Source organism: Bos grunniens, chromosome 18 (assembly GCF_055505025.1).
Source record: "Bos grunniens cultivar Pamir isolate PY7600 chromosome 18, Bosgru_T2T1.0, whole genome shotgun sequence".
Classification (NCBI taxonomy): Eukaryota; Metazoa; Chordata; class Mammalia; order Artiodactyla; family Bovidae; genus Bos; species Bos grunniens.
In genome coordinates, this window is record NC_141182.1 from 13680321 (window position 1) to 13750860 (window position 70540).

The 70540-nt window shown below is 56.5% G+C and overlaps 1 long non-coding RNA gene across 1 annotated transcript; it reads right to left on the reverse strand.

Annotated features, from left to right (window-relative positions):
* Positions 1–8976: 8976 nt before the first annotated feature.
* Positions 8977–18290, reverse strand: LOC147353074 (uncharacterized). Its single transcript, XR_015144984.1, has 3 exons — positions 18040–18290; positions 13554–15485; positions 8977–9349 (listed from the first exon to the last, which is right to left on the reverse strand). It is a non-coding gene; the product is annotated as an uncharacterized LOC147353074 (long non-coding RNA).
* Between the last annotated feature and the right edge of the window lie 52250 nt (positions 18291–70540).

Genomic DNA, 70540 nt, shown 5'->3' on the forward strand with positions numbered 1-70540 from the left:
TTTCTGTTGCTTTCTGTTTTTTTGCAGCAATTCCACGTTTTTCTCTGTGGTCATTTTCCTTTAGTGTGAAGAACTCTGCCTGAATATGCCTTTATTTTACTTCATGTGTAGAGGATATTTTAAGTAGGCACAGAGGTCTTGGTTGATAGGTGCTGTCTTTCAGAGATGTCCCTTCATTGCCTGAGGGCTTCCATCATTTCTCCTGAGAAGTTGGCTCTCAGTCTCACTGCTCTTCTCTAATGGTGATGTGTCTTCTCTGGCTTCTGCCAAGATTTTGCCTTTGGTTTTAAGATGATGGGCCCAGATGTGGCTTTCTTTATACTTATCATGATTTTGTGGAGTTTCAAGGGTTAATTCCTTTCATTTTCTTTTCAAATAATGAAAATAAATATTTTCTTTGTCATCCATTATCTCTTTTCTTGAGACTCCAATTACTGGGTCTTAACCTTTCAACCGTATCCCACTTGTCTCCAACAGTTATTTCTTTACTTTTTTGTGCTTCAAGTTGGTTATGTATTAACCTGACTTCCAGTTTACCAGTTCTGTCTTCTTTTCTGTCTAATCTCTGTTCTTCCTTTTCAGACTTAGTATTTTCCCCTTCAGTTCTAGTATGCCCTCTGGAGAATTTCTCCATCTCTCCTTCTATTTTCTTGAGCTTATTCAGCCTGGCTCTTTTCAAGGGCTTTGCTTGATAAACCTGATACCTGGGTCACTTCTGGGGTCTGTTTCTGAGATCTGTGTTTTCTCTTGGTTTTTGGTTGTATAGTCCTCTCTTTTGTCATAACAATTAATTTTAACTGAATGATAGATGCTGAACAGGCACATTGTAGAGGCCCCCGTTGATGTGATTTCCTCTAAGAGGGTCTCCCCTTCCCTCTGCCAGAAGTTCAGTCTCCCTCTAGTTGCCCCCTGGTCCTTTAGGATTTCAGTTGAGAGCCTAAGTGTTCTTTTCCCCTCCATCAGGTGAGTCCTAAAGTGCAAACTTTGCTGTGACTCTGCTTCTCCAGGGCCTTCCATGGATCCCATCTCCACATAACCCCAGAATTCACCATGTGACCCCAAGGGGAAACCGGCCAGGCCCTCAGACCCCCAAGTCTGCACTAAGAGATCCGCTGACCCTCTGCCCACTCCAGTGGCCCCCTGGGTACAAAGCCATGAGATTCTCAGCCTCCTTTGAGTTCCTGAAATCAGCAGAGAGAGAGAATGAAGTTGCTCGGTCGTGTCCAGCCTTTTGTGACCCCATGGACTGTAGCCCACCAGGCTCCTCTGTCCATGGGGCTTTCCAGGCCAGAATACTAGAGTGGGTTGCCATTTCCTTCTCCAGGGGGTCTTCCCCACCCAGGGATCAAACCCGGGTCTCTCACACTGCAGGCAGACTCTTTACCATCCTAGCCATCACAGCAACTCCAAAATCAGCAGATCCCCTGAGAAAAAGGAGCTGCTGGAGGAAGCTCACCTTCTGGTCCTGCCCTCGCCAAAGTCCTCTTACTGCTCCCCACAGCTCCTGCTCCTTCCAGCAGATGGCTTGGTGTCATAGAGTTTTCTAGTTGTTCTCAGCAAGAGTTCTTGCTGCTGTTCCCACCTGGAACCTCTTGGGATTCTGATGCAGGTGGTTCTGTGGGCTTCCTCTGATGCATGCATCCTTCAACACGACCAGGAAGGTACCTCCCACACGGGCCAGGTGTCACACCTTCCCCACCTGTGCTGCACAACCCGGAGCATTGCTCATAAATAGAGAGCCTCTGGGGTCTTGGCCCTGCTGACATGCTTTTGGGGTTCCACAATGGGGAATGAGTGCCACAAGTCCCTGACTTCTCACTCTAAGAGGAGCACGGTCGCTTCCTGTCCCACTGAAGTGCACTGGAGGCAAACCAAAACCAGGTGCAAAAGTTTAACAGTGTGTTTCCCGACAGGCTCCAGGGAAATCAGGAGTCCTCAGCCACCACTTACAGAGCCCTGAGACCTAGTTGGTTTGTGTGCTCATCTCACTTGATTTCGATAACAGCTGTGAAGGCACTACTGTTTCAGTTTCATTTCACAGACAAGAAAGATGAGGCGGTAGGCCACAGGGCTGCTTTACAGATCATGGCTGGAATTGGATCTGGGTGCCTGAGTTCTGCACCCTGGGGTGCACAGCTCCCTGTGTGGATGGGGCCGAGGGCTCCCTGGGACCTGTTGCCCTCAGGGTCTTTCCTGCCTGCCTCTCCTCCCAGGTCAGCTTTTGCCTCATCCCTGTCTCTGAAGCTCTGCTTGGATCCAGCTCCCGAGTGCTCCCTGGAGCCGGAAACTCTGGCTTCCAGGTGCTCCGCCCACCCATTCAGCCACCAAGCAGCCCTGCTCCCAGCCTGACTGGCTCTAGGTGCTGCACGGCCAGGTGAGGGCATTGGTCCTGGAGTCCACACTTGCTGTGTGCCGGCTGGGTGCTGGGGTTGTAGCTCTGAGACACTCAGACACGGTGCACAGGCCTGGAGCCCCCTCATATGTTCTGGAAAAGGCAGGACTCACAGGAGAGAACTAGGGGCTCGAGGGAGGGCAGGTCGACCTCAGGAATTTGTCTCTTGCTGGTCTTGGTTTCCTCATCCCTGAATCTATAAAAGCAGCTTCCCATGCTTGTGGGGGCCCCAGCGAGTGGACACGAGAGGAAATGCTTGGTTGCTTGTAAAACACTGTCTCTGGCTGTTATCTGCTTTGGCTGCTGGGCCTCCCCTGCAGCCCAGCAAAGGCCCCTGGCCGCATGAATAACTTGATGGGCTTGTAGGACCAGGGTCCAGGGCTTCGAGAAAGAGCCAGAAGTGGCGGTCTTAGAGGGAATGGCTGCCTTCTGCATGCTCCCTCCAGACTGTGGCCCGGGCTAAGGACCACACCTGGTCCCTACCCAGATGACAGCCACTGTCCAGCCTGCCACATGCCAATGTGTGCCCTCTAGGTCACCCAGAACCCAGGTCATCATTTCCTGTGGTGACCACAACCTGGGAAGGAGGCTTAAAACAGCAGAAGCCTCTTCTCTCCTGGCTTTGGGAGCAAGTCTGAGATCCAGGGGGGCAGGGTCAGCTCTGTCGGGGACCCAAGGGTGGGTCCGTCCTGCCTTCCCAGCTCCTGATGGCTGCAGACGATGCCCAGCACATAGAGGCATCTCTCTGTCTCCTCCCAGGGTCCTGGCCTCTCTGTGTCCCTCCCACCTCTGTTCTTCTAAGGATGTTGAGTCAGGGCCCCCTTACCTGGGTTGGGCTCATCTCAATAGCCCTGAGTTAACCACACTTGCAAAGACCCTTTTTTCAAATAAGGTCACATTTATAGCTTCTGGGATGTGAGCATTTCTTTGGAGGGAGGGGGGTCACCACTCAACCCACCACATCATGCTTTCAGACTTCTTTGACTGAGTTCACAGGCAGGCCTACATTTTCTTCAACTTGATCCTAAACATGCACTACACACACTGAGCTGATACACAGCTTCACACAGGACTGTTTCATGTGACGTAATGGTTTCTCTCCAGCTTCTGCTCCTTTTCCTTCCATCTGGTTGCAGACTCGCTGAGTGATTCCTGACATACAGATGGCCTGTGGCCTGAGCTCAAGTCTCTCCCTATGGCAGCGGCATCTTGGCTCCACATGGACCGTCTTGTCAGCTGGCGTGTGTGCGTGCTCAGTCTTCATTGTGTCCAACTCTTTGTGACCCCATGGACTGTAGCCCACCGGGTTCTTCTGTCCATGGGATTTCCCAGGCAAAAATACTCAGTGGGTTGCCATTTCCTCCTCCAGGGGATCTTCCCAACCCAGGGATGGAACCCATGTCTCCTGAGTTTCCTGCATTGGGAGGCAGGTTCTTTACCACTGAGCGCCTGGGAAGCTCATGTTGACTGGGGAAGTGGGTAAACCAGTTACACAAATCTGGTGCCAGGCAGTGATGTTTATAACAGAGATGGACCAGAGGCTGAGTGAACTGTGAGTTCTGCCCCGAAGGCCATGGTGAGAAGTGGGTTAGTAACGTGGAAAAGAGTCTGCACAATGCTGAGTGAACTTAGGGGAGAATGTCTGCTCCGGCCCAGGCCATAGCCTCAGCGTCCTGTTGCCGATGGCTGAAGGGACAGTTCAGGGGGAGACGGAGGGGACGCCAAGCCTCACCCACTCACCCGTCCAGCACTCCAGCCTCGAGTTCCCTGTGAACTTCTCCACCTCTGCCATTCACTCCCTGCCCCTCTCGCTGCCCCCACCAACATGGATGGCCTGAGGGTGCAAGTCTGGTCCATCCTCGTGTGCCACGTCCTGGAATGTCACCACCAGGAGCCCTGCACAAGCCAAGACAGGGGCACAGGAGTGTTTGTGGACGAGTGAGTAATGGATGCATGAGGGTTTGGGCGTCTTTATTGTTTTCCCTACTTGCCTGGTCATTTATAATGTGGATAATTTTCTTTCAAATGGAAAGAGTGAGGCATATGTTTCCATGTTTGAAACTAAACATAATAAAGCTGAAGCATCCCCCACAGCCCCTCAGACTTCATCCTAGCAAAGTAGAGGCCATGGGAGGAGGGAGGCAGGAGGACCATGCTCCCTGGACACATGTGGACACCTTGACACCCAGCAGTCATCCTTCCTGACCCCAAAGGGGTAGCATCCGGCCTGGTGCCAACCAGCCCTGTGGATGAGGCTAGGACACAGGGCCCGGTGACCCCATTGCCCCTTCTGCTTTGATGTCACTGCAGCTCAGATGCTGCGGGAATCGGGCCTCACAGTCAGGCTGCCACTATGGAGGTGGCTTTCTTTCCGGCTCATACCACAAACACCCGAGCCCTGGCCCGGGGACCTGGTCATGTGGACAAGGCCCTGCTTGAGTTCAAGGCCTGGGAGAAAATGCAGTTCTGTTTAAGGGATGAGGGGCACGGCTCAGGGAGGGTGAGGGATGGGTGCCACCACACGGGAGGAGGCAGCCATGCCAAGTCTCTCATGGCATGGCCAGAGAGGGCACGCTGCCCACCACCCAAGAGTGCCTCCCCAGTCAGACACAGGGGGTGCGTGTCCCCTTGTGATGTGCATATTTATTCACTCACTCATTCACTTGTTCAGATGGCAGTGATTTATAAGCTGACTTTGGGGTCCAGGCACCATGGGGCTCAGAGACATGGAGGGTGGAGTGGGAGGTCTTTACAGATGAGAGCATGGGCCAGGCTTCGCATGGGCTGCAGAGCAAAAGAGCACGTGAGACAGAAAAAGAACACCTGGGCCACGGGCCTGCTTGAGGGGCGGGAGAAGGCGGGGGAGGGTGGGGGAGAGTGGGAAGGGGATGCAGGAGGTGGAGGGACTACCACTGCCCCTGCTCAGCCCGCCAGTAGCACCCAGGAAGCACTGGCTCAGCCGTTCACCCAGGGGGACAGAGTGATGGCCTGTGTCCCAGCCTCGCCTCGCCAGAAACCAGAGGATGTGCTGGGGACTCTGAGATTCCCATGCTACCTGCACAGGGAGGACGGGGCACACCCTGTCCTTAACGCACAACACCGGCGTCTGCGCAGAGCGAGCAAGGGGCTGGGGCAGATGTGGGGCGAGGAGCCCACCAGGGGACCAGGACACCCTGATGCTCTGAAGGCATCTGGTTACTTGGTCTGCAGCTGTGCCCTGGAATGGAGAAAGGGCGCTTCAGAAAAACGTGCAGCATTCTCAGGAGAGTCATAGTGATGAGATGGCCAGGGTGGGGGCGTGCTAGAAAAGGGTATGTGTGTGCATGTGTGTGTGTGAGTGAAAAGGTGTGTATGTGACTGTGTGTGAGTGTTAATCTGTGCATGGGTGTGCATGTGTGTGTGCTTGTGTCTGTGTGTGCATTCATGTGTGTCTGTGTATACATGTCTGTGCATGTGTCTGCATCTGTGTGCTTGTGTGTCTGTGTGTGGATGTCTTTTATCTATGTGCTTGTGTGTCTGTGTGTGCATGTCTGCACCTGTGTGCTTGTGTGTCTGTATGTGTGCATGTCTGCACCTGTGTGCTTGTGTGTCTGTATGTGTGCATGTCTGCACCTGTGTGCTTGTGTGTCTGTGTGTGCACGTGTCTGCACTTGTGTGTTTGTGTGTCTGTATGTGTGCATGTCTGCACCTGTGTGCTTGTGTGTCTGTGTGTGCACGTGTCTGCACCTGTGTGCTTGTGTGTCTGTGTGTGCATGTGTCTGCACCTGTGTGCTTGTGTGTCTGTATGTGTGCATGTCTGCACCTGTGTGCTTGTGTGTCTGTGTGTGCACGTGTCTGCACTTGTGTGTTTGTGTGTCTGTATGTGTGCATGTCTGCACCTGTGTGCTTGTGTGTCTGTATGTGTGCATGTCTGCACCTGTGTGCTTGTGTGTCTGTGTGTGCACGTGTCTGCACCTGTGTGCTTGTGTGTCTGTATGTGTGCATGTCTGCACCTGTGTGCTTGTGTGTCTGTATGTGTGCATGTCTGCACCTGTGTGCTTGTGTGTCTGTATGTGTGCATGTCTGCACCTGTGTGCTTGTGTGTCTGTGTGTGCACGTGTCTGCACTTGTGTGTTTGTGTGTCTGTATGTGTGCATGTCTGCACCTGTGTGCTTGTGTGTCTGTGTGTGCACGTGTCTGCACCTGTGTGCTTGTGTGTCTGTGTGTGCATGTGTCTGCACCTGTGTGCTTGTGTGTCTATGTGTGCACGTGTCTGCACCTGTGTGCTTGTGTGTCTGTGTGTGCATGTGTCTGCACCTGTGTGCTTATGTGTCTGTATGTGTGCATGTCTGCACCTGTGTGCTTGTGTGTCTGTGTGTGCTTGTGTCTGCACGTGTGTAGGTGTGTATGTGGTCCTCAGGTACATTCTACTGCTCAGCCTCTAACCCGAGTCTCTTCCAGACAATGGGCCAGGACTGCGTGGCTCCGGGAGGGGAGGCAAGACTGAGGCCCAGGCCCCGTTGTCTGTTCCCCCTGCCCGCTCTGTGCTCCCCTTTCACCCCCACCTTGTGGTCTGGGGTGCCGGCACAGGGGCCCTGACTCCTGGCTGTGTCATCCGAACTCCCCAGCCTCTGTCCCTGCTCCCTGCTGGTTTCCCCTTGTCCAGTTCTTGAGTTTCACGGACAGGGCGTGGGAAGGACAAGCTGGAGCAGTGAGATTCCCCAGGGTGAGCAGGCATCTGCTCCAGCCTTTGAAGGGGTGAGTGCAGCGGGTGTCGGGGTGAGGATGAACAGCCGTGCTCCTCCTGGGGGTCTGTGGGGCTCCCGGTGCACAGAGCAGGGTGCTCGCCAGCGCCTGGTGATGGGGCGCCCAGGGTGCAACATGCCTGCTGGAGAATCCTGCTTCTAGGGTTCACATCCCCTGAAACCACGCCAAGAGGTTCTCCCAGGTGTGCGTGTGTGTGTGTGTGTGCATGCAGGGTTCTAAGCATCTTCCACCCTGTCAAAGTCTAGACTCTCTCTGGACAGTGGCTATGGGCTGAGCTGTGTGCCCAGAGCACGTGCAGCCCTAACACCCCCACTTGTGCTTGTGACCCTGCTTGGAAGCAACGTCTTGCAGATGTTCGCTTTCAGATGAGGTCACTAGGCTGGGTCCTTTAAGCAAAGAAGATTCACACAGAGTGAGGCCGTGTGATGATGTGGCAGAGGTTGGGGTGCTGGGTCTACCAGCCCAGGATCTCTGGGATCACTAGGGAGCACCAAGGGTCCCTGGAGCCACCAGCGAATGGAGGTGGAGACGCAAGGTCTCCCTCAGAGCCTCCAGGTGGGCCCAACCCTGCCAACCCTGGGTTTGGACTCCTGGCCTCCAGAGCAGGGAGAGAGTGCACGTTTGTTGTTGAAACCCCCAGTCTGTGGTCACTTGTGACGGCTGCCTCAGGACAGTCCTTTAAGAAAATCAGGAGCTGGGCTGGCAGCAATGTTCATCGTGTACTCAGGGTCCATCTGGACACGTGCAGCCAGCATGTAGGGTCTGCCTGCTGCCACCGAGAGCTCTCTTGTTTGCTTCCCTTTCTTTTGCCCTTTGGTTATTTCACATTCCTGCTTCCGGTCCCTACTCACTGCTCCTTGGAGGTCACAACTGTGCTTTTGAAACCAAAGGGCACTTGGGAAACAATTCCACCTCGGGCCCTGGGAACCTGGAAAGGCTCCTCTCTGCGGCTTCTCCCTCGTCTTCAGAGCCCTTGCTTCTCAGTAGCTGCTCAGGTGATGGGGCAGGTCTTGTTGTGGGTGTGTCTCAAACCTTGAGCCAAAGGCAGGAGCCAGGCTTTGGTGCATCACCCTGAGGGCCTGGGACGATGCCTCACCTACACCCCTGGAAGGTGGAGGGTGAGGAGGGGAACAGGGCCGTGTGCTCAGCGCTGTCCTGGCCTGGGGCTGGCTCAGTGCATACTGCCTTCCTGCACCTGGCCCAGGTGGTGACACAGGGTCCTGTATCCCACGTGGGTTCCGCCTGACTCCATCGTGGTGTCTCTAAGGGACCACAGCCCTTCTCTCACTAGGTGCCCATGGAGATGGGGCTGCCAAAGCAAAGAACCATAAACTGAGGGGCTTAAAGCAACAGAAACATGTTCTCTCCTCCTGTTCTGGAGGCAGAAATCCAACACCAAGGTGCTGGTGGGGGGCTACTCCCTCGGGGTCTCCAAAGGAGGACCCTCCCTGACTTGCCAACTGTGTGGCCCAGTGGTCCTAGGCTCTGCAGCCTGGCGCAAGGCATGCTTGAGAGCCGTCTGGGACCCTGTCTGTGTGTCTTTGGGCTGCATCTGCCTTGTCCGAAGATGGGAATCCTGTGCCAGCATGGTTGTCACGTGATTCCCAGGAGGGCAGCGGGTGCTCAGGGACCACTGGACTCTTACTCTCCTGTACTTGGTTCAAGCAGAGAAGTCTCTCTGGGAAAAGATTTTTGGAGCACATTTTGGAAACTGACGCTGAACTTTGTGTACCTGCAACTTCTGTTTTTTTCGGTAATACTTTTTCATTAAGAAATTCGGAGAATACTGAAAAGTAGATAAATGAGCAAAAAGACACCCAAAGACAATGATTATTCGTGTTTTGGTGTATTTATTTTCAACACTTTTTGTTTTCCTACAAATTGTTTTAATAGTTGAGATTGACCCAGAGAAGAATTTTTATAGAGCCCACGAGAGGCTTGTCCGGGTCAGATGTTGTAAATGGGCCTTATTTTCAGGGCAGGATGTAAGAATTTGGCAGGGGGTCCTGGTGCACTGTGGGACAGGGGTTCAAATCTGCACGTTAGGATGGTTAGCACATGGGCTGGCGGGGAGGGCCGTGGGCCATCTGTCAGGTAGGAGCCGAACCTCCTGTGGTCCACATTCAACAGGCGGCCCGAACCCATCGTGCCTCCAAGGGGTTGCAGTCTCTTCTGAGTCTTCAAACACAAACAGGCTTATTTTGCATCTCACTACAATGAATCAACCAGAAGGAAAATAAAAAGTCAAAGCCAGGATGAAGAGAAAAGATCTGTATAAATATTTTCACCAGTTTCCCCATATTTTCCTCAACAGGAAAAACCTGAGAGGCTCTACTGAGGGCCTTGACTGAAGAATGTGTTTGCCCGAGTCCCTAGCCTCTCCTGAGACCACTGACCTGTGGACAAATCACTTCTGAAGCAAGCAGGCCCTTGGGTGGGAACAGCCAGCTTCTGCAGACTCACAGTGGGAGACGTGATGGGCACTGATTTGGAGGAAAAGGAAGCAGGAGGTGGTTTGCTTTCCATTCCTGCCACGGTCGGGGAGGGGAAGCCGTGCATCCAGCAGGGTTGGCCCTGGAGGGCGACAGTGCCAACACAGCTTGCAGATGGACAGAGGGATCGGTGGCACAAGTCCCATCACGTGCCTGTGGCTGTTAGGTGCAGCTCCCGATGCTTGCTCTGAGTTCTTAGTTGTCTTTGCGTGAAAGGAGTTCTTCCAGCAGAGGAGCTGCTGCAGTGGGATGGGGATGGAGCCAGGCCCGGCTGGCGGGGGCTCTCCCAAGTGGACAGGAGGGCACCATGTGACGCAGAGTCTGTGCCCGAGAGAGGGTGAGCGTGTGTGTGCGTGTGTGTCTGTGTGTGGGGGTGACGTGTGCACATGTGGTGGGTGTTGTGATGCAGGACTTCTGTCTCCAGCGTCAAGCCTCATCAACACGCTGCTTCCTGCAACAATGGCATCTCTGTCTAGTTCTTCCCATTACTCCGTGGGGCCTGAGAGGTCCGCAACTAGCCAGCTGCACAAACCCCAGCTTGCTGTCCCCAGTGGGTCCCTCCTAGGAATGGTGGGGTGGTTGGCCCTGCCCCTGTGGGCGCACTCCCCTCTGGAGAGCTCTGGGATCCAAGCTCACACTTGTCCTTTCTGGGGGCCCTTTCCATGCCTGTCCTGCTCTGCCCTCCAGTTCCAGGCACCTTGCTGACACCAGGACGGTGATTCTGGTTTTAGTCCCGCTGACTGTTTTTCTCCAAGATCTCAGGGACAGGGTTGAGAGGACAGCAGGCCCATCTTCACACTTTGCGCTGAAACCTGGCAAAGGTCAGAAAGGTGCGATTTGCAGGGAAGAGATAGCTCAGGAGGTGGCTCCCCACGGGGCCCTGGATGAGGCTCGGGGTGAGTTTTACCTGGGAATGTGGCTGTGGGAGGACGAGGAGCCACCTGGGCTGCGGACCCTGGATGAGGGTGCAGCGTTTGCCCTCAACCCCCGTGATGACTGGGACTGCATCCCAGCACCTCTTCACAGCATGATGGCCTGTCCTGTGGACAGAGGGCGCGCCAGCTGGTGGCCCATGTCTGGGAGGCCTCCATTCTTTCCCAGTACTATCGTATCGTGAGGGTGCAGTTAGAGCTTGGCACGCATGCCCGTTTTGGCTTTGTCAGGTGTTACTGGGATACTTAAAGCACCGGGATGTTTTGAGTCCCCAAAATGTTGTTGGTCCTTTACCAGCTTCCAGTTCCCAGGACATCAAGATGTCCAAGCCTCTGTGCCACCGTGTTTGGAAGGAGCGCTGCCCTCAGTGTCCGGTGGATCTTGCGTTTGCTGAGAATAAGTCCCATCCGGGTCCGCACTCTGCTTGCTGTGACAAGAGGTGACCCGGGTATGACCACACCCACCTAGGAGGCTGTCCTGTGCTCTCCCCAGTGGGGAGGGGCCTGGCCTGTTGCCTTTCAAGCCCCTGTCCTGCCCTCCTCTGCCGGCTGGGGAGCCAGCTCAGCTTCCAGAAGCCCTGCCCCTTCCAGCCATCCAAGGGGAGGGTCTGGTCCTGCCAGGGAGACTGGACAGGCCACCCACTCTGCCAGGTGACTGGAGAGGAGGTGCTCGGGCTGCAGCCTGGGCGAGCATCTCCCTCTGCTTGCGTGGTCTACACAGCAGCTCCTTCCTGCCCTCCCTACTTGGAGCCCGGGTCTGCTGCTGCTGTCACTATGTGGCTTGGGAGAAGACCCCGGACCTTCTCACTGGGACAACCACACTGAGGTCAAGGGTCAGTTAACCCCTGTCCCTCTGTACCTGAGCCCCCGGGAATGAGGCTGGATGGGTCCGGGTCCACAGGGAGCCTGACCTTGAGCTCTCTTCCCCACCTGGCTTTTGGAATCTCCTTAGGATGCCTTTTGGAAAATTAATAACAAGCACTTTGAAAGGGCTTCACGGTGGGGGAGGTTCCCATGGGAGGGAAGGGCCATGCTCGTAGGTGGTCCAGACGCCCGGTGGTTAGTCTCTCCAGCAACAAGTGACTCAAAAATTTGGTTTTGATGAGAGAGTTTGATAAAGTTTTAAGAAAATTCTACCTGGTCAGGCATAAGATAGGAGCCTTCCGTGGACCCTCCTCCTCCCCGAGGGATGCAGGCCTGGCTAGGCTGTGGCCTGGATGTGCCGGGACACTCAGGAGACAAACAGCTTTGGGGGGAAGTGCTCTGCAGCGGCAGTGCTGGGGGCTACCCCCTACCCCCCAGTGAGGAGATGGGACGCAGGGGCCGATGAGGGCTGGGTGCAGGGTGGGCCCCACTGCTGATGGCTGCATTTGGTGGACTCTCTGCCTTCACACCCTTCTCTGCTCCCCGCCCCCCGCCAGCACCACGCACACCCTCTGCAATTTTGAACTTCAGTTTGGGGATTTGGCCTGTTTGTCAGTGGGTTTCCATGTGTGGTTTCTGCAGGAACTTTGCTGTTTAAGTGCTTTTCTGAAATATGAAATTATCTTTTTCCTATCTGAATGAGATCACTGGCTTTGTGGAGGGGGCTGGTTCATCTGGGAGCCATGTACCTCTGAACCCAGAGGAAGACATTTGGACACACCGTGGAGCCAAGGCCTGCTGGGTGTCTGGGTGCCTATGGGTGGTCAGTGACTAGGGGGCCTCTGATCTCTGCATCCTATGGATTTCTAAGCTGCTGGTGGGTCCTCATGGCCCTGACCCCTGTGTGAGCCAAAGGAGATAAGAACCCTCCACTGTAAATGTCACACATGGGCTGGGATTCCCTCCCATGGAACCAGCCTTCCCAAGAGCCAGGAGCATTGCAACTTGGGGACAGGCTCCTTCTGTTCAAAGGGCGCAGAGGAGCCAAGCTGGGTGAGGGATACAGCTCGGGGTGTCCATCAGAGGTGCCCGAGGGCCAGCCAGGATGTGAGGCTGGATGAAGCCTTCGTTGGATTAGCTGGCTTCAGAACAAGCCTTGTATCCCAGTTCCCTCCTTTTCCACAGCCACTCCCATGTGAGTTGCCACAACCCACCCCCCCACCACAGGCTGGCCCCTCACCGCTTCCGCCCACCCCGGACATCTCCCCACCCAGTCAGTCCTTGAAGTAGAGTCTTTGCATCTCCTGGTTCTTCCAAGGGTCAGATCTGCTTACCCCAACCAGACAGTAAAGCTGACTTTGAAACTGGCCCTGTCATGTCCGATACTATTTTCCCTTCAACTGTACCATGGGGTTTCCAATAGTGAGAAAAAGGATCCCCAAAGGACACCCATCCCTGTCTTTAATTCCTACCCCTGCATTAGCATCCTGGAGGTCAACATACCAGACAACTCGATATCTGAGGAGAGAAAGTGTACTGTTAGGACTTAGAGAGTGAGTGGACTGTGGTGAAAACCACCAACCCTCCTATTTTTCCTAATTAACAGAGCGGTTTCTTGTTTAGAGCGGTTTTAGACTTCTGGGAAATTGAACAGAAAGAACAGAAAGTTACCATGTAAATGCGCTCCGTTTCTCCTATTATTATCATCTTATGTCAGTGTGGTGTTTGTTACATTAATAATTATGAGCTAATATTGATAGATTATTATTAACTACTGTCCACAGTATACGTTAGGGTCCTCTCGGAGTTGCTCATCCTGTGGGTTTGGACAAGTGGATAAAGACCTGTATCCACATTACAGTCTCAACCAGAGCAGTTTCACTGCCCTAAAAATCCTACCTGTTCACCCCTCCCCCCGCCCCCCTGGCCACCACTGGCCCTGTCACTGTCTCACGGTTCTGCCTCGTCCAGAATGTCTTAGAGCTGGGATCAGAGGGCCCGCAGCCTTTGCACAGCCTGTCGCTTGGCGCTGTGTTTACCCTCCCCCGTGTCTCTTCGCAGCTGAGCAGCTCATTTCTCTCCAGTGCTGAGTAGTAACCTGCTATCTCGTCCACACAGCTTACTTACCTGTTCACCTGGGAGGGCGTCTTGGTTGCTTCTAGTTTGGGGCAATGGAACCATCCCCCCAGGTTCCATCTGTGCTCCTCCCTGGGGTCCACACCAGACTGTGAGTTCCCAGGGGAGGGGTCTCTGCCCACTTGCATCTGTGCGCGCTGCCCGCCCCCACAGTAACTGTGGAGCTGGGTGGGGGAGCAGTGAAGAGGAGTGGAATCTGGTGTGAGGAGAGAGAGCAGAGTCAGCCTTGAGTCCCTGCATGGGGGTAAGAGCCACACGAGTGATGTCAGGGGTGGCAGGAGGGCGGACAGACGCCCAGGCCTGGCTCTGGCAGCAGCTGAGGCCCCTGGCAGCTCAAAGCCGCCTTCTGATCTCCTGGGGTTGGAGCCTGGGACTGGCAAATATCTACTCAATTCAGACTCTTTAAAATGCACGTATCAGGGCAATCAGGACCCAAGGGTGGCAAAGTGTAGCTGACATTTTCCTCTCAGTCCACTTAAGGCCACTTAAATCCCTGTCTTCTCCAGGGCAGGGCCAGGGGCCGGGCCTGGATGGCACAGGGGCAGCCTTTGCTGTTTCTGCCCCACCAGAGCCTCCAAAAGCTTGTCCTTCATTGAGAAAAGCCAGCCGCTCTGTTTTGTAGCAGAATCGCTGAGTGAAAGCCACGCGGCAGAGGGTTCCTATGGTTAGTCTTCCCAGATCAGGGTGTCGCTCCCCTCTATGGCCTCGCCCTCAGCTGGGCTTCGGGAGACAGGTCCAGCCCTTTCTGGTGAGTCACCTCCCCTTCATGACCTTGGTTGCTTCCGGGTCAAATGATGGACCAGTGACAGGTTTCATCTCACAAGTCGCCTGGGATCGACTGGTAATGGCTGCCAGAGTGCCGTACCCACACTTGGTGGTGGATTAGGTAGGTCTGCCCTGGTGCAGCAATGGGGTTCAAGGCTCTGCCTTTTGGCCCTCCATGTGCTCGGGCTTTTCTACATGTTCTCATGGTTTTTGTTTATTTTACAGTCCAGATTGGCAAGTTGGTTGAGAGAGCCAGGAAAAAATTGAGAAGTAGTTAAGTTGATTTCATTTTTTCTTCTTATGTGGTTAAGAAGAAGAAGATTCTTTAGTTTTTAACACTGACATGTGACATAGGTGTGGGGAACCACTGGATTCTTTTGTCCACTGCTTTGCCTTTGGATGAAGCTTAGAATGTGCCGGTGTGATGTCTGCACGTGAGTTTCCACATGCCCTTCATTATTTCAGGCTCAACATGGCCCAGTGGTCGGTCTTAGGATGCCCTGGTATAGACAGGGCGGGCCCTCTGTTCCGGAGCCCCTGGTCTCTGCTCCCTCCCCCCACGCTGTCTGTTCCCCATGCAGAGTAGAGCTAAAAGCCTGTGCCCACTGCCCACCCTGGGCCGGTAGCCCAGCTGTCCACAGCGCTGTGAGTGGCAGGCCTGGCCTGCCCAGCCTGTCCCGGTCATCTGGGATGGTGTCACAAGTACTCCATTCCATCAGTCCTGCCCTGACAGTTAGACAGGACCTCTTGAGGAACACTGGGACAGTGTCATGCAGCTCCTCTGATACTCGTGTGATGAGAAGGCAGAGCCGGCAGCCAGAGCAGTGCTGGGTCTCCTGTGTGTGGGTCAGCCGTCAAGGTGTACTGACCACTCAGTCTCAGCACCTGTTATATACGTGCTATGGGCCAGGAACAAGGGGAATATGGTAATAAATGCTGCTTGAAACTTGGGGTCTACGGGATACAGAGGCATCGACCAAAAGCATCATGAAGTGTCTTCAGAGCTGGGATGGAGCAGCGCAGGCAACGTGGGGTGGCACAGGGGGGGTCTCTGCCGATACCAGTGCCATGGGGGAGGTGCAAACCTTTCCTTGTTTGGGAGACAGGTGCGCCACGTGGCTCCTGGCAGCCATCATGCTCCCTCTAGTGGCTCGGGGGCTGTTGGAAAGAGAAGGACACTGGTGTGAAAAGCCCTGAGCTCCCTGGCCTGTGGCCTCTCCCCAGTTTGCACCAGGGCCCTCAGCCTTCCCCAGTTTACAGCAGGGCCTCTCCTCCTGCAGACCCAGACTGCCAGCATCCTCGTGGCCCTGGAACAGCTGTGCACGTGCACGTCTACACACATCTCCCACCAGCACGTCCTATGCACATGCCATGTATACACTCACAGGCACATGCGCTCAACATGCCTCTCACACACTCATCCGCTCACGTCCACGTCTGCACAGCACATGTCAGCTCACACGCTCAGCTGTGGATGTACATCTGCAAGGCAGCGGCGGGGGTTAAAAGTGCTTCCGTGGCTTCATGAGAAGTTTATTTATTGGGGCCTGGGAGGCTCAAAAGAGTGGGCCCTAGACGTCATGTGTCCTCAGCCTATGGCTGACTGTGCTGCTAATGGACGTGAACTGGGGTCTTCTCGTGAGAGCCCAGAGGAGGGCCAGGGACACAGCCCCAAAGATGGACATTCCTGTGACAATTCCTGAGTGACACAGCAGGCGCTGAGTCATGTTATGCAGGTGTGCACAGAGCCATCTCAGAGCTCTTGCTCTACTGAAAGGACACTCACAGACTCACTCATACACACAGTCAGAGGGGTACACTGAAACCACACACAGAGCCCACACACCAGTGTTTCAGAGGTTTAGTAGAGTTGTTGACAAGATATTAGGTGAGTGTGGAGTGAGAATGAGGTACATATGCCTGGCAGAGCCTCTGAGGATTCTGAGGAGGTGCCATTTCGCATGGGGTTTGAAAGCTGAGTAGGAGTTTGCTGGGTCAAGAGCGAACTGACTCCTGGGGTGGGGCCCAGGAGTCACCTGGGCAGTAATGACACAGGTGGTCCTCGAAGCAGCTGTGAGATAGACCGGCCTGGCTGCAGCAGGTAAGATGGGAGAGGAGCAGAGATGAGGCTGGAAGGCAGTGGAGGTAGGTGCCCAGTGTCCTTAGGTCTGTGAACAACCCCACCGTGGGCCTCATGAAAGGCGGGGCATTGCCCAGCAGGAATGACTCACCTGGACAGGGAGGCTGGACCCCTCCCCTACCCATGGCAAGTGTGCCTGAGTCTCGGCCGAGAGCAGGACATGAGTCCTCAAAGGGCGCAGTCTGGGCACAAGTGTCCATAGGCCCACTGTGCCATCATTCTGGGACAGAGAACACAGGGCAGAGGCAGACAGGTTGGAATGAAGGCTGGGGTCCCCAGATCCAGCTGGGTGGGCCCTAGAGGAGGCAGGCGGGCCCAGGCGTGAGTGTGGCCCCATACTGTTGGGCAGCTTCCTTCTCTGTTGGGGGGCATCAGCCAGGGGCAGCTCTGCCCCTGTGGACACTTGGCAACGTCTGGATGCATTTTTGTTGTCACAACCTGAGAAGGGGCAGTGCTGGCATCTGGTGGGTGGAGGCCAGGGATGTTCTTGGCACCCTCTGTTGGGGAAGGACCCAGTCGGGGGACGGCCCCATAGAGAATTGTACCCTTTATGAGTTTCCCGCAGCTGCCACACCAAAGGACCACACACAGGGGCTTAAAACGATAGAATTGATCCTCTCGGTCTGGAGGCCAGAGTGGAGGTCGTGGTGTGGGCAGGGGCCCTGAGGGAGAGTCCCTGCCACCTCTCCTGGGAGGATCTGGGGCTCAGCACGTTTTGGGGGTCATGATTCATTTCAGGCCTCAGATGTCAGCAGTGCTGAGGTTGATCAGCCCTGCGCCCAGTGGAGAAGCCTGTACCCCTGCCACCCGCAGCGGCTGCCCAGCCCACACAGATACCCTTCTGGGGGCCGCAGACCTAGTCAGCTAGCTCTGCTGGCCTCCACCACCACTCAGACCTGCCACGGGGGCCGCCTGCTTCATCAAGCTGTGACTTGTGTGGGAAGCACAGGGGAGGACAGTTCTGCCACCCGCGTGTCCTTCACGGCCAGCCGGCCCTGGGTGGTTTCCTGGTGGAGAGGAAGGTGGGCAGGGGCCCAGGGGACAGCAGGGAGAGCTGTGGGGTTGGGGGGGTGTCTTCCAGAGCTCGGTCACTCCACTCCGTCCAGCCCTGGGCACAGGCTGACACAGTGTCCTCCTCACCCACTGTCTCCATGTGGGATTCCCTGGGCTCCCCCATCGGCTGGGCCTGCTTTTCCCTCATGTCCCCGCCCCAGAGCTGCGAGGGATTGGATATGCCCCAGAGGGGGAGGGGTGTGGGAAGGGATGGGGCCTGTCTGCCACACCCAGCCTGGGGGTTACTGCCCATTCGTGGAGGTGGCAAGAGGGCAGAGGCTCGTGTCCCTGAGGAAACACCACAGATGGGCAGCTTAGACACCAGGAGCTTATCCTCAGATGGTTCTGGAGGATGGGAGTCCACGATCAAGGTGCCAACAGGTTTGTTCCCTCTGAGGCCTCTCTCCCTGCAGATAGACGGTCCTTATCCTCTCTTCTCATGGGGACCCCTGTCATGTTGGATTATAGCTGCACCCCAATGACCTCATTTTACCCAAACTCCCTCTTTAAAAGCCTTACCTCCAATCACAGTCGCATTCTGAGATCCGGGAGGCTAGAACTTCAACACATACAGTGGGGGGAGTGGAGGGCGGGGTATGATCCAGCGCACCCCAGGCCACGGTCCTTGACGGCTGGGTGAGAGTAACCTGCCAAAAGGGTCAGCCCAGTTCCCCCGGCGAGGATGCCAGCCATTGCCCGAAAGCATGTGGAGTCTCTAACACACGAGGTTTGGCAACCCGTCTGTAAAACCTCAGGGTGTTTACACATTCCTGTAAGGAAGGAAAAAACCCAAGAAGCAAAAAGCCAGAGCAATTATTCACTCTTGCTTTCTTAAGCTGCAGAAGGAGCCAGCTGGGAAATCATGAGTCAAGTAAAATCCTTTATGGAATGAGCAAAAACAAAAGGAACAAAAGCCATTTGACTTGCTCACCGAACCCCCGTGGGGAGACGCTCACTGGGGCTGGGAATGTTTACCCTCCGCACCCCCATCCTCGTCCCTGCCCCGGCCAGGCCGTCTGCAGTCCCCTGTATCCGCTCCCCAGATGCTTAAGTCACTGCTTATAATGGCACAAGATGCAGGAGGTGGCTCTCGGAGGCTGGAAAAACAGTCCCGTGTCCTCGGCTGGCAGCTGACTCATTGGCTCCACACGGAAGCTCCATCCCCGGGCACCCACCTGAGGTGGGCCTTGCTGGTACCATGGACACAGCCTCTGAATGTTTGAGTGGTCCTGCGTCCATGTGGACAGCATCCAGACCCCGTCTGCAAGTGGCTTTGAACCTCAGTTGGGACACAAGACATATACAACTCCTTCTGGAAGTTTCCCTCGGTCCCCCCGTCTCCCCCCGGCAGCATGGGTGCCTCTCCATTGCTGTCACACTTGATGCTTGCTCTCTGCTCTGTAGCTGTGTACTGACGGACCCATAGACTACACTTCTCGAAGACAGACATGTCCCTTCCAACCTGGGTTCCAGGGGAACACAGGGGAAGAGCATTTCAATCAGCTTGGTGCTCCCAGGGCAGATGTAGGGAGTGGCTCAGAGTAGCCAATTCATCTGCATTCCTTGGATGGTTGGGTAGATGGGTAGGTGGGTTGATGGGTGGCTGAATGGATAAGTTGGATGGGTAGATGGATAGATAGGTGGATAGACGAATGGGTAGATGGATGGGAGGAAGGGTGGGTGAATGGATGGATGATTGTGTGGATGGGAGGATGGATGGATGATTGGATGCATGGGAGGATGGATGGGCAGATGGGTGTGTGGATGGAGGGATGAGCATAAAGCAGCACCTCACTGTGACAACCAGGCCATGTTTGGGCTCAGGGGTGTAGCTCACTCAGAAAGCCCATGATCTGGGGAAGCACAGAAACCAACCTGCCCCAGGAGACTTGAAACTACTGCCAAAGACAAGAGGAGACCCTCTCCCTGCACACCAGTGCTGAAAGGACAACGGTGAACCAACCCCAGGACTTCCCAGAAGACTACACGTGCCCCCTGGCCCAGGTCCAGGCACTTGGCCTTTTTGTTTTGCTGTTGGAGGCTCACTGCCATGAGGACAGGAGTGTGTTCTGAAGAGACCACCACCTTTCCCATGAGGACGTCCCCCCAGGATCCGCAGAGGTACTGTCATGGGCCAGGCCCTGTAGCACAAGGAGCTCAGGGCGGACACTAGTCAGGACCTGGGGGATGAAGCAGTGAGGCAGATGGACTGGTCTCTGCAGGTCCTCAAGAGCAGGGGGTGGGGGAGGGATGTGTCAGCCCCAGGCCTTGCCCACCTTGGACCCAGTCCTCCCATGCCCCCTGCGCCATCTCCTCTGTGGGTCCTGGAGCTGTGTTCAAGGCTGGGAGGTCAGCTGCCTGGGAAAAATCAGAGGCTCGTGGGCAGTGGTCACTGCTGAGTTCCCAGATGAGTCACCGCATGACAACCACCTTCCTCATCCCCGACAGGCCCGAATAAGTCAGCCCTGAAGAGGGGGTTCTCACCCCCTAGTGTCCTTCCCCCCATGAATCAAGCCTCCAGCCTATTTTTAGGCCATTTCTCTGAATTGTCAAAGCTTGTTTACCCTGAATCAGGGCTGCTCCAAGACTCTCCACTCAACCACCAGCCCCAAGACGAAGAGCGAGGAAGTGAACAGTGGCCGCCTGGTCAGACCACGGGGGCCAGGGTGAACAGCTTGTGACAACTGGACATTCTCCAGCTGAGCCACAGCCAGGCTGGGGCTCTGGTGCCCCCTACTGAAGCGGTTAAGGTGGCCACCAGAGCCCATCCTGTTCTCTGCCTCCCAAGATGGACTGAGAACTCCAGCTCACTCATGTTCACAGACCCAGCTCCACCCCAGAAAAGACTCATTAAAGTCTGTATTCTTTTATTCCTTCATTCTACATTCCTCCCCCCAGGAGAGAAGTAGAAGGAGCAGCATCAGGGATAGTAGTGAGGGAAGAGGGAGGGGTTAGGGCAGGCACTGACTACCTGGAGGAGGGGAGTGCTGAAGATGAGTAGGTGTCAGCTGGGCAGAGGGGGATTCGAAGAGATGTTCTGGCACAGTGGTCCCCACTCGAGAGTGCATCTGAGTCTGCAGAGCACCTGTTAAAACCCAGATGGCTGGGCCCCACGCCCGAGCTTCTGATCCACTGGTCAGGATGAAGCCGATGACTTAGATTTCTAACAAGTTTCCCATGATGCTGATGCTGGGGTCCAGGGACCTCACCTTGAAGACCACTGTTCTAGGAAGAGGGAACAGCACATATGAAGGATGGAGGTGACAGGGTGAATGAGTGAGGGAGTGAGTGTGCTTGGAATTGCTTTTCCCCCGACAGAGTTGGGTCAGTGTGGATCTGTCTCTCTTGTACCCAGTGGAAACTGAGGATGAACATCACTTTAATCCTGCCGTTGGAAGGTCAACTTCAACTGGGTCCCCTGGGACTTCCCTGGTGGCTCAGTGGTAAAGATTCTGCCTGCCAAGCAGGAGATGTGAATTTAATACCCGTGTTGGGAAGATCCCCTGGAGAAGAAAATGGCAACCCACTCTAGTATTCGTGCCTGGAAAATCCCATGGACAGGAACCTGGCGGGCCACAGTCCATGGGGCCGGAAAGAGTATGACACAGCTTATTGAATAAATGACTGGGTCGCCTAACGCCAGGCTAAGGCCAGGCAGCTCCCTGGGATGAGTAAGGGATGAGTGAACACATCTGTGACCCCCAGAGAGGACAGCTGTGTGGGCGACCCCACAAACATGCTGCCTCCCCGGGCCTCCTTCCACCCAACTCCAGCCCCGGTTCATCCACCCCACCCTCCCTGTGCTCCCTGCTTCCTGAACCCCCAGCTTCAGAATGTTACTTGTCACCTGCACCCTGCAGAGCTGGCGTGTGGTAGGTGATGAGTGGGTCTGGGGCTCAGTGGAGAGCCTGGGGCCTGGGGTTGGCAGGAGTGCCGGGGTACTTACTCTGGATACTTATCATGGCAAAAACAAGGATGCTGTGGATTTTGCAGTATCCCCACTATGGCTCCAATTTCTCTCTCCAGGAGTTGCAGTATTCTTTAAAAATTCCTCCAGTTAATTTGACTTTATGTAGAATTTATGAAGCTGAGTGTATGCTAGAATAGCGCTGGAGATGGGGAGGTGGTAGGTTAATTGTGTTTCTGTAACACGTTGATGAGCTCAGTGTAACAGAACTGTGGAGCTGTCTTTGCAATCATTTCTCTCAATTCCTGCCTGTTAACAACGAGGAAGTTCAGGTGCCCAGAGAGAAAGCTACCTGTGCAAGCAAAACTGCTGAGCTGTCAGAGCTGAGCTGGAACCATGGGTTCCTGGAGGAGGTGGTGCTTTTCTGTGTTATGAGTCTTGGGTGAGTTTCCTTTCGCTGCCCCCACAATCTTTCCAGGGGTGCACCCATATCCAGTCTGATTTCCCTCTATGTGTGTATATTAGACTGAATTCTTTTTTCTGGTTTTATTAAACTATTTGCCTTTCCACACTCCAACACAAGTACTCTGTTGATGGCCATAGGTATATAGTAAAACTTAGTGTCAGATAGTGTAGCTCTTTGTGATTCTTTTTAAAGACCATTTGGCTATTCCAGATCCTTCGCATTTTCATATAACTTTTAGGGACACCTTATTAATTTCTACCTAAAAAGGAAGTCTTCTGTGATTTTTATTGCTTTGAATCTATAGATAAATTTGAGGGAAGATTGATATCATGAGGGCATTGAGTGTTTGAATCCATGAACATGGTATATCTCTCCATTTATCTGGGTCTTCTTTAATTTCTCCCCATAATGTTTTGGAGTTTCAAAGTAGAATCTTCAGCAGCTCCTTAAGACCTAGACGTATAAAACATGCATCCTGTTCTCAGTTTGTTAATGTCTGGTACTGGAAACAAGCCCCAAACCTGGACATTGGCCCCAACCAATTTAAGACAAGCTGTCATTCACAACCAAGTCGCCAGTCCCTCTTGGCTGCTGTGTAGATGCAGTCTGTGCTTGTGGTCTCCTTCATTCCTCAGGTGTTTATCACGCGTCCAAACAGTGAGAATGTGGTGCTAAGTCGGGTGCTAAACCAGGGGAGGAAACTCAATAACGGTCATTCAACAGTATCGATGCTCTTTATGTGCCAGCAGCTTCTGCACGCAGCCCTGTGCTCCCTGATTTCATCTCCACAACCGTAAAGCAGCTGCTTGTTTTAAGCCCCTTGTGCAGATGTGGTTTTGGGAGGTTACAACTTTGGGCCAAATCCCCCAAACCCTGTTCCTACCATGGGGCTAAGCTCTGTGGAAAGTGAGTGTGTGTGAGATAGCAGGGAAGGCTCTAGGATCACTTTCCTTGTTGAACACTTTCCTTTCCTCGGTTTCAGAATGAGATAAACCGAAATGATGGTCCAGAAGTTTCTTTTCCTTCTGAATTCTCTGCTAGCACAGGGCTCTCGTGCCCTCTGTAATGTAAGGAAACATCCATAAAATAAGTAAATGTGTGATTGTGTCCCAAGCGGAGGTTATTTCGGTAGAATCTAGCACAGAACAATGGGAAAAGGCTTTGACAGATGAAAAGTTGCAGGGGACCAGCCTAGACCCAGGCAGTTCGCGTGTGTGATGAGTCACTGGGTGCCACCCTCGCCTTTGAGGGAGTATCATCAGTCCCTCTGGATTACTGGGTCCCAGAGGAAGGGGCAGTTTCAGGACCACTTGGATGATGTTTGGATTTGTTCAAGGAAGAGTTCCTGGAAGGAAAGAGATGGCTCAGCATAGCTCAGTAGCTCACCTTGAGGCCCAGGAGCTCTGTCCCCTGCCACTGATCAGTTTTCCCCGCCGCGGCAGGGGGCCCTGGCTCCGTGGACTGGAGGAGGTCCAGCCCAGAAGGAGTGCGAGTTCACTCAAGGTTCTGGGCTTGAAATTTCCGGCAGGACGTGGGAGGGAAGACATCCTCGGGGTCGAGCTGCTGGAGCGATGCTAAGCGTTGTAGCACTTGGCCTGAACCCTCTGTTTCTTTTAGAAACTATAGGGTCTTGAGGCATTTGGATTAATAATAATAACAGTGGCGGTGGTTGCGATGGTGACAAAGCAGCTGACACTCTGGGACTTTAGCAATGAATGGGGAGGACCCAACCCAGCCCATGGAGCTACCTCTTAGCAGAGGAAACACGTCGGGAGCAGCCTCCTCATGTTCGCCCCAGGATGCAGGAGTCACTGTCACACCTGCTGTACACCTGAGGAACTGGGCCTCGGAGACATTCAGACCTTCCCACTCAACTCTGGGTATTTTTCTTCTCTGTAATGTGCAGTGGCCCCCTATTTACTATGACATTGATCTAAATGCCACCATTTCCTTCCTCTGTTATCAAATCCGAACCTACCTATAAATGACCCTGAAAGAAAATAGAGCCCCCTCCCTGGACCTGGCAATGTGACCTGGTAAAAGGGGCTTTGCAGATGTGACTGAATTAGGGGTCTTGAGATGGAAGATTAGTCTGAATCATCCAGGGGGAGGGGAGGGCCCTTATAAGAAGGAGGCAGAGGTCTGAGACAAACTGGAGCAATGAGGCCATAAGCCAAGGACTGACTGCAGCCTCTAGAAGCTGGAGAAGATGAGCTGTGTTGGGGTTCAGCTGAAAGTGGGGGCCTTGGGCCAGCATATGGAGGGCCTCCTTCCTGCAGGGGCTTCTCCAGTGTAACCTGGGAGGGGTCTGGAGAAGTTGGAGGACACTGTGACTCTGACATGGGGACCAGAATCCTCATGCATCTCATGGCCTCCTGGGGCCAACAGTAAGGGGGTGCAGTGCAGGGGGCCACACTCTAGGGGGTCCAGAAGGGTCAGCCAGGCTCATTTCCTTCGGGGAAAAGCCCACCTTGACCTTTTGAAGTTATGAGCCCCCATCCAGGATGGAGGCCCTGTGCCTCACACAGTGCTGGCCCCAAAACCGGCTTGGAGGGGCTTGGAAGCACAGAGGATAAATGGACCAGCACGTCTGTGTCCACGGTGGCGACCCCAGCCCTCATGCATCCCACCTGCTGAGGACCCCGCCCCATGTGCAGTATGCCCGCCAGGGAGCAGCCTGTTTGAGGGGGCTGCCAGCAGGTTGCTGCCGTTCCCATGGGCGGAGGCGGGAGGCCTGGAGGATGAGGGGCCAGAGCCCATGGGATCCTGGGGCTCCCCAGCCACCAGAGGAGCCTTCTGTGGGTGCCCCTGAGGCCGCCGGTGCACAAGGACTTGCGGCTGCCTGCTCTCAGAATCTCAGGGAACGGCTCCCAGAGCCACCAGGCTGGTGGCCGAGGACACACGCCCCTCATGGCCATGTACTGCCACCCACCCTCTCGCTGGGTTCTGCCCCCCAACCGCACTGCTCTGTGCTTGGGGGTCGGGTACTAAGAGGTCGGAATCAGGCTCACAGGGCTCCGATGGAAGAGGCTGCTCCATGCCGGTGGTAATCTACGGGAATCTGTGCTGGAAACACAGCAACCTGAAATAACAAAAGAGCTGGGCAGGCTCCAGAGGCTTCTGGCAGGAGCATTCAACACATCACGAGAGGGGGCGGGCAGCCCAGAGGAGGTAGAGGGCGGGGCCCTGCGAGCTGGCCCTTCTTTTCAGGAGGCTGGGGAGGGTGGCTGGCAGGTGGCTGGTAGGCGGCTGGCTCTCATGGGGGCATGAAGGCCAGGAGTGGTTGCAAGCTTACTCTTACAGGAGGAGGAGTGGGCCCTCCCCAGGGACCTCTGTTCTGGGAAAGCAGCCTGAGCCTATGGAGCAGAGGGGGGCCTCCCATTCCCCATCCCCACCCCCATCCCACTCCCACCCGGGCCACCCCACCCCCACCCAGGCAAAGGCTCCAGACTGGGTGCTTCTCTCCTGGGACCCTGGATCCCAGAGACCGAGGACAGCTTCCAGTCCACTGAGCTCCCTGAGAGGTGGTGGTGGGCAGGAAGAGGATGCTTCAGTGAGTTCTAAACACTCTTAGGAGATCTAAGATCCTTATAAACAAAGGCCTAAGTGCTTACAAGGAAACTCTCAAGGGTTTATCTTGGGAAATTATTCAAAGGGCAATAAAACAGAGCTTCTGGCAAATGAAGGACTCTGAGCCCAAGATGGGCTGGGTCCCCTGGTCACAGACCCATGCCGTCAGAGACAGTGGAGCGAATAACCCTGTGAAATCCAGTCTTCCAAATGGAGAAAAGAATCGGGACCATGTGGGTTGAGAGTCTCTTCCGGAACATGTTAGACCCCGGAGTCAGGGGCTGCGTGCCCCGTGTTCCCCAGGTTTGCAGAGAGTTGGGAGCCTCTGCATGGAGCAGGACCCTCCCAGGAGGGGCCCACGAGGAGAGGCTGGGCTGGGACTCACTGACCATACAGCTTCTCTTGCGGGACTCAGCTGAACAGTTGTGGTGATGAGCACGGTCCTGTGTAGGGTCAGCAGTGACCATCAAGTGTCTTCTCCAAGGGTGGCCCTTAGCCTGAGTCCTGCTCACCAGGAGTTGCCTGAGCGGAGGGAGGTGGTGGGCTGTTGGGGAGGAGCTGGGCGGGAGCAGGGCGGGGCAGAGGGCAGGAAGTGCAGGAAGCCGGTCCCCTAAGGAGCTTGGGTGTCAGGACATATCTGCTGAGAGTCACTAAGACCAGCTCGGGGAGACAAGTGGGCAGCTTAGACACCACCCTGCAGGAGTGGGTCTGGAATTCATCTTTGCTCCCCTAACTGGTCCCCCGCCCAGCAGGGGCTGCAGACGGACAGGCGTGCCCACCCCTAGGAGCCCACCAAAGGAGTGGTGCTGGTTCTCAGGGCTGGTGAGTGCTGACTGCGGGCTCCTCCTTGTGCTGCCCTGCACACAGGCTCCCAGGGGCAGGGGTGTGTTCTGGGCTTCAGACAGAGTCCCATGTGCTCCGCTGACACGGGGGATTTGCTGTGGAGCCCGACTGCCTGGGCAGTGTCCCTCCCGCAGACCGCTCGCCAGGCCTCTTAGCTTGAGCCCTGTCCAGGTGGTCTTTCCTGCACCGAGGCCTCAGCCCCTTAGAGGCCCATAAGATAGCGGCCAAGGCTCCCCAACCCCAGCCTGTGTGGAACTGACCATCATGACTGCTGGGTGGTGTCAGAGGTCAGTGCGGCCGCTCAGAGGAGTGTCCGGCACACGGACCACCGTATGGCAAGAGCTGTGTGGCTAGAGGGCCTGGCTCCCACAGCCAAGCTCCCCCTCCAGGCACCCCATGCTGGGCATCTGCACCAGGAGGACTGGCGGTGGTCGGATGCTCAAGGGGCCCAGGCTCACAGAGGATGCCACACCACACCCCGTGGAGGGCGTGCTCTCCTGCCTTCTGCTCCAGGGCCCACAGAGTCACAGGTCCCTCCTTGACCCAGCCCCAGTTAGTCAGCAGGGACTAGTCCCTGGGCCGCATCATGCTGTGGGGCGGCCAAACCAGCTTCAGGGGCCCTCAGACCCTCCGGGCTAATTGAGAAAGGGCAGCAAGTGGTGGTGTCAACTAATTGTCTTGCTAATGTTTTTTTAACCAAATTGACCACTGGGCTTCTGGCCACTCGGCTAGGGGGAGCAAAGAGGAGAGGAAGTGAGGGTGAGCAGCTGGCAGTCCGGGGTGGGGCGGGTTCACCCCAGGCAGGAAGGGAGGCAACGGCAGCTCCGCCTTTGCGGGGAGGGACATGGGGGGACTGGAACCCACGGTGGGGGAGGCCTCACAAGGTCTTCGTGGTCTTGGGGTCGTGGGGGCTCCTAGGGAGTGGGGTCTTTGGGGGCCTTTGGAGGGAAGCATAACGTTGCTCTGGGGATGGGTTTGGCCTCAACTGAATCTCCTGTGTCTTGTATGGGGCCCGACCTCAGGGGCTCTGCCTAGACTCCAAGGAAAGGCCCCCGCTTGGCTCTGTGGGTGTTCTTCTGGCTGGGCCTTGATGGTGCTTTCTCGCCTTATTTCTTCTTGACTCTTTGTTGACTGGTCTTTGCAGCCGTGGCATGTTTGCTGTGCTCCCCCAGGGAAGAGGTCATGGTGACTCTCCCAGGCCCTGGGGGGTCCTCTTGACCTGGTGAGATTTGGCAAGTATCCCCAGGCACGAGTGTTTGAGAGTTCTATCAATCCCAGGCTCCAAGCCCTCCTGGGACCCGGCCTCTGAGTCTGAGCCGTCTGCCCCATCCACTGAAGCCCGTGGGGCGTCTGTGCTGGGGACTGAGCTGTGGGGACAGAGGAGCCAGTCTGCTCTACCTCCCCCAGGTTCAAATTTTGGTGCTTTCTTTTATTTCTTTTCCTTCCCAACCCTCTCCCTATTTTTGTCTTTTCTCCACATCTTACTGTGAAATTTTGCAGATACACAGGCCACGAGAAAACCATTCGCTATACACCCCCTGCCCATCTCCTGATTTCCTTCGCCCCCCGGCTGCATGTGCCTTATCACACACGTGTCCCCTCCTCGCTGCTCTGTCCCTCCTGCTTCGGGTGCACTCCTGTCATCTCCTCTACGTTCATCCTCTGGCATCGCACCGTCCCCCAGCATTTGTTTATCTGCTTCTGGGAAGGACTGCAGTCACCTGTGTAGCGCCTGCATCCACGGCTAAGCTCTGCTGTCCGACCCATCGGACTCGTCCTGTCCTTCTGGCATGTGCCCTGCTCCCCCTGAGGGTCCGCAGGGCTGCCCTCCATCATTTTGGGTGACGCTTGTGGGCGCCTCCCTGTGGCATTGCCTGAGCCTCCCTCCTGACAGGTCCGGAGGCCGAGATGGAACATTCTAGGTGGTCCCTGGCATCCAGGCTGCTGTGGTGACCTCAGCGAGTCATTTACTCCAAGCCCCGGGGGCAAGAGCAACACTGCTTGTGGGGTGCCGTGGAGGTTACCGAGCTGACACCCTGCGCTGGGTAAACAGCAAGTGCTCACTAGCCGCTGCTTCCCTCCCTGAGCCCGTGTTGGGGCTGCAGAGGTGCGTCCGGCGTTCTGGTTCCCAAGGTGAAGCGTGGGTCCTTGCTTCCCTGGCCATCAGACCCTCGGCGGGCAGAGCCCTCAGGGCCAGGCTTCCCCAGGGCCTCATCTCGCCGAGCTGGCCTCTCTGTTCTTCAAATCCTGCTTCTCCTTGGTCCTCCCTCCTTCACCTGATGTGTTTCTCTGCCCAGTCTACACCTGAGGAGGTGCGTGTCATGGTGAACCCACAGTGGGTACTGGCTTGCCCCAGGTATCACTGGGAAAGGGCTGCCAGCCGGGCTCCGCCTGCCCCCCACCACCGGCCACACGCCTGTGTCTTCCCCTGGCTATTCCTCCCTTGGCCACCGGGGACCTTGGGCTCTGGGTCAGTGGCCTCTGGCTGCCTCAGGCGTGTGCTTCAAAATGCTGAGCTGAACTGAGCTGACGGGCATTTCCAGGCACCTGTCTGGCCCGGGGCATGTGAATCAGGGTGGGGAGGGGTAGCCGCGGGAAGCCATGGAGAAGGTGCCACAGTACAGCTGGTGAGTCTCCGGCTGGGACTCCAGAGCCAGGTGGTGACCCAGTGGGTGTGGGTGTGGCAGGTCAGTGGGCAGTTCCCCTCTGACCATCCAAAGGGGAAGCGGGGGCAGGCACCTGCTCAGCGCATCCCACTCTTGCTCCCGCTGGCTGAGGGGGAAGCCCATGGAAGGAACCCCCTGCCATCCTCCAGAGCTCTCAAGGGAGCAGACTCCAAGCCCAGTGGGGGCGTTTCTCTCAAATCCTAGATCCCAGGTGACTGGGTGCTGGTGGGGATCTGACCAGCAGCAGGAGAGGGTGCTCAGGGGTGTCCCCTCCCCACCCCACCCCCGACAGCAGCTTACACTCAACAGCCTCTGCAGGGCCCACAGTACTGACCTCCTGGCCGAAGGGGGCTTGCACCCCAGCCCCCAGCCTCCCAACCCCGCCACCTTCCTGAGGATGGATGCATCCTTCATCAGGACAGACAGCCAGGGAGTCGGCTTGTGCTCGACGCTCAGGATCCGCCCGCAGCACTGAGCAGGCAGGGCCCCCGGAAACGTGCGCCGATGGCTCGGTGATAGCCGCCAGGACAACCTCTGCCAGAGCCCGACCGTGAACGTCAGCAGAAGTGGGAACAGCCTGGGGCACGGGCCGGGCGTGCGGCAGCTTTCACCCGGCCTGTTTATCACCTCAGCTTCTCCACGGCCTCACGCTCCAGGCTCCAGACAGCCTTTATCCCCTGTGCCGGCAGCAAGCAAAATAAAACACTTATCACAACCCAATGTCTTTCCAACTGCGCCCAGATCCCAGTGTCCAAAGCAATCATGCTTGCTTTAGGGGAAAATTCCCAGGCTCTTTTTCTCTGCTCATTATCTTCCTCTTGGCTTTTACCTTCTTCTTGTTCATTTACAGGAAGAACAGTCTGGTCCCTGGTGGCCCTGCTGATGGGAAGGCCCCCGTTTAGTGCTAACACTTTGTCCTCTGGCTCTGAGGTTGTGCTGTTTGCTGCAGGCTTCATCGCTTAGTTCATTCATTTATCCTGGTTTTCAGCTCAGTAATGTGGAGACCATTCAGGTGTGCCCCCGCTCCCCGTGCCGGGCCGCCAGCTGCTCTGGAATAGTGGAGTCTGCTCAGTGTGTTGTTTGGGGAGAGCTGCTCTACCCATCTGGGCCTCAGGGTCCTCACCTGTAGGGTGGGGTGACACGGGAACCTGTTTCACAGGGTTGCTGGGAGGAGTCGTGGACGGCTCTAGTCCAGGGCTGGCTTCCAGCCAAGCTCGGCCACTGTCATCTGTCTTCATTAATAACAGACTCTGCAACAAATAGTGCATACGAGAACCTTGGGACGGGCCTGGGTCCTCGTCACCAGGGTGGGATGGGCAAGGGGCTCTGATGGCTACACAGGTTGTGGACGGTGAGTTCACAGGGAAGCAGATCCAGCAGGACCGGCACAGCCAGAGGTGCAGGGCCTGGGCGCTCCCAGCACCCGGGAAGGGACGCGGTCACAGCAGGGGTGGACGGCCACCTGGACCAGCCCGCAGATGCCTCGGTGCCCTGGGAGGGGGGCTTATGCAGCCCGTGGAAGGAGGGCCCCTGGGGCAGCAGTCTGCTGGGTCTCAGGAGGAGTGAGGGGGGTGGTTTCAGGATCTAAACAAAGCAGGGATCTTGATCGTGGATGGAGGGATGAATGGACAGACAGAGGGATGGATAGGTCGGCATGATGCATGCAGCGGAAGGAACGACCTTTGGAGGAAGAGTCACAGCTTTTTTTTTTTTTACAGCATTTGTTAGGACACAGTCAATAAAGGACTTTTATGCAGAATGTATTTCCACAAAACTCCTACCAACCAACAAGGAAAAGAGAACTCAACAGAAAAAGGGGCAAGAGTTTTGAAAAGTCCCTCTCTCTCCACCCACTCCTCTCCTGGGAGTTGAAGGTGGATGATGCTTACATGTGCTCACAAAGACTGTTCCCCAGTTACATTCTCAGAGCCCTGTTGATTGTAACCTGTGCTGGAAGCCACATCTATGCAGACAGAATTTACACAAAAAATGTGGAAAGATCTTTCACGTGAAAAGATGCTCAACGTCACTGATCATTGTTGCTGTTCAGTTGTGTCCGATTCTTTGCAATCTCATGGACTGCAGCACGCCAGGCTTCCCTGTCTTCCCCATCTTCCAGAGTTTGCTCAAACTCATGTCCATTGAGTCGGTGATGCCATCCAACCATCTCATCTTCTGTCACCCCCTTCTCCTCCTGCCTTCAATCTTCCCCAGCATCAGGGGTTTTTCCAGTGAGTCAACTCTTCGCATCACTAATCATTAGGAAAATGCAAATCAGAATCACAAGATACCACTTCATACCCATCAGGATGAAAGTGAAAGTTGCTCAGTCATGTCCATCTGTTTGCGACACCATACACTATACAGTCCATGGAATTCTCCAGGCCAGAATACTGAAGTGGGTAACCCATCCCTTCTCCAGCAGGTCTTCCCAGCCCAGGAATGGGACCAGGGGGTTCTCCTACATTGAAGGCAAATTCTTTACCAGCTGAGCTACCAGGGGGTCCTATTAAAAAACAAACAAACAAACAAACAGAAAATAGTGTTGGTGAGGATGTGGAGAAACTGGAAGCCTGGTGCTCTGCTGGTGGGAATGCAAAGTGGTGCAGCCACTGTGGAAAACAGCATGGCAGTTCCTCAAAAAATTAAAAGCATAATTAAATACCATATGATCTAGCAGTTCTATTTACTGCATGCGTACGACAGATGAGATGGCTGGATGGCATCACCGACTCGATGGACATGGGTTTAGGTGGGCTCCAGGAGTTGGTGATGGACAGCGAAGCCTGGCGTGCTGCGATTCATGGGGTCCAAAAGAGTTGAACACGACTGAGCGACTGAACTGAACTGAACTGATGCCCCAGAGAATTGAAAGCAGGTCTCAGAGATATTTGTACACCTGTGTTCACAACAGCACTGTCCACAACAGCCAAGAGGCATAGCAACACAAATACCCACTGACAGATGATGGATAAACGAAATGTGGTCCATCTGTGCAGTGGAGCGTCCGCCCCCAGAAAGAAGGAAATTCTAACGCATGCTTCCACATGGATGAGCCTTGAGGATACTGTGCTAAGTGAAATAAAGCAGACACCAAAGAATAAATTCTGTATGGTTCCACTGATATGAGATCCCTGGAGCAGTCAGATCCATGGAGACAGAAAGCCGAGGTGGGGAGATGGGGGTATACCTAGTGGGGACAGTTTGGGGTTTTCAAGATGAAAGGGGCTCTGGGGACAGATGAGGGTGATGGAGGCACAGCACTGTGCATGTACTTGGTGCCACTGACCGGTGACCAGGACGGTCAGTCTTACCCCATGTGTATTTCACCACAATTATAAATGAAAGGATGATGCATCTCACAGTGCTGAATGAGTGGAGCTACACACTGACTCCACCAGCACAGCGACCCTACTGACAACCTGCCGTGCCCATGGCTGGACTGGTCCCCAGGGCAGCGGGGCCACGCTGTGCTTCCTGTCAGGGTTCTGGTCCACAGGCGTGTCCAGGGTGTGGCAGTGTGGGGAGCTGGATGCCTCTGTGTGTCTGCCATACTTGCGAAAGATTTAATCGAAAGAAGGGCTGCCTTAGAATAAAGGACTGCGGTTCCTGGAAGCCTCAGAATACTGTCTTTAGTCGTCCATTGTCTCCAAGGGTCTCGAGAAGGCCCTCGTGGTCCCACATGGTCCACAGATTTTAAGGGGTGCCATCAGCCCTCCAGCAAAGAGCCGGGCTATTTTACAAACATGTCCATGCACATGCACACCACTGTTCTCCAGTTTAAAGATTAAAAAGGAACAAACAGCCTTGAAGAATGAGCGTGAGAAGGGGTCCCTGAAGCCCAGCCTCTGCCCGGCCTCTACATCTGTGGACTGGAGAGACGAGGCCCAGATGTTCCCACGGGCCATGGCGACCTGGAAACTATTAATTAGACCACAAGTGAGATAGGAGCCTGCAGTGTATTTGGCCTCTGCAGGCAGTTATTTTTTATGTTTCGCTGACAGTCCAAACGATCCTAGATAAATCAGAGGAGAGTGGTGGGAGCCGGCACACACCTGGAAAGGATGAACCCGTGGCTCCGCAAGCATGGCTGTGCTAGGAGGCCCCTGTCTGCTTCTCAAATGTGAAACCTCACCGGAGCGCAGGAAGGCAGGTTTTCGGGGGGCGCTCCAGATTCATGAGCGCTCATTTGGACACTGGCTGCAGGTGAAGCGTGGAGAATCAGACTGGGCCCCGGACACCCACGGGCATGTGAGTCCTGCGTGGGCTCCCGGTGAGGCTGGCAGCTGCTGGGCAGGCGGCTGTCACCTCCAGAGCCTCTCAGGCCTGGAACCTCTCACATCCTCACGACTTGTCTCCGTCTCCACAACAGTCCTGAGGGAGGCACGAGTCTTTACCTTCATGTCCTAAAAGAGGCACTGAAAGACAGGGCGCAGGACCGGGCGTCCTCGGAAGCCAGTGCAGGGGCTGGGATGGAACCCGTCTCTTGCCTGTGAATCCAGTGCAGTTTTTAAAGAGGCGTTTGTTACAGGCCATGATTCCTTCCTTCCTCCTAACCTGCAGGGACTGTGGATGGGAACCAAGGACTAGTGCGTTAGATGAGTCAGAGGAGTAATCGAGAGGCCAGGTGGGGGGAGACAATGAGGCAGAGGGGCCCAGACCATGAGCTGCTGGCTGGAAGGTCACAGGAAGACACAGGGCCAGAGGGGCTGGAGGAAGCGGCAGCAGAGGCCACAGAGGAGGGTCCAGTCCCAGGAGCCCTCCCCACCGCCGTCACAGAGCATCGTGGGGCCTCAGCTGGCCCCACACAGAGTAGTGAGGGGGCGCCCGTGGGGGAGGGGCAGTGACGTCACTGTCCCCCGAGTGACACCCCTTCCCAGGGACACTGCAGTGACCCACAAGAACATGCTAGAATCTGCTGCTGACTTAGCCATCTCCAGGGGGTACAGGGTAGAGAAATAAGGATGGTGTGATGGAAACCTTGCCGTAGAAACCTCGAGCCCGCCGATGACCGTCTATGCCCACGCTCGTGGGGGTGTGACTATGGGGAAGTGTGCACAACAAACGTAGGTGGGGGAGAGGGGGTTGGTGGGTCCCGGGACAGGCACCTGAGGGAGACCCCTGAGGATGGCGTGGGAGGGCCGGCCGGCGGGGCCCATCACCCACCCCACCCCCATGCCCAGGGGTCTGGGTGTGGAGGTTCCTGAGCCCCGCGCTGTCCCAGGGCTGCTGCTGCTTTTTTTTTTTTCGGTTGTGCTCAGTCTTTGTTGCGGGAAGCAGGCTTTTTCTCCAGTTGCAGTCAGGGGAGCCACTCTCCAGTTGCAACGGGCTCCAGAGCACAGGCCCAGTGGTTGTGGCACACAGACATCGTTGCCTCGAGGCATGTGGCATCTTCCTGGATCAGGAATTGAACCCGTGTCTCCTGTGTTGGCAGGTAGATTCTTTACCACTGAGCCACCAGGAAGTCCTGGGGCCGCTTCCTGAGTGTCCCATCTAAACCCTCGTGTGTTATTCACAGGGTCGGCTGGCGGCCCAGAGAGAAGAGCCGTGTGGAGCCGGAGAGGCGGGTGGACCGCACAGCCCTCGAGCGGAGATAACGGCCTGTGTCCAGGGATCACAAGGTAGGGGACGGCTTCCTTTTCTGTCTGGAGTTTGATTTGCCGCCACTTCCTGTCTTGTTTCACTTGTTCTTTATCGTTGCTGGTTATGTTGTGCGTGGTTAACGCTGAGCTGGTGTCCATAGGTAAGTCAGTTCTGTGTCCACGTGGCAGGTGCTTGGTGTTGAGCCAGTGTCTGTACTCAGGTCAGGTCTGTGTGTGCGTCAGCAGGTGGTTGTCTGTGTCCACAGGCGGGCACTTAGCGTTGAGTCGGTGTCCGTACTTGGGTCAAGTGTGCGTCCTCATCAGCAGGTGGTTAGAGCTGAGCCAGTGTCTGAGCTCCAGTCAGTGTGGCACAGATCGTGGTTCCAGGTTAGTGCTGAGCTGATGTCGGCGCTCGGTTTGGGATGGTTGTGGATGAAGAGACGTGATCCAGGCGTTTTGGTGGCTCTCACAGTGGACCGGGGACAGGACGCTTGTCTCGTCTGAGGTGTTTGCTGGGAGGGGCTCAGAGGGCAGTGCTGGCTCTGTCCACGGAGAGGGAGGGGTGGCAGCGCTGGTGAGCCCTGGGTGAGCACTGCCTCTGGCTCTGCCCTTCACCCCAAGCCCCAGAAGGAAAAGCCGTGGTGATGCCCGGAGCCAGGCTGGGCATTGGTGCTCACCAGGGGCTGTGCTGAGAAGCCCCAGGGCCATCCCTGGGCCTGGCGGGGGAGCCTCCATGACCGCCCGCGGGCCGTGCAGACAGTGAGCAAGGGCCTAACGCCAGGTGTCTGAGGTGGCCCTGCCCACGGCGGTCGTCCCTGTGCCGGGCGAGCCCACCTTGCGCTCCCGGGGGGATGGATGCCGCTGCTCACTGTCTATACACCTGCCCTTGGAAAGTGGCTTCCCGGCTTGTTTCTGATCAGATCTGTGGGGTCGGGGGGTCCTCCCTGCAAGCCTCAAACAGAGCTGCTCCCTGAACTGCCAGGACTGCAGCATCGTGGCTCATAACTCAGAGGGAAGGGGAGGGCCTGTGCAAGTCTTTCAGGAATGCGGCCAACTGGTTATGTCACGAAATCTGCCAGCCCGCTTTCCCGTTCCTGGTGATTCAGGGCCCGGCAGCACGCACGGGTCATTTCAGCTCTGATGTTCACCAAGGCGTACTCTGGGTGAGCAGCCGGGGGGAGGGGGAGGGGCACGAGGGACCCTCGGGTGAGGGACACAGCCTCTGTCTTGACAGGGTGGGGTCGCTCGGGGGGGTTGCCTTCATCAAGCTCCTCGACAGGTACCCTTACAGTGTGTGTTTTGCACAGAAAATTTTCCCTAGAAAAACACAAGCTAACGCTGAAGTCTAGTTAGGGCAGTGCTGGCTGAAGTGTTCAGGGATGGTACATCAGGATGTCTGCCATTTTCCTCTGAAGTGCATCAAGAAGTAAGACGGATCCACGGGCCGCTGGAGGGGTGGGACGTGACACATCAGCAAGGACACAGATGGCACAGGCTGCGACCTCAGCTGGCAAGTCCATGGGCACTCCCTGCCACGCTTTCAGCTTGCCCAAGCCTGGGAAAGCAGGAGAAAGACTCTGGGCAGGGCCATGGGGCCTGGTGTGTGGGCCATTGTGTGGCCCGCTGGGGTATGTGGGGTCTCTGTGGCTTCCCCAGGTGCCTTTTCTGCCACCTGTCCAGAGCCACAGTCTCAGGTGCGCTGATAGGCGGGGGCTCCCGGGGCCTTGGGTGGGGGTGCTGACTCCAGCCTGTGGTCCAGGCATGTGGACTCACAGCCCCGAGAGGCACCATCCTTTCACCTCGGATGGTGCTCCGGGCAGGCCCGCCCCCCCAACCCCATCCCCTCGTGGAGGAGTTTGCATTTCTTGATGACCGACCGGGTCCTCATCGTCCCTCTAAGGACCGTCTGCAACCACAGGGCTGTCAGCAGCCCTGGCAGCGCCAAGGGAAGGTCAAGGGTTACCTGTGCTGACTAAGATCCCACAGCAAGACTGGGCTTATTGTGGGGGCCCAGTCTAATGGGCAGCGTTACAGCCACCTCTGGCTGGAGAAGTCACCCTCTCCTGGCCCTGGGGCCCAGGGAGCTGAATTCTGTGACCCTGGAGTCACTGTGGCTGCCACCGGGGGCCAGAGACCACACTTGTAGAAATGGTTCTTTTCTTGAACTTTTAAATTTTATTTTGTTGTCCTTTTCCACATTCGAAGAGGTTGTTTTGAGCAAACCCAGAGAACAATCTCATCCACAGACTCTAAGCATTAGGAGGGCCGCTGGTTACACCCACGGGATAGTCCAGAGGCCATGTGAGGCAGAACTGGGCCAGATCCTGACCTCCTGGCATCAAGGCCAAGGAGCTCAGCCAGGTCAACTTTGGTGACAGGTGACAGCCCACCTGAGGCAGCTTGGGCAGTAAGGGAGCTTGTTGACCCAGATGACTGACCCACCCAGGTGCAGGTACTGCTGGACTCTGAGGCCAAGTAACGCCTTTGGGCTCTGGCTCTTCTTCGCCTGCCACGGCACTGTGCTTGGGCCACACATCACGAGGGCCAGGGGAGGGCCAGGCACCTGGTTGCACCAACCCGGTGGTCAGGGTGGAAGGGCTGCCTGGCTGAGTTCAGGCCAAGTGCCCACTCCTGCATCTGGGCAGGGTCTGCTTTACCCACCAGAGGTTCTGAGTGGCAGGGCTGCAGCCACAGAAAGGGCCATAGCTGCAGGTATCCACAGCCCAGACTCCTAATCTGGCAGACACAGAGCTTCCTGCTGCCTCGCAGGAAGGCCCTGTGTCCCAGCATCACCCTCGGGGAACCTGTGATGTGGAACGCCAGCATTTCATCGTCTAATTTTGTCTTATTTCCGACCGTCTACATCTAATGCCTGGTGGTCCAGGTCAGTCAGCCGGATGGAATTCTTTTCCTGGGAGGCCAGGATCTTGGGGAGTGGGGACTTGTCCACATCACAGGCCCCTCCAGCTACTCCCTAAGCACCCATCCTTCCCCATAGAGCCCTTCACAGGTGGACTCAGGATTCAGCGCCCCACACACACATACCTGACAGAACCAACCTGCTCCTCAGGGTCCCGGCTGGTGCATTGTGGAGAACTCGGTCCGCAGGTGGCGGTCGGGGCTTTCCACATCTGCCTGCTTGCCATGAGCTCACTCGGCACGTCCCGCTTCCCCATCCCCTACCCATCACACCTGTCTGTCCACAGAGCAGGTGCCCACATACCATCCTCTGCCTGTCACACCTGTCTGTCCACAGAGCAGGTGCCCACATGCCATCCTCTGGATGCTGGGCACGCAGGGGCTGATCTGGGCTGTGGATGACAGCTGCCCCTCCCACACTCACCTGGCCTGGGCCCCTGCCAGGACTGTGTCTTCAGAAGCTGTGGGGTGTCGGGGGGTGGACTTAGTGCCAGTGAGAGGCCGTTGCTCAGCTGGGCTGGGACGAAGGCACCCAGGACATGGGTGAGCTGCTGAGCTGGGAGGGAACGAAGCATGCCTTCACACCGACCATGGCTCACAGGCCGCAGCCCAGGCCTCATAAGGCCGTGTGGACTGGGCCCCTGCCCCCCCGTTTCCTGTGAGGGTTTATCTGATGCCGTCGAGTGGACACGTGCAAACGCTGGGCAGCGACGTGTAGAAGTACCCACAGCCCCCACGCTGGCTGGCTCTTGTCAACCAAGTGGTGGCAGGACCGTCTCTCACTTTTCCTTCAGTTCATCCTGTTATCACTATTATAATGCACATACCTAGACCATGAAACAGGCCTGAGTCTTGTGCAGGAAAACCACGTCCCTCCCAGGGCGCCTCCCCGCGGCCCTGCTGTCCTGTGTGATCAGGTTCCGTCCGTGGAGCTGACTCGGGCCCCCCGTCTCCCCGGACACTCGGGCGCTGCTGCTCTGGATGGCCCGTTTCAGGCACAGTGGTGCCCTGTCCACGCTAGGCCTCCTGGCCCACGGCGAACCCTGCCAGAGTCAGCACTGCCCTCACAGGGGTCCCGGGCCACGGTACCCAATTGAGTTTGTTGTATGTCATGATAGCCTTCCTTATTGCACAGTTTTGTTGCAAGTGTCTTGGGGGTTTTTTGGCTGGCTTGCTGTTCCACAGACCGACCCCCAGTGTAACCCCACACTCTCTCCCCAGCGTGTGAGTCTCCTAACAGAACTGCACGCGCACGCACACACACGGTCATCTGCCCATCGTCTCTCATCTGAGCCCTCTGCTGCTGCCGTCGGGGACGCATGTTCTCCGTGCCAGGGGCCTGAGGGAGGTTCCGGGAATCCCCTTCCTCCTGCAGGTGTCTCCACCCTCCTCCAGCATTGGATCCCTTTTTTCCGAGATCCTTTCTTGGTTTACTTTCACTTTCTTGGTTTACTCCCTTGTGTTCCTGGGAGTAAAGTAAAGTTTACTCCTTGTCTTCCTGGAGCTCACCCTCCAGCACCTTCCTGAGAGAAGGTGCCGGGGAGATACGTGTCCATTTTGCTCTGTCGCTCAGGCTCCTTGGCGGCAGGACTTGCTGTTGATTCATCGTGAGCACCTTTGTTCACTGCATTTCTCTTGCCTGGAACATCAACTCCTTCCTTCCACCCATTCAAACAGCAATATTACTCAGCCATAAAAAGGAACTAAATTGGGTCATAGGTAAAGATACGGATGGACCAAATCTGTCAAACAGAGTGAAATAAGTCAGAAAGGAAAAAACACGTATGTGTTCATGTTTTTTACATAAACATGGTTTTATGTTTTATATATGTTTTATACATGTTGACACATGTATGTGAAGCCTAGAAAAATGGTACAGGTGAACCTAGTTCCAGGGATGAATAGAGACACAGACGTAGAAAATGCACGTGTGGACATAGCGGGGAAGGGGCAGGTGGGAAGGACTGGGAGAGTGGCGATGACATACACACAGCCGTGTGTGACACAGGCTGCTGGTGGGAAGCTGCTGTGTAGCCCAGGGAGCCCGGCCCAGTGCTCTGAGGTGACCTAGAGGGCTGGGGTGGGAGGGAGGAGATACATGTATGCATACAGCTGATTCACATGGTTGTACAGCAGAAACTAACACAACTTTGTGAAGCAATTATACTCCCCTCGCAAAAAAAAATTCGCTCTTTATGGCTGGACTCAACAGCCACCTCCTCCAGGGAGCCTTCTGCACTTCTCAGTCCTTTCCTGTAACTCTGTGATACTTATTCTCTGCATCACACCATCAGCATTTGTACTCATCATGTCCGCTCATTAATTGAGCACCTGTTCCTTGAGCACTACAACAGGTGTTGGAGGACATCACGATGAATCTAAAACAAGGGCTCCATTGGCAACAGTCCTGGAATATCCAAGCAAGAAGGGACCCTGGGACCACCCATTAAACCCCCTGTCGGGAGCCAGGAGCCTGAGACCCCAGGGTTACAGGACTTCTCATCCTGCAAGGACCCAGCCTGGTCCCCTGACCTCTAGGCCCCTATTCTTCTGTGATGACAGCTGTCTACAGAGAGGGCAGATACGTGTAAACACCCCACCCCTGTGCCCTGGGGGCAAGTGTTACCTCACTTGTTTTACAAATGAGGAACCTGCGGCAGATATGAGCGTCTTGTGACCAGTGGAACTGTGTCGTGCTCCGGTAGTTTGACCCCAAATGCAGGCACCTGCAGGCGAGCGTGTGCCGGCCCTCAGTCCTGCCAGCAGATTCCAGACATGCACCACCAGCCGACGTTCCCTTTGGACACATGGACCGAACGTGGGGCCTTCCAAGGCACGTGCGTGCTGTGGGTTTCGTGTGGCGGGGGCTTCGTGCAGCTCTGCCTCAGCAGGAACACCTCCCCCAGGATGAGGAAACCCCCTCTGTCATCTGAGCGTGGGACCGTCCGCCTGTCCAGAGCCTAGGGCTGCGTCAGCTTGGGGAACCGCTTGGGAAACCAACTGGTTCCCAGTCCCAGCCTCTCCCCCCGCCGCCCCCTGCAGAGCTGGGGCTCAGCAGTGGACGCAGGGGCCGGGCTGTGAGAGGCGGCTCCTCACAGAGGACGAGGCGAGACCGCAGACGGGAGCCTCGCCTTGGGCTCATTCACACCAGCGGGAGCCCATGTGTGCGTGAGCCACGGCCCAGGCATCCGCCTGGCTCTGGACTTCCTCTGCAGCTGACAGATTTTCAGATGAAAGCAGAAATTTCCTGTGCCCTTGATCTCAAGGTTGTCTCCTGGACGCATCCCTCTTCCTCTTCAGCTGGGCCGTGGAGGGGACAGAGGAGCAGTTTTGGAGGACAGGGTGGGCAGGTGCCTGCCCCGGCGGGTGGGGAAGAGCCTCTGTCACAGACCTGGCTTGGCGGGCAGCGTGCACGGGTGCGGTCCCCGTGAAGGCCAGCGTCACCTGGGCCTGTGCGTCTCCTCCTTCCTGGGAGGCTCCCAGGAGCTCCAGGCTCTGTTCTCTCATACACACGCCCATAAATAACTGTGGGAATGTAAACAGCCTGGCCCTGAGGTCCTGCCCCAGAGCGGGACGCTGACATGGGGCCCCGCAGCACCCCCAGCCCCACCCGACTCTGGAGTCACGGAAGCGCCCCGACTTGGCACCGTCTCGGGGCTCCGCACCCGGGGTTTCCCGGCACATGTCTGCTGGACAGATGGATGAGTGAACGAGCGAGCCAAGTCACATCTGCCAGGCACCCGGCTGCTCGTGACCCTGACCAGACGTGACCTAGTGGATGCTGGGTCAGCCCTGTTTTCCTGGCCTGTCCGTGCTGCCGTTCCTGCTGCAGATGTGGATGCATGGTGGGCCACCACTCACTTAGCAGCCCCTCTGGCCACCTGGCCACCCCCATCATCCGTCACCCCATCATCCATGCCCCCCATCATCTGTCCCCACCATCATCTGTCCCGGCCATCCTGTCTCCCCCCACCCCTATCATCCATACCCCGCTTCATCTGTCCCCCCCATCATCCATCCCCCCCCTATCATCCATCCCCATAATCATCCGCCGCATCCTCTGTTCCCCTTGGCCCCATTATCTGACCCCCTCATCATCCGTGCCCCCCATCATCTGTCCCCCCATCATCCATCCCGGCCATCCTCTGTCTCCCCCCACCACTATCATCCATACCCCAATTCATCTATCCCCCCCAGTCATCCATCCCCATAATCATCCGCCCCATCCTCCGTCCCCCCTGGCCCCATTATCCGACCCCCCCCATCATCCTTCCCCCGTCATCTGTCCCCCTCATCCCCAGACCCCCATCATCCATCCCCCCATCATGGGTGTTGGGGGCATGAGGCCCACATCCCAGGTCAGTGAGGTCGAGGAGCCAAGGCTCTGCCCTCAGGTTCTGGAAGGAGTTTGGAGACCATGAACAGGGTCTGGGTGCGGGGTCACAGGCAAGGGTGGGGAGATGCAGTGAGTGTGAGCGAGCAGAGTTGGGTATGGGGCTGGGGCTAGGGAATGAGCTGGCAGACATCCCAGAGGCAGAGGGGGGCCAGAGAAGGGGGCAGCTGCTAACAGGCCCCTGGCGAGGTTTCAGGACATGGCACCACTGCCAATTTCCAACCAGGGCCGGGTGGTCCAGGGCACAGGAGGTGGAGGAGCCCTGGGGCTCAAGCGTGACCCTGGAACCGGCAACCGAGGCTCCCCCGGCCTCGGCTCACCTGTCCATGAAAGGGCTGTCCCCGCCCCTCCCCCAGCCCCAGGCTGTGGCGGGAGACCAGCGGGCTCTGTGTGTGATGTGCTTGGCTGGAGAGCCCTGGGTGGGGTGAGGCGTGGTGAAGGCCACAGCCAGGAGCCATCACAGGAAGGCTTAGAAGAAGACCGAGCAGGCACCAAATCGGGCTGAGTATAGGGGGACAGGGAGGCGAGACCCTGCCGCACTCCCTCCCACTGTGTACCGGCGAGCGTGTCTGCTGCTTGAGGAACGCCCAGTGTGTCCAGTCGCCGCCTCAGCCACTGTGTCCGTGGATTGGCTGCTTCCAGCTTGTGTTATGAAATAAATTTCTTTTTAGCTGAATTTGATCCAACCCCCTCTGAACTTCAGTTCCCTGGTCCTGGGTCCTCTATTTGAAACTGGCCCTGGACACAGTCTTTCTGAAAGGCGTCATGGCAGCTCCAGCCCAAACGTCCTGGAGTCTTCCTCACCTTCACACAGAATGATGGGGGTCAACAACAGGGCTGGCCAGCATCCAGAGACACAAACCCAAGTCCCTTTCAACTCATGCACTGACTGAGGCCTGTGGCTGGACGGACAGATGGACTGAAGGATTGATCAGTTGACTGGTAAATTCACTGATGGATTGATGGTGAACCAATGGGTGCGTGAATGGCTAGACGGGTGGATAAATGGGTTTGTGGGTACATGGATGTGATGGATGGACTTATTCACTGAAAACAGACAAGGAAATTATTATTCACCCCCACCAAGCTTCTGGCCTCTCTTCAGGCATCTCTCTCACCTGAGGAGGTCTGCACTGGCCACTTCTTTCCCCAGATCTTCGTAAGGGCGTGCTGTTTTCCTCTCATCCTAAATGGTCACCTCTTCTGGGTTCTTCCCCAGTCCCTCAGGGAGACCAGCATTAAACAAATGACCGTGTGGGTCAAGATGCGGCCCTGAAGGACAAGATGAAGGCTGCCACGAGCCAGTGATCAGGGTGGTCGGGAGCCTCCTCTGGGCCCTAAAGCTGGATTCATGCTAAGCGAAGGGCAGGGGATGCAGGTGGAGGGGGCCGCATGCAGGGCAACCAGGAGGCCTTAATGTGAACCAAGAAACAAGGATCTGAGTGCTCTTCCCCGCCCTCCCTCCTTTTGTTCCTTACTTCCTTCTTCCCTTCCTCCCTTCCTGCCCTCTTTCCTTCGTCAAATATTTGCCTCGTGCTGTCTCCCTGCTCCCCCTGTGATTTAAGTGTGTAAGCGATGTCTTCCGTGTCGTGTTGCAAACCCTGCCATTCAACGCCCATCGGATGCCTTTGCCTGAATCTCTGGGTGTCATGCTCTGTGAAGGACGAGGCCACCCTTTCACAAAGCCTTTCCCACTAAAACTGACCCCTTTCCCAGACACTTTTACCAACATGCCCAGTTCCTCAATGGACTGTAATACCTAAGCCTAGGGTTTCCCGTCTTTGTAGATCAGATCAGATCAGATCAGATCAGTCGCTCAGTCATGTCCGACTCTTTGCGACCCCATGATTCGCAGCACGCCAGGCCTCCCTGTCCATCACCAACTCCCGGAGTTCACTGAGACTCACATCCATCGAGTCAGTGATGCCATCCAGCCATCTCATCCTCTGTCGTCCCCTTCTCCTCCTGCCCGCAATCTCTCCCAGCATCAGAGTCTTTTCCAATGAGTCAACTCTTCACATGAGGTGGCCAAAGTACTGTAGATCAGTGTGAGTAAATATCTGTTTGTTAAACGGACAAGGAAGGGGATTTGGATAAAGGAGTAAATTTACACCAAAGACAGTTGTTTGTGCAGGTCTCCACACTGGGAGCATACAGAGAAGACTGGGGATTATTTCTGAAGGATAAGCACTAAGTCTTTGTAAAAACTGAAGAGTGATTTTCCATCAAGTACGGCCTGTGCTCATGGGGTCATCACCATGACCAGTGACAGCTGCCCGACCCCGGGATGGGCAGGGTGAGGGTCCGAGGAGGATGCTGGTGGGTTTTGCTGTCCCCGCTGCTCGCGAGTTGTGTGGTGATGGCTCAGTCGCCTCTGGGCTTTGATCAGAGCTGCCGTCTCACAGCACTGATCTGTGGTGCACAGATCACATCGCCCTGTGACCACCGCCCAGTCAGTCCCAGAAACAAGGAGGCGGCAGTGCCGGCAGCCCCAGCCCCTCTCTGCTCAGGGAGGGGTTTGCTAAGCCTCACTTTGCACTCCGCAGAGGATATTGAAGGGAGGGGAGTGAGCCACCACACCCCTGTGCAGGCTCTTCCTCCAGCAGCAATTTCTTCCACCCACTGAGAGCCGCCCTCGTGGCCCCCGATGTGGGGCAGGATCCCCGAGGACATGGAGTTGAGCAGACGCCCTCCATTAGAGGGCCCAGGGAGCCGTGGGCGAGCTGGAGACGCCTGGGTGGGATGGGGCACATGTGGGAGGCCCACGGGCACGACAGTGCTGGTGGGGCCAGTCGATGCAGCTGCCTCCAGGGGCCGTGGCTCCAGTTGGATCAGAGGCGCACAGAACACCAGGTGATGTGCTCGACCAGCACGTCTAGCAAGCATTTCTCTGGAGAAGGGGCAAGGACCACGGGGCCCAACCCTGGAGCTCTGGACACCATGAGAGACGCGTGTCATGTCTGCGATGAGCTGAGGGAGGCTGGTCTTGAGGCTGCCACCTCCTGGGGCCATAGGCCAGACCCAGCGGGAATCTCCCGAGTGGCTGAGACAGTGGGCAAGCCCACCGAGCAGAGGGTCCTTGAGGCAAGAGCGTGCCGGCGGGCGCCCTTCTCTCTGGATGTGCTGGGTTGGTCTCTGGGGCTCTGGGTGGGTTGTGCCCAAGCCCCCTGGGGTCCCACCAGCTCGTGTTCTGCTTCCACTTGATCAGATGGAGAGACAGGCTGGAGGCTGGGGGTCTGTGTTCTCTGCATTTTCCCCTCAGCCAGGGACTCGTGTCAACAAGGTATGTGGCTGTGTGCTATGCAGGCTTGTCCGCCAGGGCCTGGGTGCCCTGCCTGGAGCTTCCCTCTCCTGGTTTGTATGGCAGCACTGCCCAGGGTGGGGTGTTTACGTGGAGCCGTTCACATCGCCCTGCTGCCAGATTTCTCTCGTGCGCCTGAAGCTGGAGCTGATGTGAAAGAGCAGCGTGGGTCCTGGTTGCTCCGGAGCCCCGCTGGGAGGCCCGGCTCCAGGAGGTCTGCTTACACAGTCTGAGCTTGGTTGTTTGACCTGGGAAAAGAAATCTGAACTTCTCCACTCTCAGAGGTCAGGTTGACTCCCCCGTGGCCTGAGGTCACTTGCATTTCAACAAGGCTGATTCTGCTTTGTGAACTGATTGATGGGTCCACTGGAAGCGCTTCCCTGTGCCGGGCAGACGTGTCCTGCCTTCAGGGTGGGCAAAAAGGTATCCGTGGATGGATGCTGGGCTTAGAGCTTGGAAGACCCAGGTTCAGAGCCAGGCTAGCCACCTTGGCCAGCTCCCCCTCGCCCTCTTCAGCCCTGGCCCTTGGGGAGAGTATGCCTGTGTCCGTTTCATTGAGCCGGAGGCCACGCTGCGCAGAGGTGAACTTGGGCAGCACTTGACTCTGCACTGGTGGTGCCCCGGGCCCTGCTGCAGCCTCTCCCACCCCTGTGGCGTTACTGTTGCAGGGCTGAGATCCGTGCACAGTGGGAGCGCTGGCGCTTGGCCACCATCGGCTCAAACACTGGCAGGGAGGACTTGAGTCCCGTGGGATAGTTTCAGGTGACAGTTGCAGCCCCTGGGGGTCCTCCGTGATGACCCCTGAGGTGACTGACTCAGAACAAAGCTGGACGCTTGCCTCGCGCGTCTGAGACTGGGTGACACTGGGAGGGGTGGCCTCGCTTCCCTGATGGTCGTCTTTTAGACAGGAACCTCCCCGAGTGCGTGCAGAATGCTACGGCGGAGAGGAGGGTGCTCCTGGGGTGGCTCCTCTCAGGACCTTTTGGGTGTGGTGTGGGGGGAAGGACACAGACATGGTCCACAGGTACGGGTGGGTGATCGTTTGTAAACGGGGCCTGCTTGGGGCCTGTGGAGAGTTCTGCCACCAGAAGGAGCCTTTGGGGTGTGGGCTGTCAGTGGGGGACCCTGCAGGTGTCCCCAGGGTGAGGCGGGCCCAACCACCCTCTCATCTGTCTCTGTGTCTCTGCACGTGGTTTTGGTGGGTTATAGGTAAACGAGTCTTGCCCTCTTCCTCCGGCCACCTGGTCTTGTGCAAGGCTGGGCATCCCAGGACACGGGGGCAGGGGTCACTATCAGGGTGATGTCAGGTCCTGAGCGGCGGGGTCACCGTCAGGGTGATGTCCGACAGTTGTGCTGCTTCCTCGTTCGCAGCGATCTTAACAACAGCACCTGTGACATGGGCATAATTGTGCCCACTTTAGAGACAAGGAAACTGAGGCTCAGAGAAGCCCCAAGCTCCACCTCAAGCAGGGCCGCACCCACTGAGCGCAGTGCCTCAGCAGACGCTGGTCAAGAGGGGCCAAGCTTTCCTGGGGGGTGGTCACCGTTTCCAGGAAGTATGGACACGGGGAGGAGGTAGAAAACGTGGGGACAAGGTCTGGTCACCTGTGGTCTGATCCTCTGTCCTTGCCATTGGCGGGGCCCCAAGCTCTTATGAAACAATTACAGAGGAGTCCAGATGGTATTAATGGTAAAAATATTTCATCTCTGAGTCTGGCTGATGGATAAAGTTCATTCCTTTTAAGAGCAAATATGTTAAAGTGTGGTGCTTCTTGAAAACCTGTCTCAGTGGTCGCTTCCTTCAGCCCACCTCGCCCGGTTCCCAGCCCTCCCACCCCCAAGTCTGCTCGCACGGGTCTGGGGCTGTGGATGGCGCACCACCTGTCCTCCTGGCCAGCACTGTGCCTATAGGCGGCGGCCCATAGATGCTCGCTGGGGGAGTGATCAGCGTTAGGACACCAGGAGGTGGGCGCACAGCTTCTCTTCCCGACTCAGACTAGTACCTGCCACTCCTCCAGTTCCCAGCTGCCTCCCGCCAGGCTCTCGCTGCAGGGCCCGGGGGTGGGGGACGGGCAGGGGGGCTCCACAAAGGGCCCTCTGCCCCCGGCTGCAACCGGGCTGCCTCAAAGGGCAGGCTTAGCAGTGGCCTCAGAGCTGCAGAAAACACAAGCGGTGCAGAAACAGTGTGGAGTCGGGCGCTCCTGTCCCGCGCCGGTGTGGAAGGCCGGCCTCGAGTCCTTGTGCTTGTACGCAGGCCTGAAGGTCCAGAAAGTGAGTTTCCTTGTCCCCCTGGTCTCTGTCAGTGCAGGGAGAGGGGGGCAGTGAGTGTTTTTCCCAAACAGCTTTATTTAGATACAGCTCACATACCATGAAACTCACTCTATTCAAGTATACGGCTCAGCGGGAGTCACTACTCAAGAGTTGTGCAACCATCACCACCAGCACCACCATCAAATTCCAGGACATTTCTTCACCCCCAAAGACCTCTCAGACCTTTTAGCCCCTGTCCCCCACAACCCCATCCCCATCCCAGCACCCTCGAATTCACTTCCTGTTTCCAAGGCTTTTGACATTTCACGTAAAACAGACGCCCCCTTGAGCAGTTTCGTTCAGTCAGCACCATGCTTTCAAGTCCCCCAGCCGTGGCCTGAGTCAGCGCTGCGTCTAGGCTGAGTGACTGGTCACCACACGGCTGCACCGGTGGGAAGCCGTGTACAGGTGGATGGATAAACGTCCATCTGCGGAGCGATGTCTGGGTTTTTTCCACTTTTTTTTTTTTTTTTTTTTTACTTTTGTGAATAGTACCACTGTGAAAATTCACATACAAGTTTTTGTGTGGACCTAAGTCTTCATTTCTCTCGGGCAGGTACCTTGGGCCATATTATAACTGCATGTTTAGCACTCGGAGGAACTGTGCGACTATTTTCCAAAGGGGCTGCACCGCGTCACACCCCAGCTGGTCCGCATTCTCCCAGCGCTTGTCCTCTGGCGTTGTGAATCTAGCCATCCTGGTGCATGTGAGGTGGGATCTCACTGTGGTTTTGATTTGCTTTTCCCTGCTGACGATGTTGAGCATCTTTTCCTGGACTCACTGGCCATGTGTTTATCTTCTTTGGAAAAAGGTCTATTCAGATCCTTTGCCCATTTCTCTATTGTATTCTTTGCCTTTTTATTATTGGGTTGCAAACATTCTTTCCATATTCTAGATCCAACTCTCTTATCAGACGTATGATTTGCAAAAACTTCCTCCCACTTTTGGAGGTGCCTTCTCGTTTTCTTGATGATGTCGTTCACAGCACAAAAGCTTTAAATTTGATGAATTCTTGTTTATCTAATTTTTTTTCTTTTCATTTGTTTCTTGGTGTCATAGCAAGAAGTCATTGTCTAACTCAAGATCAGGGGGGTTTGTTCCTGTTTGGTCCTAAGAGTTTTGTGGTTTTAGTTTTTATATTTAGGTTGTCAACTATTTCCAAGTTAAGTTTTGTGTCTGGTGTGAGGTAGGGACCCATCTTCATTCTTTCGAATGGGGATGTCTAGTTATCCCAGCACCTTTTGTTGTGAAGTCTATCCGTTCCCCATGGAGTTGTCTTGGCAAGCTTGTCCAAGATCCGTTGACTGCGAACGTGAGGGTTTATTTCTAGACTCTCAGTTCTAGTCCATCCCGTTAATCTGTGTATTTGTTCTTACTCAGCACCACACTGTCTTGATTACTGCCGCTTTGAAGTTGGTTTTGAAACTGGGATGTGTCAGTCTTCCGACTGTGTTCTTTTCCAAGATCTTTTTTTTTTTTTTTTTGTGGCTGTTCTGGGTCCCTTGAATTTCCATGTGAATTTTAGGATCAACTTGGCAATTTTGGCAAAAAAGACAGCTGGGATTGTGAAAGGAATTACCTTGAATCAGAAAAGGGCCTTTAAAACCATAAGATTCTTTGAGTGGGTTGGGGGAGACCAGAGAACCTTTCTCCAATTATGAGTTCAAATTAAAAGATCAGTTTTCCACGTCCCAAAACACACCCCTCATTTAATTCTCACAACCTCGTGGAGCGGGCGCTGCTGTCACATCTCAGCAGAGAAAATGGAGGCCCCAGGGGGCAAGTCAGGTGCCTGGGGTGCCCTGGTACAGGTGAAGGGGGGACCACTGTGGACAGTGAGGTGCCCATGGCCACGCACCCAGCAATCGGTGGCCACCACCTCGGCCACACAGGGGCCTGGTCCCCGGCTGGGCCTGTAAGGTGGTGCCTGCCCCTTCTGACCTGGGGAGCTGGCGATTCCTTCGTTCTTTGCAGACCCGCTCACCCCTGCCAGCTCGCTTTGCCCCGCTGTGACCAGGAGGGACTTCACAGGTGAGGAAGCTAGGAGGTTCCGAGGCTTTCCTGTGGCCTGCCCCCGTGCGGGAATGTTCTTGCGGCTGCTCCACACAGCAATGCCTGCTCAGGAGGAGAGGGGGCAGGAAGACCCTCATCTTGTGGCTCAACCCAAAAGACTCCTGGTTTCTGAAGGATGCCTTTCCTGCCTCTGCCCCCGAGAGTCAGATGCAGGCCGAGGGAAAAGGCCAGGCCTCCCAGGGTCCTTGTAAGAGGGGGGATGTGGAGCAGATGATGGCCGACCCTCCTTCTGACCCTCTGCCCCTTCCTGAGCCACCAAGAGGCCAGGCCAGCACCTTTGGGAGCCAGGGAGCCTCCACACCTGCCCACTGCTCCGCCCCAGACTGCCCACCCACCCTGATGCTCCAGAGGAAGCCGCCAAGCCCATAAGGAGCCGGATAGAGCTGCCTGCCACAGGGGAGCATTCTCCCTGTACACCTGCAGCTCTGCCCCTCGGCCCGCAGAGCACCTCTGCTGTCCCCCGGGCGGCCCCTGCTGCGGCAGACTGAAGCCAGGGTGGCCGCTCTCCCTCCTCCAGTGGGCAGAGGGGGCAGAGACCAGCCCCCAATCTGAAACACAGAAGGCAGCTCCCACGGCTCCGTCCTTCCCTCCCGAGTCTCCAGGGCAGTTTAGTGTTTATTTGTTAACTCCCTGCCACCCTGAATCAGGGCCGCCAGAGTGGGCCCAGGAAGCTGGGCAGGTCTCTAAGCCCTGGGCGAGGGTGATGCCAGCACTGGCTGTCCTCTGCCGGCCTTTGGCTCCAGTCAGAGACCCTAGGGAAGGGCCACGCCCATAGAGGGTTGGACAATGGCTTGGCCCCACCCTCCTCCGTCCTCTGCCCCATCTCCCCTCATCCAGGAACCCTGGTTACCACTCCTAGGGGGACTGGTGTCTGTGAGGATGACATGAGCAGAGACACAGAGCGTCCCCAACTGCTGACCGGAGAGCCCGCGGCTGCGCAGAGCACGGTCGCTCAGCAGGACACCCGTCCCCACCCTGCTGGGTCTGCTGAAAGCTGGACCTCTGCCCAGATGGGGGTTCAGGCTGCTTGGAGGTGCAGGGTTCGACGATCTGGGGCGTCCAGACAGGGCGAGCACATGGACCGCTACCTTCAGGTCTGAGACCAGGGGGTCCTGAACCTTGAGGGAGTGGGATCTGGGGGAGGTGCCCAGGAACGAGGGACTTGCCATCCGTCACCCTCGTGAGGCAGGCTTTCAGGGTGGATCGAGGGTGGCCTCCACCCAGTGACCCCACAGGGGCTGAGGGGGGTCTCCCCTCAGAGAGGGAGCACCTCATAGACCTGGGCCTTGGCCTCATAATCTCTAAACGGAACCCACAGATCCCTGTGGAGCTGAAGGCGGCTTCTCTGCCTGACTTGGTGTCCTCTCAGCAGAGCCAGAGGAGGGGTCCTACTGGACCACATCCGGGAGGAGGGCAGCCAGCGTGGCTTCTCACCTGGCTGGTCCACGCCTGCCACCCGGGGACTGGCGTTATCCCTGTCCAATCTCAAAGGTTTCCAGCTTGGAAGAGAAGTGGTGCAGACACCCACCCAAAGGTGGCATTCTGGGTCTCTCTCCTCTTTCCCATGCATCTGACCCATGCAACCATCCCGCTGCCCCCCCCTCCAATATTTCAGACCCTCCTTATGAAAATGACCCCTCTGGGCTCTTGTGAACCTCAGCCCCTGGGTCTGTCTGAGAGCTGTCAGAATAACATCCACCCAGGAGACCATGCCTTCCTGTGACCATGACATGGATGGGGAGCAGTTCCCACTCTACAGATGGGAACACTGAGGCTTCCAGGTCCAGATGTTATCTGTGTGGCAGAACAAGGGTCAGAGATGGAAAACCCTCAGAAACTGTCCCACAAGGGACAGTTTTTTGCTTCGTAGACAAGGAAACGCCAAAAATTCTGTAAAGACACATGGTATCAGCATTGTTCAGCTTTATTGCTGCTGCTGCTGCTGCTGCTGCTGCTGCTAAGTTGCTTCAGTCGTGTCTGACTCTGTGCGACCCCATAGACGGTAGCCCACCAGGCTCCCCCGTCCCTGGGATTCTCCAGGCAAGAATACTGGAGTGGGTTGCCATTTCCTTCTCCAATACATGAAAGTGAAAAGTGAAAGTGAAGTTGCTCAGTCGTGTCCGACCCTCAGCGACCCCATGGACTGCAGCCTACCAAGCTCCTCCGTCCATGGGATTTTCCAGGCAAGAGTACTGGAGTGGGGTGCCATTGCCTTCTCCGGCTTTATTGCTAGTAAGTGCTAATAGTAGGAAAAAAAACAAGCAATTGATGTCCCAAGCGGTATTATTTATAGTGTGAAGGACAGGAGCCACCTCCACATCCAATAGCACCTTCAGTCTAACTCAGTACAGCCAAGGTGACCCAGACAGGCAGTGGGCAGGAAAAGAGGTGGACTGGTCCCTGTAGCCCCAAAGGCAAAGCCAGCCCCGGGGATGTCACTGGGACCGCATCTGTGTCCCTGCAGCTCCCAAAGTCCATAGAGTAGGCTGGAACTGCAGCGGAAGCTGATGCCGCAGTCATGAGGCAGAATTCCTTCATCTCAGGGAAACCCCTGATTCTGTTGCAAGGCCTTCACCTGGTTGGATGAAGCCCACCACATACAGAGGGCATCCCTTTTGCTTGGGGTAACCAGTCGTAGAGTGAACCCTGTCTTCCAAATAGCTCCACTGCAGCTCCCATATAAGCATCCCAGGGGTTCCCCGGGACCACTGCCTGGTCAAGCCAACACATAAGCCTGACTGTCACACCTTCTGAGCCAGGATGGAGGTGACAGGCCTGCAGGTTCTGACATCACAGGCGCTGTCTAGAGGAGCCATAGGCCCTCAGACCCTCCCCGCCCCGAGCCACGTCTTCCCAGCTTCCCGTGGCATCTCCCTGCACACGTGGGGCCTCAGCACTGCAGAGCCAGACACGCCACCCGAGAGAGCCAAGGCCCCAGTAGTCGAGACTTGCCCAGGCCCCACAGCCAGTCTCGGGCAGGCTCATGCACTAGTGGTAAAGAACCTGCCTGCCAATGCGGGAGATGTAAAAGACACGAATTTGATCCCAAAGTCAGGAAGATTCCCTGGAGGAGGGGATGACAACCCACTTCCTGTATTCTTGCCTGGAGAAATCCATGGACAGAGGAGCCTGGCGGGCTACAGTACATGGGGTCTCAAAGAGTCGGACACAACTGAGCTCGCACTCATGCCCACACGTCACACAAGGGGGCAGGTTAAGACTGGTCAGGGGAGCCACTGACTGATTGTCCGCTGGTTTCCATAGCATTTACCAGCCCCTGTTCCCCCCTTCCACATGTGATTATTCTGGGCACATTCATCTTGACAGCTTCTTGGCAGGAGCTGCGTGCAGCTGCCCTCATTAATGGGGAATGCCAATTACAATTTTCTCAGTGTCAACAGTGATCCTTCACAGCTGCAGCCCCAGATGGCAGGAGAGCCATGCCAGGCAGCGGAGCCGTCACCCAGAGGGGCCCTGGAGCTCGTGAAGACCCCGTCACACCCTCTCTGTCCAGTCTCCCATCACCCCAGCTCTGTGGCATGAAGCTCAGGAGCACAGCGGCTGCCTCCCCGCAGGACAGTGTGTGTGACCTGCAGCTGTGGGTGCATCCTGGCCCAGGACGGGAGGCCAGGCTCACACCTGCCCCAGAGCCAAGCAACCTTGTGTGTGTGCAGCCCTCGGAGCTGGGGGGCCCCTGGGGAAAGGGGAGCAATTCGGCCCAGGTGTGCCCTGAGCACACGAGAATGGGGTGAGCAGGGAGCGCGTAGCAGGGCCCCCCAGCCGCAGCCGAGTGGGAGCCTCGTCCGTCCCCACCTGCACGTGGGGAGCTGCCTTGCCAGACTCCCAGCTGTGCCAGCAGGCACCCAGCCACAGGGTGCCAATCTGACTCAACGAAGCCCGCCCCGGGCTCTCTGTCCTTGTAAACTGTGAAGTGCCAGCCCTCTAAGTCCTTGTCAACTGTAAAGTGTGAAGCCCCCGAGTCCTTAAAGACTGTCAAGCACCATATCCCCTAAGTTCCTTGTAAGCTGCCAAGTGCCAAGCCCCCCAAGTTCCTTGCCAACTGTGCAGTGTCAAGCCACTGAGCGGCCGAGGCCGTCCCCTCCTCTGTTGCCGAGGCCCTGCTGTCCCCCACTCCCGCTCCCCATCCACGCTGGTTAGTCCTGTGCCCCAGCCCCTAACCCCCACCAGGCCTCTCCGTGGGTCAGCAGGGCGCTGTCACAATAGAGCTGCCATAAATGGTTATTGCTTAACCAGGGAACTTGAAATGCAGTGACCACGTCCTTCCTCACCTGCTCCCTTTGGGTCTGTGTTTGGAGCTCCCCTGGCATCCTGCAGTGGCACCGTGCAGTGGGCCTCCCAGGGGAGACTGAGTGGGCACAAAGGCTCGGTCATCTCATTCAGCCCTGAAACACGGGCAACAGGGCCAGGAGCACCCAGGACCGGTGGGCGATCCAGCCATGGCCACCCTCTTGGGGACGTGGGAGTCCCCCCACCCCGCAAATGGTGTGGAGCTGTAGGGGAACCCACAGAGGGAGGCAGGGGTGAGTGGGAGCGCTCTGAGGCGGCCCTGCGGGCCATGTGCACAGACCCATGGCCAGACACCTGCCTGCCTGCTCCCACTCAGCACCACCCCCCCCCCATCATCTTGCAAAAGGTATGCCCACCCTGGAGATGAAGACAGTGAGGCTCAGAGAGGGCAAGCAAGCTGTCCTGGCTCACACAGCCAGCTGGGCGGGGCCAGGATTGGCCTTGTGACCTCAGTGGTGGGAGGTGCCCACGCTTTATTCCCCTCTGGTTCACTTGGCTCGGGACCACCCTCCATGGAGCTCAGGTCCTTCTTCTGCTCACAGGTCTGCCCTCTGGGCAGGACTTGGGGGACCAGCTCTGACCTGGGCCCTGGGCATCAATGGGGCAGCTGGGCCGGGGACATGGAGGGCCCATGTGGCGGGCGGGCTTGTGCCTCCTCGCAGCGTGGGGCTGGACCCGGTGGGGAGGGGCGCGAGCTGCTGGTGTCTCCGGGCCTCAGCATCGTTTGTCACTGTCTCTTTCTGGTCCAGATGGAAAGGTGAAAAAGAGGAGGAGGAACGTGGGGCCATGTCAGCTGTCCACTGCCCTCCTGGAGCTCTCCAAGGAGACACCGCCCGTGAGGTCTGGAGGGCTCGGCAGCTTCTGCCATGTCCCGCAGCTGGTGGGAGCTCAAATCCAGCCATGGCAGCACCACTACCCTGGGGTCCCCTCCTCTGTAAGAGGGCAAGCAGAGGGGCCACCATCACCACCGAGTCCTCTCTGGCTCCCTCCTCTGTAAGGGAGCCAGAACTGCCCCCTGGCTGGCTGGCGGCAGCCTTGGGCAGATCAGACCCCAACCTTCTGTGAGCGCAGGAGGAGCTGCAGCTCCCGGCCATGTCCACCCCACTCCTGCTGACAGGTCACATCTGTGACCTCAGTCCTGCCAGGCCGAGATTGGGAGACAGGCCTATGAGGCTCCGGGCGCCCGACCTCGCCTCTCAGAGTCCGGAGCTCTGGGGCTCAGACACAGGACGTTCCTGCCAGGCCGCGGGTCAGTGCCTCGTGGAGGTGGTGGCTGTGGGGTGCAGAGAGAGATGACTGCTTTCTAGGAAACTACCTCGATTCTCACTTTAGGCCCAAAGGCCCCGGGGATACACTTTCTCCAGGGGACCAGGAGAAGGTGTGGCCCTGCCGTCGGCCACCAGGGGGCACTACAGGGGTGGTACCCCACCGCCTGGGTCTGGAGGGACCTGGGGCCTGGGCGCTGAAGCTGGAGGCGCTTCGAGGGCTGCTGGTACCTGTGCAGCTGCTGTCACCATCAGCACCTCCAGGGGCCTCCCCCAGACCGGTGGCTGAGCCAGGATGGCCCTTCCCACTAAGCTATGGACAGACAGCCCCGCACTCCAGCAGGACTCCGAAGGGGAATGAGCTCTCTGCCCCCTGGACTCGAGGTCCGCAGCTCACCCCCAGCTCCCTGGCAGCAGAAGGTTCACAGAAGGAGTGGTCATGAGAACAGAACAAACTGCGCAAGCCCAGGTCTCAGTGGCCGCTGGTCCTGCCATCATGTCCCTTCCCTTCCCCTACGTCCTCGGTGTCAGGCCCGCAGCGCATCGTGGCTCACAGGCATTCGGACGCGTGACCAGTGTCTGCAGTGCGGTGGGGCAGCTGTCCACCCAGAGATCCGACGTGGGTGCAGGCACGCCTCTCCCAGGACACCTGCTCCCACGTGGCTCTCCCCAGGGCCAGTTAGCGCCAGAGGACAGCGGCTGTGGCTGCCAGCCTCTGCTTCCTCCGTCTGCGAGCAGAAACCCTGATCCCCTCAGCATGCCAGGGCCTGCTGGCACCCTGGCACTGGCCCTGGGGCCGGTGGGGAGGCCGCCCCAGGCCGTGGTCTCAAGCCCCCCAGCAGCCGTGACTGTACCTGCCAGGGTGGTGGGGGTACTGTGAAGATGTGAGAGGCGGGGTCCCAGATATTCACACAGGGTGCCACACCGGCGTCCCTGCATTCCTGATCACTCGCCACTCAGAAGCTGGCCAGAACTGGTCAGATAGAGCCAGTGGGCTTCTATGGGGGGAGAGCGAGGGGTCAGGAGTTTCCCAGAGCTGCTGTTCTGCAGTCCTCCAACAGCCATGAGCCTCCAGCCCCCGTGTCCCCTTTCAGAAGGGCCGAGGACCTGCTGAAGGCCCTGAGCTCTGGTTTGCTGGGGATGCAGCGGGAAGGCTGGAGGACCCTCACAGAGGAAAGAGGGACCCCCGAGTCCTTTGTCCTCACCCCTGCATCTCCTGCCAAAGCCCGGCTGTCCCAGCCCCCGACCAAGGCCAGGTCAGGTCACTTCACCTCTGGGCCCCAAATGGCCCTAGGGTAATGGGACATCGGAAATGCCCAGAGAGGGGGACCAGGCAGAAGTGGTTGGAGCGCCTGCAGCGTGGTGACCCCCCCCCACCCGCCTTCAGCGTCGTTGGGAGTAGGGGGTCAGGCAGCCCCCTGACGTTGTGTGCACAGAGATGGCCGGGCCTCTGGAGCCCTGGTCTTCTCCGCGGCCTGCTCTCCTGGCTGCCTGCGGGGTCCCAAGCGGTCAGGAGCCTGGCTGGGGGGTGGCGGTGGGGGGGACTGCAGTGGCACTGGACAGTGGGGGTCCTGGGGGGATCTGTGTCTGCCTCACTGCCACAGGGACTCCAGCTGGGCCAAGGAGGCCCTGATGCCCCAGCACTTCCTGACTCAGCCCCTCGTCACCCTCATGACGCCCAGGGCAGCCGCCGGTGCCCTACTGTCTCTCTGTCTGTCTGTCTCTCTGACTCTGCATTTCTGGCTTAATGCCATCAGCTCGTGTCCAGACCCCGCAAGAGGAGCGGCGTTTGGCATTAGGCTGCTCTCCAGGACATCCTTCCTTCCTCTGACCCTGTGGGGTCCGGGGAAACGACACTCTGCACCCCGAGAGTGGAATCCATCCTTCTCACTGGGGTGGGGGCCCCAGGTCCTGGCTGTGGCCACCCCATCCCAGGGACAGAGGCAGCCCCAGCACGGGGATGGCCCCTTGCAGGTAGCGAGCCCAAGCTGAGTGGGCAGATCTGTCTACAAGAAGAGAACAAGAGGCGGCGGGGAGCACAGGGGGCAGAGCTGGAGACCAGCAGCCTGTTATCAAACGCTCCGGGCCCCTCCTCCCTCCATGGGTGGTCCGCCTCCCCTGGGGCAGGCACCTCCGTGCCCCTCGGCCGACTTGCCGACTGTGGTGTAAAGGTGAGGACGGCCCTGGGACTCTGTTGCTTGAGAGGAATCTGCGGGGCGTGAAGCAGGGTTGGGCCTTTGTGGGGGCCGAGTGTCCACACGGACATTCCCAGAGTCAGCTGGGGCCTCACGCCGTGCTGTCATCCAAACAGGACGGCTGCGTGGGAGGGGGCTGTCCTGACATTTGGCTCTGTGGCCATCCTGGCAGAAGGAGGGGCGTCCTCAGTGACTCAGCAGGCTGGGCCCTTCCTGCCTCCTCTCTGTTCTCTGCACCCCCTCCTGCTTCCTTGCACACACTCCGAAACCCCACTGCGTGGTCAGACCCGGCTTCACAGTTCTCCTCCCAGAAACAGCCAGAGCTCCCCAGCTGGTGGTGGGACAGCCGTGTTGGAAAACAGGCAGTATCCACCACGCTCAGCATCAGATGCCCATGACAATTCAGTGTGGCCCCAAGCCCACCTGCCCACATGAAGCAGAAGGGGAGGCTCCTATGGGGACCGTGGGGCGCTGGCAACAGCCCATGCAAGCACACACCGTCAGTGACGTCCCAGATGTGGTGGGGCCTGCACGTGTGTGCGTGCTAAGTCTCTCAGTGTCCAGCTCTTTGCGAACCTGTGAACTGTAGCCCTCCAGGCTCCTCTGTCTATGGGATTTCCCAGGCAAGAATACTGGAGTGGGTTGCCATGCCCTCCTCCAGGGGATCAAACCCACATCTCTTACGTCTCCTGCATTGGCAGGCAGATTCTTCACCTTTAGTGCCGCCTGTGATTTTGGGTCCCAAAGCTAAGAGGAGGGAGGGAGCAACATTCTCACCTGCCATCGACTCTTTGACTTTGACTAAGGCACATAACTGCTCCAAACCTCCATTTCCTTACTTGTGAAATGGGATTAATAATAGTGCCTTCTTCACATCCCCTAAGAAAATGTCCCTGGAGCCCCCAGCCCAGGGCCCAGCCACGTCAGCTAATGTAAAGGTTCTGCTGCTGAAATAAGCATGGCTACAGCCTCACCAGCCACAGGTGACTTGTTCTGCTGAGGACTATGAGCAGAATTCTAGAACTGATAACGGCATCTGCAGGGTCCGGGACCCTGGTCCTTCTCCCTGGTGTGTTATTTCTTTGACACCTGATGTGGGCCTCCTGGCCTAAGATAAGTGTGTCAGCTCCTGCCATCACAGCTCCTCTCCACTCCCCTAAAGTTGGGATGGAAGCTCCCCCGGTGTCACATACCATGCTTCCACACCCTAGGTCAGAACTAGGCCCGTGCCATGTTGGGTTGCTAGGAAAGTAGGGAGGTAGTTCAGCAAGAGCACGGTCAGGGGTCACACCACACCCATCAGGGACGTGCACAGGATGAGGGGCATGAAACAAGTCAGATGCACACTGTGGGAGGTGGGGTGGGTGCTGGTGCGGAGGGGAGGAGCCTGTGAGTGCCAGTGGCGACCAGTCCCGGGAGACAGCACTCGTGCATTTCAGCGAAACGTAGATGCTTGCCGGGGAGTCAGGTTCCAGAAAGAGAGAACAGTGTGGACACGGCTGACGGGCAGACAAAATGCAGTTTGGCCAAGGGGCAGAGAGGGGGCAGAGGCCCAGGGAGCGAGCAGGAGGGCGGGGTGACCTCCAGGCCTTTACCGCTGCACCACAGCCTTCCGACTTGTGCCTGTAGCTCAGAGAACACCCCACTCCAGATTCCTGTAGTTTTTATTTAAATGCACGTGCCTGGGTCCCACCCTTGAGCCCTGATCCAACCTTGGTGCTGGGGTCCAGGAGTCGCCTGTTAACTGTTCTGTCAGGAACAGGGAGCCGTTGAAGATCCGTGAGCTGGGGGCTGGTGAAGGGGCTGCAGAGACTTGACCTTCCCTGCCTCTGCACCCTCAGCATGTGAGAACTCACAGAACACTCCCAGAGGGGGAGGCCTAGGTCAGCATCCGTGCAGACGTGGAAACAGCTGGCAGATAAGAAGGGAGAACAAACGTGATGCGATTTGATTCCTCCCACCTGTCACTCATGACCCAAGGGGAAGCGTCCTTGAGGAGCCTCAGCTGGCAGACCAGGAGGGGAGCTGCCAGGGGAGGCAAGCGTGGTGTGGGGGCTGGGCCAGCCCAGAGGAGCGAGTGGGGTACTCTGACGGAAGGGATGGGGGGGCTGTCCTCATGCTCCTCAGAGGGTCTCAATAAGTGCAGGTCATGCGTTCCAGGGATGGGGACCCCCTTGAACCCTGGGAACCCCTTGGTCCTAGACCAGCCAGAAAGGTTGGACACTGGCTGGAATTGGCTTTCGTTGAGAATATTGGTTTCTGGACTGTCCCAGGGCAGGGGAGGGTCAAGAACAAAATTCTTAGATGACATTTGGGCTTAAAATGTCGTGGGGTCCAAAACGGGAGCATGGCTGGGGCTGAGAAGTGAGGAAGCTCACCCAGGTTGCACTCTCAGAAACGTCACTGGCCAAAACACGGAAGAGCCCTGATGCCCATTCACAGACGGCAACTGAACACAGCCCCTCGGCCCGATGGAGCACTACTCAGCCAGAAAGAGGCGGGGCCCACCCTAGTGTGGGGGGACTCAGAAACATGAGGCTCAGTGACACAAGCAGACACAGACCATGTACCGCATGACTCCATTGATCTGAAGTGCCCAGAACAGGCAAATCAGAGACAGAAAGCAGGCCGGTGGTTGCCAGGGGCTGGGGCAGGGGAGGGGGGGCGCGGGGCGTGACTCCTAATGGGAACAGCGTTCCTTTTGGATGATGAAAAGGTTCTGGAATTCGGTAGTGGTGATGGCTGCACAACATCATGCATGCCCTGAAAGCCACCACATCGTGCGCTTTGAGAAGAAAAACTTGATGGTGTGTGAATTATATCTGAACCAAAAACAGACCCCAGCATTTCAAAGTTAAAAACCACGTGACTGCTCAGAACTCGAAGCTCTGGGGCCATTTTCCCAGCAAGCCTTTTCCAGGGCGCCAGCAGGCAGAGGGCCCGGGGTGGGATGGAGGGGTGGACAGGCACAGCCACCCCCCTTGGCCGGGAAGACCCAGGCCAGCACTTTCCTTCCAGAATTCTCTTCCTAGACATGGATCTGTTGCATCTGTAACTAGCATGCATTTGCGGTTTTGAGAATTATACAAACTGAAGTAGTAATAATAATAATAATAAGCCCTAAACCGTTGGCAGTGATCCCATTTGGTAGGAAAGAAACATCTTTCTCTGTCCGTCTGACTTGCTCACACTAAGTGATACTCTGATGGTCTTTAAATTACAGAAGAAAGTGTAGAAGCCCAAGCAGAGGGCTCTGCCCCAACTCTGGTTTCTGTCCAGGTGGGATCTGACAGGTGCTGCACATGTGCACACACGAACACACGTGTGCGCGCACACACACACATGCACAGCACACCAAGGGGAGCTGGGGCAGCCGGCGCTGAGCTACCGGCCACAGTGACATTGGAGGTCGTGCCTTCCCTTCAACTCTGTTTTGGCAGGAGAACTAAGAATCTTGCTGGAAGGAGGGAATTTGAAGAATTTAGGCATTTCCAATCCAGGTCAGGCTTTCTCTTTCCTGGGTGGATGACGGCTGCCCTCAGAGGCCAACCCACCCTCGGGGTGTGGGGTGTGTCTGGGGGTCAGCTCCGTGGTCCAGGAGGCAAGGGGCGAGGCTGGTCTCCCTCTGCCCCCTCCCTGCTCTCAGGGGCCAGCCAGGCTCCGAAAGGTCAGAGGCCACACAGAGGGCCATTTGGACGTTGCTCTTGAAACCAGGGCCTGGCATCCCCAACCAGGGGCAAGGGAACAAGACCCCCACTGAGCACTGCCAGGAAGGTTCCCCAAGGCTGCGAAGGGCACTGGCCCGGAGACTATAGGGCAGTTTGCCACGTTCCTCGTGGGCTGCCCGTGGGCTCTGTGTTTTTCCGTCTCTGCTCTCTTTCCCCTCTCAACAGTGAGTGCTCAGCCGCGGCGCCAGGCCCAGCGCTGTGCCCACGCCCCAGCTGGATCCCAGGCCTCTCTCCCTACAGGCTCCACCCCAGCAGTGGCTTACCCAGAGCAGGTGGCCAGGTGGGGGTGGGCATACCTTCCTGCACCTACCTGGCTGCCCTCGCCTCGCCCAGGGTGCCACCCCTCTGGACAGGCTGCATCAGCAGCTCAGGACAGCCTCCCCCAACCCTGGGTGTTCATGAGCCGTAGGAAAACCCAGATCAATCTCCACAAAATGATGACCAGGCAGAGAAGACTCCTGGCTCATGACCGCATCCCGGGAGGGGCTTATTGAGGATTAAAGGGGCCATTTTCTTTTTAAAGGGACCATGCTTTAGTTATAAACTGACAAGGAAACTCCATGACCCAGGAGACGGGCCTGGAAACACACGTGCAAGGTCAGCGTGAGGCCAGGCCCGAGGCGTCGGTGGGGCTCTCAGTACCGATGAGATGACTGGAATGTCCCCCGGCTGCAGGGGGCAGGGGGGTGGGGGGGCCCGGCCTGGGAGGGTTGCCCTGATCCCAGGCTGGCAGCCAGTGGAGGGCACTCGAGAGCAGAGCTCTCTGACCTTCTGAGACCCCGGTGGCGACAGGGTGTCCAGTGAGGCCTCCACATGCCTCCAGCAAAACTACCACGACCCAGCCCACAGGTCCGCCCTGGGGTTCCACAGGGCAGAGCACGGGGGTGGGGCCGGGCAGTAGTTCAGGGTCACCACAGTGGTCTGCCCCCACCCTGGGATTGACACCTTCCTCTTGCCCACCTGCCCAGCGGTTCCTGGCTCACACTAACCTGCCTGGTTTGGGGTTCTGTGTCTGTCTCTCAGAGACCAGAGAGGGTCTATCAGGGTCACCACCCCATCCCTGAAACTGACCCCACAGTCACCTCCTGGAGGGCAGACCAGCGGCTCCACCACCCCCAGTGCCCTCCTCGCCCAGGACCCTAGGTGGCCAGGCCAACTGCAAGGCTGGGATGAGCCCTCATGCTCTGATCCCGTCCCTTCAGCCGACAGAGCCTGGGGGGCAAGTGATGGGGGTGAGATGCCCCAAAGTAACCAAATCTGAACCACAGCCAGCACGCCCAGCATCCCTGCATTAAACACTGAGAATCCCACTTCCCAGAAATACCCTCATTACAGGCACACGGAGCAGATGCCCCCCACACCCTGATTTCCAGTCACCAGCACAAACTGCCCGAAGCTGGCCCCACCAGCAAGACCTCCCACTCCCCACCATGCCCAGGCCAGCCTCCCCCATCACGTTCTTTAAGACCATTGTGAAGGTCCCATGGTCCTGTGTGCAGGGTGCAGAACCCCACCCTCCTGGCGCCCTACCTCTGGTTCTTTCCTAAGCCCCTTCCTGAACCCTCTCTCTCTGCTGAGTGACTTGGGGGATGGGGACTGGTATTCCCGCTTAGGAATATCACCGTGGGCTTTGGGGAGGGGCTGCAGGACAAGGCCCACCTTTATTCATGGCCATTCTTCATCCTTTTCAACCACAATTTCTCCTCTCACCCCTAATCAAGAGGACTTGGCAAAGCCAAGGAGAAACCGGGGAATGGGGGTGCCATTTATAGGCCCTGGTACTCACCTCTCATGCCCTCTCAGGCAGCCCTCGCAGCTCTCCTAGGAAAGGGCGCTCATCACACCCTGTTTCTCAGAGAGGTAGACTGAGGCTGGGACAAGCAGTATGACCACAACCTCAGGCCGTAAGTCCTGGGCTGGCTCATGGCTGCCCAGCTGTTCACTGTTGCTGCTGCTGCTAAGTTGCTTCAGTCGTGTCTGACTCTGTGCAACCCCATAGACGGCAGCCCACCAGGCTCCCTCGTCCCTGGGATTCTCCAGGAAATAACACTGGAGTGGGTTGCCATTTCCTTCTCCAATGCATAAAAGTGAAAAGTGAAAGTGAAGTTGCTCAGTCGTGTCTGACCCTCAGCGACCCCATGGACTGCAGCCTACCAGGCTCCTCCATCCATGGGATTTTCCAGGCAAGAGTACTAGGCCCTGCTAAACCCAGCTCCTTTCTCCCAGCACCCAGTCACCCCACAGTCCTCACCCATGTGCCCCACCCAACATGATGCTAGGGGCCGGGGGCACATTAGACGCAGGTAAGACTCAGCTCCTGCCCTCTGCAGGAAGTGCTGCTAACATTGATGTATAACCTTCTGGAACTTTGCATACCTTCATGGGTATGTAATGTCTTCACTAACAGGATCTGAAACATGTCCTTGGATTATGACACCAGGGACACTTTTCCAGGGCAGGATGCTTTGGGCCAGCCTGTTGATGGCGATTCAGGTCATTGCCACTTCTTGCTATTGCTAGTGCCTGCATCTTCTTTTCCTGTAAGTGTGGACGCTCTTGCCAGTGCTTCTGTAGAATCAGCCCCTAAATAGTCAAGCCTACTGCTAAGCCTTCTGGAAAGATGGGCGGAGTCAGCGACCACCACAGAGCCAAGAGGGCTGCTCCGCCACCCTGCGGTAGCACTTCTTGCTACCCACGATCCCATGTCAGAGCAAAGAATCAAAAACCAAGGTGACATCTTCTAGTTTCACTGTGCCTTTCTTCAGTTCCCCTGTGCCTCCATTTGGTGGGGCACAGGGCTGAGAAAGAGCCCCCGCTGGCTCACTGCCTGTGGAGGTGGGGGAAGCGGGACCTGTCCCCCCAGGGAAGGAGCCAGTTCCTCCTCTGGCCCTCCCCGACCTCCACTCCTGAAGCCCCCTGCACAAAAGCTGCTGCTGAGAGACAGCCTCACACCACCTGTTTGCTGCCCTATGAACTTGGGCTCATCTTTTCACTCATTTGAGCCTCATCCACAAAAAGAGAGCACACAAACTGAGCAAGAGAGCATGTGTGAGAAAACACCTGGCATGCAGTGGGTGCTCACGAAGCACTGGGCAGCTGCATCATCACCATCATCACCACTCTCATCACCATCACCATCAGCACCAAAACCTCCATGATCATCTTTCCAGAAGGCTTGGCACCATCATCACCACTACCATCATCAACACCATCACAATCATCATCACCATCACAATCATCACCATCACAATCATCATCACCATCACCACTACCATCAACACCATCACCACCATCATCATCACCATCATGACCATCATCATCACCATCACCACCATCCTCATCATCACCATCCTCACCATCACAATCATCACCATCACCACTACCACCACCATCATCACCATCATGACCATCATCATCACCATCACCACCATCATCATCACCACCATCAGCACCATCACCACCATTATCATCAGCACCATCAGCACCATCACCACCATCTTCACCATCACAATCATCATCACCACCATCAACACCATCACCACCATCATTACCATCATCCTTACCACCATCCTCACCATCATCATCACCATCATGACCATCACCATCATCACCACCAACCTCACCATCACCACCATCCTCACCATCACCACCATCCTCACCATCACCACCATCCTCATCACCACCATCCTCATCACCACCATTGTCACCATCACCACTACCATCAACACCATCACCACCAACCATCATCACCATCATGACCATCATCACCATCACCACCATCCTCACCATCACCACCACCATCAGCAGCAGCACCATCACCATCATCATCACCATCACCACCATCCTCACCATCACCACCACCATCAGCAGCAGCACCATCAGCACCATCACCATCATCATCACCACCATCAGCACCATCAACACCATCCTCACCACCACCATCATCATCACCACCATCAGCACCATCAACACCATCCTCACCACCACCATCATCATCACCACCATCCTCACCATCACAATCATCATCACCATCACCACCATCATCACCACCATCATTACCATCATCATCACCATCATGACCATCACCATCATCACCACCAACCTCACCATCACCACCATCCTCACCATCACCACCATCCTCATCACCACCATTGTCACCATCACCACCATCCTCACCATCACAATCATCATCACCATCACCACTACCATCAACACCATCACCACCAACCATCATCACCATCATGGCCATCATCACCACCATCACCACCATCCTCACCATCACCACCACCAGCAGCAGCAGCACCATCACCACCATCAACACCATCACCATCACCATCACCACCATCCTCACCATCACCACCATCCTCATCACCACCATCCTCACCATCACCATCACCATCATTACCATTAGCAGCAGCAGCACTCATATTCCTCTCTGTGGATGCACCCTTGTGTCCTGAAGCCTTAGGATGCAGGCTGGGTCTGGCCCTGGCTCCTCGATCTCAGACCCTCTCTCTCTGGTGGGCCTTTGGATCTCCAAAGTCTCCTTCAGCAGACGGTTCTCCTCACAGCATTGAGAACAGGCACAGTGGGACAGGGATTCTTGCCACCCTTCCTTTGTGTTTAGTTGTCATCAGTAAAACCACTGAGAGCATCTCTCAGAAATAAACAAACTTGCATTTTTTGACAGATGGAGGGTGGAAAATGACTCACAGGAAGCGCATTCCAAGTGCACTGTCCCATTAGGTATTAAGGGGTCAGGTTTCAGTGCTATGGCCAAGAATGCTGTGACTTGCTCAGGGGATGCTGCTGTCAGTGTGGGGAGCTGGCGGGAGCACCCGCCGCCTGGAAACACCCGTGAGAACCCTCAACACTGCATCAACACATCCTGCGCCTAGCTCCACCGGCCCTCATGGTGGCGTGAACATCTCCATCCTGGGGCACCACCTCAGAGCCCGGGGTCCTCACGAGCAGTGCTGGTGTTGACCTGGTCCTGAATCCAAGTAGTGGACTGAGGGCCATTTAGCAGAAGAAATCCTTTCTGTGCAGCACATGGGCAGCGGGAAGGCACTGCTTGAGTGAATGAAGCAAGGCTGACCCCGTAATGTGTGAGCTGAGAAGGGCTGGTCAGAGGGAAGGATGCTGGGGAACATGGTGGGAGCCGCTCTGTACCCACTACCCAGAACCGTCACTTCACCATTTGCAGAGGGCGAATCTACACACACACAGCCTGCCCCTTTCTGCCGATGAGAAGACTGCCGGCCCCAGATGCCCCTTCAGTCTGGCACTGGACCACCACCAGTATCTTTGGAGACGCCATGGAAGAAACATAAAAGGCCAGAACCTCGCAGCCCGGGGGGAGGCAGGACTCGGGCTGTAAGGAGGCAGCCAGATGGAGCGGGTGGATTGGATAGCATGACTCGTGTAAAGCCTGATTCCCTGGAGAAGGGATGAAGAAATGGCTCAGTTCTTCACATCCCACCTCAGACCTCTTGGTACCAGGTTTAACAGCCTCCCTAGGGACATCAGGGTAAATAAAAGAGCCAAAGGCAGTGACACCTTCTCAGGGAGCACCAGCAGTGCAGCTCAAGAATCTAAGGTGCTCAGGGCTCCCAGAGACTCAAGGGTTCAAGAAGCTGGGAGGGGTGTGGGTTGAGGTGGGGCCCCTGCTCTGTGGTCCACCTGGAACCCCAGATTGTGACCTTATGTGAAGTAAGGGTCTTCACAGATGTAATTAGGGTAAAGAGATGAGAGGGGATAGTCCTGGATTATAGCCCAAATCCAACAAGTGCCCTGAAAGGAGGAAAGTATAAGAAGGTCCAAGACACAGACACAGAGGAGAGGCCACGTGAGGACAGAGACTGAGCTTGGAAGGTCATGGCCAAAAGCCAAAGGATGCCTGGAGCCCTCAGGAACTGGAAGAGGCAAGAAGGACCCTCCCCCAGAACCTGTGGAGGGAACCCGGCCCTGCGACCCCTGGATTTTGGACTTCTTGTCTCCAGAACCACGAGATGAGAGATTTCTGTTGTTTCAAGCTGCTACGTTTGTGTTACTTTCCTGCAGCCGCCTCAGGCCACCCCCAGAAGCATCAGCGCACTCAGCAGGGGAAATGGCCGGGTCCCATTCCCAGGATTCTCGGTTCAGTCGCCTGAAATAAGTCCCAGGAGCAGGGAGACATCAAGCCCATAGCCTCTTAAAGCCTCTCAAAACATGGAGATGAACCTCTTAAAACCCTCGATCGCAGCCCGACATCTCCAACCTGAGACGCATCACCGGGTTTTGAGGAGCAGCGTCCTTTCTGCTATTTCTCTGACACTGACTGACTCGTCGCCAAGTCTGCAGCCTCTGCCTTTCTGTCTATTTAAACTTTTCCTCTTTCCCTTTAATCAGGGCCCCTGTGCCCTGTTGTTGTCCCCTGTGTCAGGATGCCCCTCCTGAGGCCCCTCCGGAGGGTGCGGTGGGTTTCTGGGTCCCGTTTGCTTGGGCGTGGTGTATCTCCTTCTGCCGGCTGGCGGGTGTCTGTTCCCAGCACAGAGATGGGGAGTCTGGGTCTTGGATCCAGGATGGGGCAGCCGATAGCTAGTGGGTGTCAGACCTAGAGCCTTCACAGGAGGGTGCAGTGTGGTGAGGGGCTTCAGCCACAAGTTGGGGAAGGGGGCCAGGTCCTGGCTCGCTCCTGTGCCACCTGCACGGCCTCAGATCCCGACTTCAACCAGCTCCAGGTTCCTCCGCCAGGTGGACAGTGGGTGACGTCCCACTCCTCAAGGAGAAGGGGCGACCCTGCTGCTCCCTCCAGGGGGTCACGGAGCCCCTAGCCCTTCCCTGGTTCTCTTTGTTCTTGTGGAGTGGATATCTCACACGTTCCACATATGTCCCTTCCACCGCATCCCATCGGGCAGGCATGTGAACACAGAGGAGAGGGGTGAGCAGGAGGAAGAGCAGGCTGAGTCTGTCTCTGGCCAGGGGTGAGTCACCTGGGGGTCTGAGTCGGCCACGGGTGGGCCCGGAGCAAGTGCTTCTGCTCTCACCTGGTACAGGACAGCTCACTGTACAGGACTCGTCGGTTCATCAGAGTTAGCGATGGGCTGCTGGGCGATGTGCCCGGGAACCCAACCCTAAGTCCCCAGAAGCTCCATGGGGGTCAGATTCAACCTATTCCTCTCCGCCTCATGCAGAACCAACCCGACAGCTTCCCAGAGCAGGCAGCAACAAACAGATGGAAGAATGGGAGGACGGACGGATGGGTAAATGAAACTTGTAGAGCTGAGGTATATTCACACACCGTAAAATTCTTTCTGTTAAAGTGTACAGTCCCATGGCTTTTAATGTATTCACAAAGTTATACAACCACTGCCACCATCTAATTCCACAACATTGTCATCATCCCCAAACAAACTCAGAACCCAGAGTTGCTCCCGTTCCACTCCCCCCAGCCCCTGGAAACCAAGAAGCTACTTTTTAAAAAAATTTTTTAATATTTATTTATTTGGCCGCACCAGACCTTAGTTGTGGCTCATGGGATCTTTAGTTGTGACATGCAAACTCGCAATTGCAGCACGCGGGATCTAGTTCCCTGACTAGGGATGGAACCCAGGCCCCGTGCCCTGGGAGTGTGGAATCTTAGCCACTGGACCACCAGGGGAGTCCCATCTGGTGGGACTGCTTTCTATCTCTATGGGCTTGCCTCTCTGGATTTTTGCCATTGGTGGAGTCCTCCACCGCTGTCCCTTTGTATCTGGCTTCTTTCACTTAGCATAACGTTGCCAAGGTTTGTACACGGTGCGGCCGGTGTCAGTCCTTCATCCCTTTTTATTGTCAAGTAGCATCCCATTGTGTGGACAGAGCATATTTTATCTACCCGTTGAGCCCTTATGAGCGTTTGGGTTGCTACAGACATTCGAGCACGAGTTTCTGTGTGGACTTACATTCTCATTTCTCTCGGGTGTATCCCTAGACTTAGAATTGCCAAGTCCTGGGATCACCCTATTCATTTTCCATTTCAAGGATCTGCCCAACTGTTTTCATAGGCGGAAATGCACCACTTTGCATTCCCATCAGCCGAGTGGGAAGCTCCGATTCCTCCGCGTTCTCGCTAACACTTGTCATCCTCCACGCTTCTGACCCAGCCACCCCCGTGGGCATGAGGTGGCCTCTCAGTGTGGTTCTGCCCAGCTGACGCGAGCAGTTTTTCCTGTGCTTCTTGGCCATTCAGGCATCTTCTCTGGAGAAACGTCTGTTCAGATTGGGCCCTTTTGCTGTTGGGCTTTAAGAGTTATATGGATCTTCTACAGATACTCGACTCTTATCAGGTATACAGCTCATAAAAATTTTCTTCCATTCTGTGGGTGGTCTTTTTACTTTGTTGATGGCATCCTTTGAAGCACAAATATTTACAACTTTGGTGGATCTGACTTATCAGCTGTTCTTTGGTTGCCTGCATTTTGGGTGACACATCTCAGAAAAATGATGTAACCAGTGGTTGTGGCTGTGAGCTATCCATGTGCGCCAGGACGTCCCACCACCGCGGGCAAAGGCCTGGCTGCCATCCCCAGCTCTGAGTAGCTCTTGCAGGCCCCGTGACCACCTGGGGCACCCCCAGCTCCAGGAAGGAGGCTTCCCGGGTGGTGTGGCTGCTGCTATGGGGATGGCACTCTCTGGTTTACTGGCAACGTCTGTCCTGGCAGGAAGTGAGGCCTGGCAGCGCTGGTGCCAATGATGCTGGTGTCTCTGGTGACAAGGCAGCCACTTGGTAGAGAAAGGTTATCTCAGGGTACACCGGGGTCCCATGTCCCAGGACAATTTTCTCCCCTTCAGAGGTGCTGGCCATCATCTGTCCTACAGCTATGACCATGTGAGACCCACAGGGCCAGAGGAGGAGGCAAGTCAGAACTGAAATAGGCATGGCCTCTGTGCTCGTGTAGGTGGGCCCTCCAGGGAGGTCAGGGGGTGGATGGAGGGGAGGGTGGACCTTCCAGGGAGGCCAGGGGCTGGGTGAGGGAGGTGGGCCCTCAAGGAGGCCAGGGGCCTAAGTGGGGGACGTGGGCCCTCAGGGAGGCCAGGGGCCTGGGTGGGGGAGGTGGGCCCTCAGGGAGGCCAGGGGTCTGGGCAGGTGGGGACTGCTGTCCAGTCAGGGAGCACCTGTGCAGGCCCCTGACCACCCAGAGCCCCTCCGTGGGGCTGGAGCCCAGACCCACCCTCCAACCCAAGGCCTCAGACTCTCCCTGGGAAGGGCTGACAGTAAATCTCTCAGGCTCAGCAGGCCACATATGGTCTCTGTCACTTCTATTTTATGAACCTTTAGAAGTATAAAAGCTGCTCCTCACTCACGGGCTGTACGCAGCAGGCTGGGGCTGTTTTCCGTCACTGTCTTCACCCCTGTTTATGGGGTGCTTACTGCCTGCTGGTGCCTGTGCAGGGCACACACCTCACCTCACCTCCTCCCTGCTCCCAGGGTCAGCATGCCCATGGGCAGGCCTGCCCTGCCAGCCTCTGT